This window comes from Pomacea canaliculata, linkage group LG2 (assembly GCF_003073045.1).
Source record: "Pomacea canaliculata isolate SZHN2017 linkage group LG2, ASM307304v1, whole genome shotgun sequence".
Taxonomy (NCBI): domain Eukaryota; kingdom Metazoa; phylum Mollusca; class Gastropoda; order Architaenioglossa; family Ampullariidae; genus Pomacea; species Pomacea canaliculata.
The window spans coordinates 35,166,711-35,229,047 of NC_037591.1; the positions used below are offsets into that span (position 1 = coordinate 35,166,711).

The 62,337-nt window shown below is 38.8% G+C and overlaps 1 protein-coding gene and 1 long non-coding RNA gene across 4 annotated transcripts; one reads left to right on the plus strand and one right to left on the minus strand.

Moving 5' to 3' along the window:
* Positions 1-34,689: 34,689 nt before the first annotated feature.
* Positions 34,690-59,759, plus strand: LOC112556534 (tyrosine-protein phosphatase non-receptor type 11-like). 2 transcript variants are annotated; one of them, XM_025225631.1, is made up of 15 exons: positions 34,690-34,886; positions 41,437-41,559; positions 42,539-42,733; positions 43,430-43,592; positions 46,481-46,597; positions 47,320-47,448; positions 47,926-48,022; positions 48,521-48,600; positions 48,912-49,058; positions 49,479-49,640; positions 50,733-50,887; positions 51,318-51,385; positions 51,862-52,013; positions 52,298-52,416; positions 52,811-59,759. In XM_025225631.1, the coding sequence occupies exons 1-15, from the start codon at positions 34,873-34,875 to the stop codon at positions 52,869-52,871; spliced, it is 1,782 nt and encodes a 593-aa protein (XP_025081416.1). In that variant the 5' UTR covers positions 34,690-34,872; the 3' UTR covers positions 52,872-59,759. The 2 variants fall into 2 exon arrangements, with proteins under 2 accessions (XP_025081416.1, XP_025081415.1); XM_025225630.1 differs by lacking the exon at positions 34,690-34,886 and adding an exon at positions 39,618-39,858.
* Positions 41,414-46,474, minus strand: LOC112556535. 2 transcript variants are annotated; one of them, XR_003097757.1, is made up of 4 exons: positions 45,834-46,474; positions 42,916-43,102; positions 42,287-42,342; positions 41,414-41,552 (listed from the first exon to the last, which is right to left on the minus strand). It is a non-coding gene; the product is annotated as an uncharacterized LOC112556535 (long non-coding RNA). The 2 variants fall into 2 exon arrangements; XR_003097756.1 differs by having other exon boundaries at positions 42,916-43,105.
* Positions 59,760-62,337: the final 2,578 nt, after the last annotated feature.

Below are 62,337 nucleotides of genomic sequence, written 5' to 3' on the forward strand. Positions count from 1 at the left end.
GCAAAGATAATGATAATATTTTTTGTATTCTTGTTTCCTAAGTAGGTCAGAGATTGCTTGTCCCAGTTACTCAACCAGTAAGCCAACATCAAATATCAACATCAATGCACTTATCAGCTTTACTCACAAATCTGAAAGTGATACTTTAATTTTCTAATTTTTTAATCCTCATGAAAAGCATATATCCTGGCACAGAGACAAGCACCGCAATCGAGAGCTCCTCTAAAGACACTTTCAATTTTCTTCTGAATTACGTTCGCAGTGCGAGACCGAGCCTCCATCTTTCATTTCCCTCGGAGATCCTCCCTGATCCAGACGTCCATCTTTCATTTATTTTTTATTTTCTTTGTAACGTTGTCTTCGATTTTCTACGCGACTTCATATTTATTTTAGCGATGGCAGTTCTAATGTTATAGGATGCACGGGCGTGCTGGAAAGGAAGAGTCTTTTTTCATTCATGCTTGCGTTCTATATCTCTGCACATGTAAAAAGTCTGGGGGAGGAATTATTATTTAGAAAAATATTGCTTTTTGCTCATTACATCTTTACCTCTTGTTTTTGTTTCACATAAATAAGAACATATACTTCCGTGATAAAGAAAAGTTGAAAAATCTTTGTATGCGAAACATGTAAGATTATATGAAGTATATTGAGATATAAACGAAATTGTACGTTGGGTTGCCATGGTGACTAGAAGGGTATGGAAAAGATTTGGGGAAAGAACGATATAGGGATATTTCGGAGTCTGACCAGTGATAAGCTACTTATTTTTTTCTAGTAACAAATTTTATCGAGGGGAGAAATATTATCCAAGGAAAACACGAAGACGAGTCCTCGAGCAAGTGTCTATGTGTTGGTGGTTAGTACAATTATCTTGTGTACAACTGGATCTTGAGCTCAGTAGGGGAGTGAGCTTGATACAAATATTTCACAAAAATATTTCTGACCGCTTTCTCACAGAGTACCCGAGTCACATTTGCCCTTTGTCCCAATTTCTCTGATGGCGCCAAAGCCCTGCAGATAAATGAGGGCGGATGGGAATGGTCCTGTCGATGTCCCCGTGTTGTGAGAGGGTCCAAGTTCTTGATGGTCATTGCCGGCACTTGCTGTCGCCCATCCAGACATCTTAGGTGCCGCAATAATTTGCTTAATTTGTCTCTCGTGCTCCTGTCTCGCCCTCGGTGTTGCTGTCGCCGCGTGGTGTCTTGTGTCGCTGTCTGGTGTCGCTGTCTGGTGTCGCAGGGTGTTCTGTGGTGTCGCTGCTGCTGCCTGATGTTGGTCTTGCTGTCTTCTGCCTGATGTTGATCTTGCTGTCTACTGACTGATGTTGATCATGCTGTCTTCTGACTGATTTTGGTCTTGCTGTCTTCTGCCTGGTGTTGATCTTGCTATCTACTGCCTGATGTTGATCTTGCTGTCTGCTGCCTGGTGTCCGTGTATGATGCTGCTGCTGTTTTTATCAGTATCATCATTACAGTCGTCGTCATCATTATCAATGGCATTTTGGTCCTCTGTGCGACACCGTACACAAGGCACTCTTCTCCTTCGTCATCTCGTCCTCCATCTTCTCCTGGTGTTAGTACATGACATGAACAAAGTATGCGTAGTGACAGTCACAAGTCATACATCTACGTGACATTCGCAATACGTGCGTTGTCTGTGACATCAACAAGACATGTGTAGTAGGTAAGAGTGACAAGTGATGCATAATACGTCACATCGAAAAAATATGAACGGTGCGTGGTGACATGACTGGTATGTAACAGTAACAAGTCATGGGTGGTTCATAACTTTCACAACTTTTTAATAATAACAATTCATGAGAATATTCTTTAGGTGACAATTTCTCCTTCCAACCTTCCAACATGCACACACAAAGGTACATACATACATGCTTCTTATAATTTATAATTCCATGCACACACACACACGCGCACACACACACGAATTAACTGCAAAATCATGTATGAAGACAGAAAATTAAAACCAACTTTAAAGGATGTTAATGTGTCCAAACTTCCTACCAAAATATAAAAAAAATAGATTATGTTCTGAAATTATTGATTTTGCTTTCTTAATCAGAGTCCTAGCCAGAAATGAAAACGCTAAAATATTTATTGTCGCTAATATCATCTTACATTTCACCTACATTTCCCTCATAAACCCAAGTATTTCGTCACCTAGCTTCCAAGCGGGGTTAAATTTAACTCCTTTTCTGTTTGATGTCAGCAGAAATCTGTTATTACTTTACATTGTAATGGAACAGAAGAGACAGATTCCGTTTATCCATTTATTTGCCTACAAAATTTCTTGAAGCAATTGCGACACAGTAACATTAAAGGAAAGACGAAGCTTCTTGTTGCAATGAAATTAAGTGGCTCATCGTGTCTAAAGCTCGGCATGTAAAACATTTCCGGTTCTCGCTGAGAACATCCGATGCCATGAAGAATACCATTGCAGCAGCGAGGATGCAGTCATCCCCCGTCGCCTCCTGCTCCTCAGCTGCCAGGCAGGACTTTGATTTTATTCATGATTCGATCCCAAGGGTCCTCTAACGTTATGGAGTACGCCACAAACATGTCTTCCTCGCCAGGGGCAATAACTGCGTTTGCAGCATCTGCGCCTTCTCCTGCGAGAGCGACAAAAATGGCCAACAGCGCGTCCTTGACAAGTCGATTAGAACTGATCTTGACTATCAGCTTTCCTCCAATGGCGCCCTCTGTCATCCCTCCCCAAGGGTCCTCTTTCACGTGCATACATCTTTTTTTTTTTTTTGTTCGTTAGTCGTGGAATGACTGAGCCAAACTTATGCAAGTGTCGAAGAAAGATCAGGACAAACAAACCAAAGCGACCGTTGTAAGCTAGCAGGTCTCTCCGAATGATTATGAGAAACCAACTGAAGTGTTGTCAGTCGATGATGTATGACTAGGGAGGAATGGGTGTTGCTGTTTACTGTAACCAGTGCTTTTGTTTTGTTATGGTTTTTTTTTTTTGGGGGGGGGGTGTTTTTTTTGTTTTTGGTTGTTTTTTTGTTTTTGTGTGTGTTGTTGATCTGTTGATGTTGTTTTGTTCGTTTGTTTGTTTGTTTGTTTGTTCGTTCGTTCGTTCGTTCGTTTGTTTGTTTGCTTGCTTGCTTGCTTTGCTGGCTGGCTGGCTGGTTGGCTGGCTGGTGTGCTGGCTGGTTGGCTGGCTGGCTGGTTGGGGCTTTTCTGCCTTAGTTCTTAAAAACTCAAAATAAACTATAAAATGAAAGCTTTATGCGTGGCTACATCTCAGTCCTCCTTATAGAGTGACAGCTAAATATCAATCATCTCCAGCATACAGCGCGGGATTTTCAAAAGATGTTACGTCACCGTTGTCCTTTGTAAACATTTCAACTTGCAGTGAGCTCCCTTGAGAGTGTTGAATGGCAGTTTCCTCCCCATTCTTACTTATTCAATACTTATTCCGCGCTCCCCCACCATGCAGCAGAATCTGTCCAGGGTCTGTCCTTTGATGTGATCCTCCAATCACAGCGCAAGCCCAGCCTCCCCATCCCTCGCACACACTCATCCCAGCGTATGCTCTGTGCTAACTCACTCACTCACTAACCCACACATCAACACTGTCATCATAAAAAATATAATTATATTATAAAGAGAGAAGCTGTCTCCCAACATCATTGATTCGCCGCAAACGGTGATTGTTGTTTTCGTGAATATCACTTTCATGCCATGTTTGGCTCAATATAATCTGTTGTTGAGGTTTCCTGTGAGACTTTGACACCTTTCCACTTTACATTTTGGCCTTAGCTTTGTCGTTCTTCCTATGGGGATGGAGATGATAGAGGAGGTTTGGTACCCTGGGTATCCTCCTGAAGCGGTGACGTCACGCTCTAAACCTCAGTCCCACCCGCTTACTAAATGCCTTCCTTCATTCCATAGGATATTGTTTCCCATCTTGTCTTGTTATTTAACATATATTTGATGTTGATGAATTATCTTGAACACGCTGATATTTTATTAGTCATTCCATCAATACGTTTATTGAATAATTATTCAACGTGTTTCATCTTTGAAAGTTTCACACTGATCTAAAATTCAGTGGGACTGGTCACGTGCACAGCGAAGCGTGACAGACTTTTAAAGAAACCATGAGCATCACCGCTGTAGGTCTCGTCCTTGCACCTCAGTCTTTTTTTTCTTTTTCTTTTCTGGTTTTTTTTCTTTTTTTTTTTTGGGGGGGGGGGTCGGGGGAGGGATGGGGCCTCTGAACCCGGATCGCTGACGAGTCTCTCACTTAACTCACATCAGACGCGAACTCTTCATAAGAAGCTTTTGTGAAAACCAAACACAGCATCAGCGCTTGATTGACAAAGTTTAATTAAGGGACGGAAGGCCAAGTTCAAAAATTGATAGAAAACCCTTTCAAACGTTTATAGGCCGGAAATGACGAGCTGATCAAACAGTCCGACAACGATTCCCACACTCCAGGCAACAGAGACCCTTTCTTGATGAAGGCTTCCATAGGTTAAAACGTGCACAAGTAAAATAAACGGCCAGTAAAGAAATTTATTTATTTATTTTGTTCGGTTTTTTCCCGGTTTTTCGGATTTTTTTTTTTTCGTGCGTTCTTTCCTTTTTTTTCTCTTTCGTTTGTTCTTTCATTTTTTTCCGTTTGTTCTCTAGTTCTTTCTTAAACTAAAATAAACGGCCAGTAAAGAAATTTATTTATTTATTTTGTTCAGGCTTTTTTTTCGTTCGTTCTTTCCTTTTTTTTCGTTTGTTCTCTATTTCTTTCTTAAAGTTCCTCGTTCATTTTTTTCTTGCTCTCTCTCTCTCTCTCTCTCTCTCTCTCTCTCTCTCTCTCTGTCTGTCTGTGTGTAATCGATTAAATGCTATTTTTATGAAGTTTTAAAACTGTCAAAGTCTATTGTAAAATGTACTTTTTACAACTTTGTAAACTTTTTTAATCATGTCCTTGCAGGCTCTTGAGATCGACCAGTGCTAGGAGTTCCTCTTTTAAGGTTTTTTCTTATTGCTGAAGATCTAAGCTGTACTGTAGTGGATTGGAACGACTCTCATTTCAGGTTTTCGTGCTTCGGATTAGGGAACCTGTTATTTCAATTATAGACGATAGGGGAAAAAACACCTGCAACTTGAAAGTCGTCTACGTCTAAATATAGTCGCTGCTACCTTACAACTTTCATTTCTTTCCATCCCAAAAAAGGTGTAAGTGGAGGGAAACATGGAATTACTTGTGCACTGACCAGACGCAGGAAAGTATGGACAGCATCACAAGAGGAATTTGAGAAGTCATCATACACTGTAATCGGTTGACAAAGAATTTACAGTGGATTTTAAACATTCATGCTTACATTCACTCTGTCTCATTGTCTCGTTCGAGAGGAAAAAAAATTGGAAGAAGGAATATAATTGTTTTTAATATTTGTAAGCCACCCTCCCTTTTACTGTTATTAAGCGGCAATGATTAGTATTCATCATCCTACCAAGACTCGTTTATCACAATTTGTAGGTAATTCCCCTTTAGTCCAGTATTACCTCCCTTACATTCTGCCACTCGTACCTCATTCCTCTCTCTATGACCGTTGACTGTCAACTAGGAGAGAAAGGGAGCCCTGGAGGTGTTGTGTTTGTCACTGCTAATGACATTACTCAGGCCATTACCAGTAGCACAGCAAAGGAACAGATTGATGTTCATTAGTTTAGTCACGTGGGTTTCTCTGTCTGCCTATCGTTGGTCCTTGCCTCCACTAGTCCAGCAGCAACAAATTAGACATAGCTAATTGGAAGGAACCGTGTGAGATGAGATCCTCCGTTTCTGCACTCACTTCATCCTTGTTGATGACAGGGGTTAACCGTTGCTCTACCGGACCTCCACACCAGTAAGGCAAAAGAATAACAGAAACATCAAGTTGTGAAGATTGATACTCTCGTTTCTCCACTCATTCTCCACTGATTTCTTCCATGCCTCCACCAATGCATCAACAAAATGGTACAAATGGCAAAGGTGAAGACTGATGGTGCATCTGCGTGTGTACTTGCGCATGTGTTCAGGTTATACATGTGTGTGTGAGAATGAGAGTTTGTAATAATTAGTTCCTGATATTGCACATGGAATTCCTTTGTTGATTTATTTGATTTACGTGATCGGTTGATTTGATAAATATTATCATTACATCTTAGGGCTCAAACGATTCAACCAATTTGTGATGCTGTGATCTGATATTGGATTTGACTTTGCTTGTATTGATTCAGTTTCTTTGTGGAAAGGTATTTTCCATCAAACAAAAGTTCAAAGTTTAAAGTTTTCTTTTTATCTCGCCCCACTCTCTCTTCTCCATCTTCCTGGTATATTTATGTCAGATAAAATACGATTTTCTTTTATATATTTTACCTTCTTTAGTTGAGTCCAATGCTAAAGTTTGAATGGCTTCTAGTGATATAAGAAAACAAAGTCAATGGTCAGCTCGTGCGTGCATGTGTTTTGTGTCTACCTTCTCTGTCTACCACTGTTCGCCCTCTTCCACTTTCTTTCTCTCTCATCTCCCCCGCGCTTTATCATAGACATTGCTTACAAGTTACTGATGGAAAGCAGTTTGAACATCCTACGAGTGTCGTCGACTTTGCTGATGTATCGCTGTTTTGCCAGTCCACACAGACCGCCACACATCACACCGCCGCCGCAAGGGGAAGCCGTAATGGTCGCTAATGGCGAGAGTCTATCGAGAGACGTGTGAGTAAATCTTTCTGTGGGATGTACACTGCCCCTCACCCCTCTTCTTGGCTGCAGCCCTGAGTGGGTGGGTTGGTTTGGGTTGGTTGGTTGGGTTTGGTTTGGTTTGGTTTGGCTGGATTGGGTTGGGTTTTGTTTGGTTGGATGGTTTAGTTTGGTTGGTTTGGTTTGGGTTGGTTGGTTGATTTCGTTTGGTTTGGCTGTGCTGTGTTGTGCTGTGTTGTTTTGGTTGGTTTGGTTTGGTTTGGTATGATTGTATTGGTTTGGGTTGGGTTGGGTTGGATGGTTTAGTTTGGTTGGTTTGGTTTGGTTTGGTTTGGGTTGGTTGGTTGATTTCGTTTGGTTTGGCTCTGCTGTGTTGTGTTGGTTGGTTGGTTGGTTGGTTGGTTGGTTGGTTGGTTGGTTGGTTGGTTGGGTTGGGTTGGGTTGGGTTGGTTGGTTGGTTGGTTGGTTGGTTGGTCGGTCGGTCGGTTGGTTGGTTGTGTGTGAGGTTATGTTTGGCTTGTCGGTTGTGCGTATGCTTTTGTGAGCGGACTTTATTGGATGAATGTATGACAGAGAATACTACGCTCTGTACTACAATTCTATTTTCAGCCCAGGATACACCTATATGCACTTGCTTTGGTGGGTGTGGGTACACGTGCGATTGTGTGTGTGCTTGTATAGTTGAATGCATGAAGAAAACACAGGAGTTACTATTTGCCTGAAGATTTGTTTTTCTCGTAGCCAGCGGTTCAATTTCTGCAGCAGGAGGGCTTCGATCAACACTTGTCTCGCTCCACAAGGAACATCGCTGCAATGGCCCATCCGGCATTAGTAGAGACTCACCTGTAACAGGAACTTCAAAAGCACAGCGTGAAATATCAAACGTGAAGAGGCGTTTGTCAACATGGCCGACATCAGCTACTCCCGGCACACCTCCTCACAGCCGAGCCCACGCCCTTACGATCAACCTAAGAATCTCCAGAACTTTGTGCCAGCCACTCCACTTACCATGTACCCACACCATACCCCCAACCCCTCCTCCTATCATGCACTTCGCGGGAGAACCAGGAACTATTGTCGAAGACCTGCCTGGGTTGTCAGGCGCCAATCACAAACTACTGTGCTAAAGCTGGCCTGGTGGTTAAAGGATTTAGTTACAAACTACTCAGAAACTTGAAGCATCTTTGCTTAAGTACTACTTGCTAACCAGTAACTGTGAACCTGTTGTGGTTAAATGTATAATTCTAAGCAGTCAGCTAAACTTAACATATAACTAGTCGGACTTTAGCTGACAGCTTCGAGTTAGCCATCCAGCTAGTTCCTAGCGACAAGCCCGTGTGTCTCGGTCCTTTGGACTCTGTAAGCTAATTGAGCTTTAGCGGTATTTTTCTCGGGTTCGTTTTTCTCTCGATGTTGTCGAGCTGTCTATCTCTCACACCCCACCCCTACCCCCTACCCGGGACAAAACAACCCAGGCTACATCTCGCCTACAGGGAACGATCTGGGTTATTTTTGAGGAGGCTATCTTTTGTCTGCACGCAGGAAGCTCTCTCGACAGTTTCCCTAATGCCAACGTCTAAACGCGAGAACCTCTAAATCCCTCCATAGACATAGACGAATGAGATTATTTACCTGTTGTTACGCTCAAGCCAAGTCGACTTTTGTGGGGAGCCCACGCCTAGGTTTGTTAAATGTTAAATGACTTCGCCAGAAACTTCAAACTCAATAAACAATATGTTTATGCTTCTTTTTCTTCTTCAACATGCCTCTGCGTTCTAGTCTTTGACAGGGGCACTCTATTCGGTTTCGTTCTATTGATTTTAATTTTGATTTTCCTTCGTAGGAGTAAGGTCAACAAAATTAAATTAACTTGGCAAAGTTTAAAGAAGGAGTAGCGAGACTCCTGGACTGAAGTGGAAGCTCAAAGTGGTAAGTTAATAAGAATTTTTTCATCCTATATACTCTCTGTTTATCAGTAATATTTAGCTATTATTTTAACCATGTTCTTCTATGTGTTACTTTACATTAACATCGATATTTTCATTAGCTTTCATAAGTTTCGAACTCAGGTCATGATTCCTTTTGTGCTTGGGATCCGGAGCTAACGACTTCTCTTGCTCTGTACTTGTGGACCTCGGCCTAACTGATCAAGATCTTAAGTTTACTTCAGGTGTCTGGTACCTTCAAAGTCCCAATCAGGGACAAGTCATTATCTTGTTTACTTTGCACCCTCAGTCCTCAGAGTTAAGTGCCTTCATGGCTTGTTAGCTCCCTTTTCAGATTTCTCCCTTTTGCCAGGTACGGCGAAAGAAGAAAAACAAAACAAAAAAAAAGGCAAGAAAGTCGCTTACAGCTTGTTCCAGAACAGAACCGCCCTGCTTTCAGCATCTGAGATGAAAACTCTGAGATCAATATCTCGAAAAGTTCAGGGCTGACAGAGTAATTAGATAAAGGCGGATGTCCTGGTCGTCTGCTTTAGCGACCAAACGGAGAAGATCAGGATGTGACATCTTCATACGGTGTCTTTGATGTGACCGCAGAACGGGAGATGTTTGTAGTCTTGTTTTTCTTCAAGACGACAGATAAATCACAGCACTTCAACATTTGACGATGGTCATTGTTTTTAATCATTGGAGATGTGGGAATATACCTGCAGGAGTTTCAATAATAACAATGAAGACATTTTCTTTCAAACTGGTGATTAATGCAGATACCCTCTTCCCATCTGACAGTTTGGTTGAGCTACTTCTCTTCAACATCAGGTTTGAAACCATAACGAACAAGTCTATTCTGGTCAAAGTCAATCTGTTCAAATAATTTTTTTTTAATTTTCTGACTTTATTATGTCCTCATTATTAGTCCAGTCCCTCAAGTACAGACCAAAGGCAAGTCTGACTACAACTAATCAGACTGACTTTATTATGTCCTCATTAATAGTCTAGTGCCTCAACTACAGACCAAAGGCAAGTCTGACTACAAGAAGTGAGATGAGGATGCAAACACCGCGGCCCAATCACACGCCACACTTTTCTGCTTTCACTCGTTAGTGTCAGGAGAGTGGCAAGGGAAATCACTTTTGCTGAGCAGCCAGTTCCGGGGTGATTTATTTTAACGCCAGGACTTAGCGGCACGACCTCTCGCTGCTGTGTTGTTTTTATGCAATAAAATTGGCATGAGAGCAGAACACCTGCCAGTATTTTTAAACCAAGAATTGAAGGCAGAAAGGTCGCACAAAAATGCGAATGTGGGATGCGCCTCCTTTTACGACTAAGAGAAACACAGTTTCGAGACCCTCCTCTACAAATGAGCAGACATATGAGTAGAAATAAGTACTAGCAACAAATAAACACTGCTCTCGACACACATATTTACAAATAACCGCCAGTTTGACAAAAAGAAAATACCAGTGAAGAATGACTTTGGGAGACATTCGTTTGGTTTACACTACAGTAAGCTGTGATCTTCAGTTACAGGCTCGGTTATAAAGATGCTTTGTTTATAACCATGTTGTGCATCCAGCCTCTTTTGAGTTTTAAATGCCAGCCTTCCGATAGAAGTACTGAAATGTTTTGGTGAGGAAGGGATCCATGTCAGAAGAATGCACTGCACAACCCTATCTCAAAAGTATTATTCCTGAAATATCAACAGGACACGTTCATAACTGTTAGCGGAGTTGAAAAGAGATTTGCCAACAGAAGAATTAACCGAAATATAATACATGTACAGCAATAAGATTTAAATAGCGCAGGGAAACGAGCTCAAGATGTAAAGGGCAAGAAGGTAGGGATGTTGTATGACAGAGAAGGGCATCACAAGCAAGCAAACATACAAACACACATGCACAGTGAAGATTGCCAGTGAAGGTTGCTAGGAACATGAAAAAAAAAAAAAAACACAGAGAAGAGAAAGTGGAGACAGTGACAGTCAGGGTAGACCAATTATACTAGGTATTTCCGAAAGAGACAGGTTTCAAGTCTATAGCCGAAAGGATGTAGTTCATCCAGTGTAGGGAGAGACAGAAGAGAGAAGGCATTCCAGAGACTGGGGGCCAGGGACAGAGAAGGAGCGACGGCCAAACCTCTCCAGTCTGATACATGGAACAACGAGAAAACTGGCCTGGACAGAGCGAACTCATGCAAGCTCCGACACAGAGATTAACAGAGATATGTCAACAGAAGAATTAACTGAACTGTTAACAAAGCTAATTAGCAGAGAGATGTTAACAGAGTAAATTCCCATTGTATTCGCTTGATGTCACTCACCTGCGGCTCTTCCTACTGCGGAATCTTTTTTCTCACACTTGACTGTTGTATTTTTGCACAAGTATTTTTGTTCTAAATTTGACCTTTTTTCTTATTATTATCATTATAATAATAATAATTAATAATTATGGAGATTAATATACAGCATTTCTCCACTGTCGTATACGCAATACTCTTTTCAAAAATAAAAATAAATAACATCTAAATACAGACTAAAAATCTCATTCAAACAGACCAAAGATATCAGCAGACAAATATACGAGACATGGCAACAGACAGAAACACAAAAAGTGCATTAAAAAACAATCCACACCTACATTTGTAAAACATATCAACATCAGTCTACACTTCTGTAGACAAAAAAAAATCGTCTCCCAAATTATTCACATCAGTTTCTTTTAAGTAATTATTACTGATGAACGAAACATTTTCTCTCTTTCTCGCTTATCTGTTAACGAGCTTGATTAGTTGAAGGGAAATGTACTGAGTGATGTGGAGTCCGACTCCAACAAGTTCTCCTACAAACAAGCTTTCTTACACACGTTCCCCATCCACGAACCCAACAAATCCCCCTAAACATATATATATATTCTGTTTGATCGATCCCTATTTGGGGTGGGGAATTGCTTGAAAATTTTGCATCCTGTCGAGAATGGTTTGTAGACCACGTGCGAAATACAATTTTCTGCATGACCTGAAAGCCTTGAAGATTCGCCACGAAACCCATGATTTTCTGGTAAATCTGTTGGCGACCGGCGGCTTTGAGTGGCTGAGGTGGGTGGATGGCTAAGGTAGGTAGATAAATGTACAGTTGAGCTGCTGATTGCTAGACACTGGCCCCCGTTGCTTAAGACCATGTTACTTCCAGCCACCCAAAGACTAAGCTTCAGGATGTCATCCCTCGAGATGTTTAGAGAGTTGTGACTGCTTCTATTCTCCGTCTCAGACTTTTTTTCTGTTACAATATTCGCGGAGTAATTTACTGACATTATGGATGATGTACAAGCGATTTCAAAATTCAAACCATGGGTCTGCTTAGGCGTATGTAATGTCGGAAGAGGGCGCTTTGGACATCCTAATCCTTTTCTACTTTCCTCAAGACAGACTACATACCTCAGTCGTGAAGACATTCGCTCTGCCTTCAAAACAATCAGCTTGATAACATTTGTCCAGTATTTTTACTTGCACTTTCCGCTCTTGTCCAGTACTTTTAATTCATATCCAAGGCACGTGATGATATAACCTTTGCGTGGAAACTTACAGACAAGGAAAACGAAAATTCCAATATTCTGTAAATATGGAACTGAGAAAATTTCAAAGTTCAATTTTTAAATGAATCACAAAATATATTTATCATTTCAGAAAGACCTCGAAAAAGCTGTTTTTTTTTCACTTTGATATTTTAAGAAATTCCTTTGATCTTACCTTGAAAAATGTTACAGTCTGCAGTATTTAATATCTCTACACAATCGTCCATAAGAGAGATTAGCTCCTCCTACCCCACCACACACAGGCATACACACCCGCGCGCACTCACACGTACTCACGCACGTGCGCACAAACACGGACACACGCCCACATCCTCCCAGACTGGTTATTTTCAGAATTCCAACTCCTCCCTGATGTCTTCAAAAGTTGCAGTCCAATTGTGTAATCTCGCGCCATATGGAGCTGGAAAGATAATGACTTCCGCTACAAGCACTTAGCATTCCGCATGCAAAAACGGACTTCAAGAAACATCAAAGAAGTGACAGAAGTCTTCTGCAAGGTTGCTTTGGATCAGCATTCTATTGAGCAGGAGAAATGTGCAGTGTTTAAGGGTGAAAAAACACCTTCTGTAAGCTGGAGCCCAAATTTTGTTGTCAATCACTGAAAGGAACATAGGTGGTTGGGAAGCAGAAACATTTTCATTTTATCGAGTGGGTCGAACAATCACTTTCTGCTTCCTTCATATAATAATGGAGTATGTCAACAAATTTAAAAAAAAACTCTTTTGGACCCACATCCTTCATTTCTCCCTCATGCCAAGTATTTTTTGCTTCCCTTTCTTCAAACCGATAGATAGATCATTGGAGAAAGATACATTTACAATGAGGAAGATGACAAGAAATGTGAGTAGCAAAGCATGTATTCAATTTGTTAAGTAAACTCGCGCCACCCGGATTCCTGCCACCTGAGACAGCAACATGAGACTGAATGTTCAGTCAGGTTGGCCAGGACAGAGCCAGAAATCAGGAAAGCCAAACGCATCAATGGGGAACTAAATGATGGAGTCCAAACACACCTCGTCTACTGTTCATTCCAAGCCTTAGAAAGGGAGACATGGACACATAGTCCCCCATGTTGCCCTCACCACACGATCTGTAATTTAACCCTCTGTCACTCCATTTCTCGTCCCTGTGACTCCTATCCTTTATTTGAAACCAGTCAAAACAATGAATGTATTGCCTTCAGTTGAATTTTCTTTGTTGTTGTTGTTTTGTTGTTTTGCGTTCCTGAGAACACGAAAACAAACCAGTCTCTATCTCTTTGTCTCTTTCTCTCCCAACTCACTTATTTGTGGACGAGAGTGTGGGTGGGGAGGATATTTGTATATGCGTGGGTGTGATTTATGAGAACTTAAACAAATGAGCGACAGGGGACGACTAGGTCAGATGTGTCGTGAATAAGCCAAAGACCCTTCTGCTGGATGTCACGAGAGGCACCTGGGGGTCTGTCCTCTGATAAGTTCTGCATCGTTCATCTTTTCTCTCGAGAGTCGCTGTGGTAGGTGAGAGGTGACCTATGTCCCTGGTGTACAATCCTACAGTTTGAGAATGAGGAGATGTGGAAAACTGTCGGTACTGTGCCTGGATGCTGCCTTGATTTGCTTGATCTTTGCTCCTGCGGTTTCTTCTTGAAGCAGGAGGACCGGGAGTTGAGGAAGACCTACCCAGCTGCCCCAGCCACCCAGGAAACGAAGTGGCTTCTTTCTACTTAACACAAACAAGGTGGGAGACCTTCTCGCACGACAAGCAAAGAAAACCTATCCGCTGTCTTTGACCATGGCTGGCGCATGAGAAAAGAGATGGCTTCCCTTCTTCATACAAGCAATCTTTCGAAGACATATACGCTCTGAGACCAGGAATATTCTGGAAGGGAATTATATATAAATGAGTTGAGCAAATTCTCTTGATTCTTACCGACCTCTTTTTTGCGTGGACAGAACGCAGGCCTGGATCCAATCTTTCTTACACCGTGTGTCAGTTTACTCCAGGTGCCCGTTGCTTTTCCTCCTGTAATTTTACTCAACCCCCAGTTTATGGAGATGGGTCCAGAAGAAGACAGCAAAGGATTGAGAAATATTAATGCGATTTTTTACAGATGTTAAAACGGTGATTAAGAAGAAACTCTCACAAATTATATTGGTACGCCCTCCACAAATTGAAAAAAGTAGGAAATAACTACTAAATCTTTTGACAATAACCAGACACTGTAACGGGTCTCAGCAATGATTGTAATATGATACAAGAGAGTTCAGGAAGAAAATAAGTAATGTGTCAGACATAAGAAACATTCCGAAAGCGACCAACTGGTTTTGCTTTTTTTTAAATGACAAATTTATTTATATATTTTTATTTCTTATATTTTTGAAGTTAAAAGACATCAGAGTAATACTAAGTTTTTATTTAGTTGCAGAAAAGTTTAAAACTTGCGCATGTGTGACATTTCATGCAGAGCAATAATTTTCTTCTATTCTGATAACCAGACTGAAGCCGCCAAACGGAATATAGCTCTTCATATTAACAACTCAACATTGCGTTACCAATGCTATTTCATATCTTCAACCTATCCAGCTAGGCAGCTAGGTTAACAGCTAGTCTTCCGTTAGCCTTGCCAGTCTATGTTGCCAACTATTGTTGCCAGCCTATCGAGCCCCATACGTCGCCAACATAACATCGTCAGATCCTGCAGCCAGACATGTAATCCACCTTAGAATTACCATGACAATCCGGTCAACCAGTATAATCAGGTCAGCCTAATTCCATGATAGCCTACCATACAATCCAGTCTGTGTAAAGTCTACAACCATTCCAATCCCATCTACCCAAGCTCGCGAGAGGTAAAAAACAAATAAACAAATTGTCTACAGGACGTGGAGTCTAGGAGCCAGGCAGCAGCCACCAGACCAGCTGAGAGAGAGAGGAATATCGATCACATCTGCAGCATCAGCATCAGCAGCAGCAGCAGCAGGCGTCAAGACACAGCAGTGCCCCTACCCTACACCCACCACACATCACAGGACTCGCCGCCCGCCAGTCGCCGCCTCAGCACGCGCCATTGATTTTCCTCAAGCGCGGCATGCGCCGTTGTGAGCGTGCATGATTTGCAGTTAACGGTCTTTCACGTGCAGTTCTCGGATCGATCCCCGTCAGTAACTCGCTCTTCCCTTGATGCTCCTTGTCGCGGGCGACATTACAGCCGGGGGTATCTATTTCTAGAATACGTTTATGCTCTTTCTTATGACCAGCCTTATTTACCTGTCCGCAGCCTGACTCGTGATGAACACGGGGACTCTTTCACCTGAATCTCATCTTTATTTGTCCTGCACGTAGGACTGCTTACTTTTGTCGGAACTGTTGGCCTTGTATTTAGCTCACCTCCACACGAGTCTTTTTTTAATTTTTGTTGTTGTTGTTGTTGTTGTTGTTGTTGTTGTTGTTGTTGTTGTTTGTATTATCTGTGTCATTACTATTTGTATTATTTTTATTATTATTATTTGTAGTAGTAGTAGTCATTGTCACGCCCATGTTGACTCAACAGAGGTCATAGAGTTATTACCTGAGGTTAGAACTATGATCAAATGGTTGGTCTGCTCGTAAACCATCCTTCTGTAACATGGTCACCTGTTGACCTTTACAGATTGGTGAGAATTAGAAATATATAGATATAGAAACCTAATTAGACTAAAATCCATTGCTCAACTCTGGCCTTTCGCAAGATTTTTATTTCTGTCTTTCAGTATGTGGGGTTTATGTTTCGTATTTGTTCGTTTGGGATGAAACAGGCAGTAAATTTATCCAGAGAACAAATAAGTGCAGTGTACACACATTTGTTGGCGATATTCACAGAATAATCAAGATTCTGCTTGGTTCATCTTTTTTCTTTCTTTCTTTCTTGACTGATCCCGTTTTGATGATGCTTCCAAACTCTAAGACCTATCAGTGCGGCTTTGGATGAGGGAGAATGTTTATCACATACACTTTTTCTGAACACTGCCTAGATTTTACAACACATGTTATAACTTTTATGATGTAATGTCTTGTTTACACTCTGATGCTACAGAAATTGTAACAAAATATATGGCTCCCTCTATCCACACATCCACTCTTCGCCTGACTAGCTTTCCCAAACAGAGCATCGCCCACTGGACACATCCCGATATTAAATGGACGAGTTGTCTCTGGCAAATACTGCCTGCTCCACAGTCGCACTTTTAAACAATTTGAAAAAATGTAGATTGCTATCAATTTTTCATTTGGACATCTCTTCGTTCACCATTCACCTCGCCCTTCCACACTTTGAGTGGTATTGTCTGGATTGGGAAGGCGGAGAGGGAAGATAGTAAGGAATTTGAGGAGACAAATGGACATTAAAGCTACAGTCTGATAAAAACAGACAGAGAAGTCTGGTCGCAAGAAAAGCAAATGATTTTAAGAAGACAGACTGACAAAAGGCTCTAACTTGATGCAGTCTCCATCCTACGAATCCTAGTATCATGAAAACATCTACAGCAGATTTATGTATATAAAAAGTTGTTCCTTGTGTAGGATCATCAGATCCCATTATTTATCTCACAAGGAAAGACAAGTATATTTACTAGAAAAGTATGTATATCACATGGAAAGATATGATTATTTTCAAGGAAAGACATGTATATCGTAAGAAAAGACATATGTCCATCAGAAGTAAAGACATGTATATTAACAAGAAAAGACCTATGTCCATCAGAAGTAAAGACATATGTAAATCACAAAGAAAGGCGCACGTATATCACAAGAAAGACTTCTTCGCAGGCGATGATGAATGGATGAATAGGAAGACTTGCCGGAAGCCTTCAGATAACATGACTCAAAGACCCAGATAACGAGATATTTATTTACACATTAAGAAATTTAAAAGCATACTTTGTGTTTCATAATTACCTAAGTTATATTATCTGATCCAGGACTGTATAATGTTCCAGCACTGACAAACAGTGTACTGAGCGCCATGGGAAATTTTTTTGTTGAGATAAAGGGACTTTTGTGTTCTGTGCTCTTTCTCTCTACATGTCCAGAACCCTCATTTTCATCAGACTGATATCAGAACTCACGGAGCTTTCCACGTGCTCAGTATGTCACGTTCCACAGAGAGAAGATTGCTAATCAAAACTGGCATTGTCTGCAAACTGCTTTAAAGGTTAACCTGATTTCAAAAACAGTTTCTAAACTGTGTTACAAGACACTAATTATTCTTTTTTTATATAAAATAACATTGTTACTTTTCCTAGAAACAGTGATATTAACTTAGAAATTCTTTCCTTTGTTCTGGAAAGATATCAAAGCCCTATTTTCTACAAAAAGAATCTTCATCATGGTTTATTAGCCTGTGCTCTGATTTCTGGCATTCAATCATGAAGAAAGAATTTAAGTTAATCCTAAAATAATAATTTTTTAAAGTTTCAAACCATTTTCACGTCGAATGACAGCACTACAAAATGATATCTTGACAGCAGATTTTAACAAAACTTAATGCTTGAAAAGTTGGTATTTATAAATGCGTGTTGTTTTAAAAAAAAATCATTGAAAACTTTGTTATGGAAGGAGCTCGTATGCTTGACATTTTGGCTGCTTGTGAGACTTGAATGTAAGCTGATCAAATACACACACACACACACATATGAATTATATTAAACACTTACACACGCAAGAGTATGCACACAGGAGCTCGCTCTCTCTCTCACACACACACACACAGATCATGTATGCCCGCACGCACAAACAATCGCATGCATAAAGAACCAGGGGTATCAGAATACACTTAAAATCTCTTGATTATTAATACCCATTCTTATTTATATACTCCTTTTTTATTAAAAAGTTTTTTAGAATGCTGTTTCAAAATTTACTGTTAGTTTATTTTGTACAATTGAGTATATCTGATACCTTAGAGGCTAAGAAATGCAATTTTAAATTTATCATGAAAAGATTCTTTGACCTTCCTCAATAAATAAAGTTTTTTCTGCCTAACACGAAGGAATGAAGATATTTCATTTTCTTATTATTTCGCAACGAAACCGAAGGATATTCACGGTAATGTAAGTCTCACCCTTACAAACATCATTCACGATGTCCTCCAAGACCATCACACCGTCCTCATCAATCGTTGGAGGCCTCTATGTAACTTAAGGTTTCCAGATGACGACGATCTGATGGCAGGCAGCAACAATCAATTAAAGGAAGTTGATAACAAACTCGTCAGCAGTACAAGTGCATGTGGAATGGAGATCAGCACGGACAAGAGCAAAGTCATGATGAACACCATTTGACACGGCAAGGCGGAGATATTCATGAGCAGGTAGAGCTCGAGGTACAAAGCTGTAAATGTGCAGATGCTACGATCTCCAAGGATGGCGGTTGCAAGGTGGACATTCCCCTCAGAATCCCAGCAGCGATGGCCAGACTAAAAAAGAATTTGGGACAGTGGAAACTTTGGTTGGGATCAAGAGTGATGATGATGATGACGAGTCCATAGAAAACGCCAGAACAAGAAAAGAAGTCAAGAAATATGCAGAATTTAATTAACTTCGACTGGGGATTATGGTGCCACCAGAGGCTTGCATTCAAGTAGAATGTTAGGCTTACGAAAAAAATGAGAGCCTGCTTTGCCGCATCCTTAAATTCTTTCAGCATGTGAGTTCGAGGTCCCAGGTGAGCCGCCATCACTTGATCCAGGTCACGCCTTTTGAGAACGTTCTGTCTCGTTTTCAATTCTCTTTTTCATCATATTTTTTAGCTGTTCTTTCGGTTCGCATTTTGTGCATTCATGCTTGCAGTCAGCGCTCAGATTTGTCTGAATGCCTGGAAATTTGCTGGACTTGACATAAAACAATGCTACGACAACCCCAACTTGACGCTGAGCCATGAAACACGTGTTACAGAAAGAAAGGCATGTTAAAAGTCATCGAAATCGTTTAGATAATAGTCCAAGGATTATCAAACTTGACAAAAATAATGTTTTTGAGAGATAGGTTCGTTTTTAATGTCATTCTTAATATTGAAAACATGGGGGAATGTTTGATCGTGTTTGACAGTGATGCTACGGTTATGACTTTACAAGAGGTTCACCCTACAGTCAGAAGACAGATTCTTTTACACCATTTGTAATCGTCTCATCAGAAGTTACACTCCATGACCTGCTAAAGGATTTTTATCATGATAAGCTGATCATTTATTAATTCGTCCCTTGACTGGTACCGGTCGCTGGGAAGGTCGGGAGACACGTGGATAGATGTGTTGATGGTTTTCCGTGAAGCACCGAAAGAAAAAGATTTTTGCTCGCTCCATTTTTCGAGTGCGACTTATTCTAAACTTCTTTTTTGTAAACTTTGTCTCGTAATGAAATGTTCAGACTTGTGCAGGCACACAATTTAAATGGATTACTGAGGCTTATATTTTAGTAATGTTAAAGTGACATTTCCATCAAACAAACCAAACTGGGATGTGTGATGTATCTCTGAGCTGTTGGACCAACGAAGTGACGCATGAAAAATTTATTTCTCCGACCTCCAGATGATGACCAGATGACAGGTGCAGTTTAATAGGCTGGATGTGCGTGAACATAAAATGCACTGCGCACCCGCAACACTCACTCGCTGGCACTTGCAACATCAAAACAAAGTGACACGGAACGAAGTGAGTCAGAAGCGGGTGGGGATAACACCCTGATATAGCTGATGACCAGTATGGCACGCTTCACGACCAGAAAACAAACACACATTAAGAGGGATGGTCGGAGGGATGATGTTTCCCGCAACAAAGACAGTATCACGGCCAGTATCTGGTAGACTCGGAGAGAAATAAAACCATCACCAGAACGAGATCCGAACCCCCAGAGGACTAGTCATCGCTTTATTGGTCAAAACCTTTTAGACCTTTTAGCTACCAGGCTGCGGTCAACAAGCTTGATTTCTGTCAGTGAGGCTGAACTGTATTCCAGAGTCGTTCACTTTGTGCCACTTGACAATAAAATTTGCAGTTACTATGACAACAGTTTATTAATCCTTGAGGAAAGTACGGTATATCAGTTTGAAAGGACTCAAGAATTATATTCAATGCACTTGCACACTTTCAAGCAGGTATATATTACAGCCATGATGTATGTCACAGATGTTGACCAGGTTTGAACCAGCCAGATAGATGCCAGTGATATCTAGAATGTAGTACAACACCGTTAATGCATTTTTGTAATTAAAGACAGAAAGTTGAGGATGTCTTTGGAAGGGGGAGGTTGATATATCCAGTTACAGCTCTGATACTCCTCTCTCCACCCTCTGGAATTTTGCAATCACGTGTCTGTAGCTGGCTCCCTACACATAAAATGCCGTGCTCTTTTTCAGTTCTAATTAAGTTTTTAAATTATGCAGGCGACTTTATCTTTCATTCCAACCCGACAGGTCCTCTTTCTGTTTGACGTCTCCCTTAAGCTTCCCGAAGGCTCGCGGAGAGGACGAGTGGCAAGAAAAAAAAAAGTGAATCAATAAGACACGTGATGAGTGAGACGACTGGTAGGTGGTGGGGGGTAGATGGAGGATGGTGATGATGAAACGTGTACTGAATGGGGGAGGGAGAAACGGAGAATCGCCGCAAGTCAAAAATAAACACGTGGAGGAAATGAGGAAGGTGGACAGACGGACTAGTCGACACGGGGGAGGCGGCTCAAGGAAACAGAATGGCAAAGACAGGGGGAGATGAGACAGACATCGTAGGAGACAACTCCAGTGGGAAATGGCGAGATTATTGTGCTGACTCAACACATTCAATGTTCGCCAATGAATCCCCCGGGAAATCACGCGACTAAGATCAGGTCGCTTCTTCTTTTTCATCATCATCATCATCATCATCATCATCATCATCATCATCATCATCATCGTGCACCTTATTGACACTTTTGAAAATGTCGATTCTGTGTACCTGCTTGCATGACCAACAGAATGAGATGTCCTTTGTACTTTCTGCCGTGCAACTTATGAATGTTACTGTCTGTGAATGTAGATCATACGAGTATGTAAGTCTGAACCATGATTGGATGATTCTATTAAACAAAATGTTGGTGGAGCGGATATGAATGTGTTGTTGTTGCTTTGTTGTTGTGCTCAAAATATCTGCATCTAGCTGACCTGTGGAATAAATAAAGTCTTATCGTATCAACATCTTTTCGCCAGCTTCAAATCTCATTCTGGCTGATGTTGTAATTTTCTTCTGCCAAACAGTAATTTTTTTTTTTTTTTTTTTTTTTTGCCTTTCCTCTTAGATCCTCTGGCTACATACCGCATTTCCAATTAGGACCACAGCATGTGTGAATATTTTCTCAGCAATATTCCACTCCAGCACCTCAGAACCTTCGCAATTATTCCTTGTGTGCTCTAAATAAACAAGGACGACGTTTCTAACAATTGGTCACGTGGTCTAGAGGATAAAGAGGAAGCAAGCAGGAGGGCGACTCGGCAGAGTACAGAGGCGACTTGAGTAAAGAACCTAGCATTGTACTTGTTGTCTGCTCTCCCATCACTTGGAGAATCAGGAACTTGATTTGCGACCGGATTGGCTCCCTGCTGACAGCTTTCCTGACAACAGATGTGGCAGGAGTCAACAAGTTGTAGTGGAAGAGAGGAGACATAAAAGTTTGCTTTAATCTCTGTGTGTGCGTGTGTGCGTACGTGCGTACGTGCATGTGTGCGCGTGCGCAAGATTCTTATTCTGTTTGTTTTCCTCCTTTCCTGCTTCTTGTTCAATACAGTGAATGTCAGGTGACCTGGGTTCAGAGGTCGTCTCAGACAAGCTGTCCTTTCTGTGCACGTGACATCATTTTCTCTATCCTCTCCTACATCACGTCTCATCTCTTTGTGACAGCGTTCTTCTCGTACATTCTCCTTGTGTCAGTCCAATAAATCAATTGTCAGTCAGAAACCCATCGATGACAACGAAAAAAAAATCTTTCCTTCTCAGGTGTTGACGTGTACTTCAAAGCAAAAAACCGCGCTTACCTGATTAGTTTGTGGTGTAGGTGGAAGCTTCCGTGACATTCAAGGTGGGTGTTCCAGACGCAATCGAAACACCTGACTCCTTGCACCCTGCCGACCGACCTCTGAGGTGAGCACCTAGGGGAGGGGAAGTAAATCTGAATACAATTGAATGTTACCTTTGTACACTCCAGACTGGTGGCTATTCATATATATATATGCAAACTCAGAGAGATGGATTACCCAGAGAAAACAAAGATGGTCAGTCATTGGCCGAGGTGACACAACCAGGGAGAGAAACATAGAATTACCAAACACATTAACATTCTTCCTCATCGTTTTTTTCTACGGCTTGTCCACACTTGACGAAGTTCAAGGTTCAAAGGGTTCAAACAGAGTTGTCCTGCTATGTTGTGTTTGACCTGTTCAAACTGTTTTCGATCCGGCAACGGTCGAGGCAAGAAAATAGCGGGAGTATTCATGGAGTCGTTACCCAGGGGTAAAAATGGGAGAATAAAGAACCTTCTTCTCTCCGTAGTCACCACGGACTATCCGGACTCCTCGCATATTGAATTATGTTACTTTATCCCACCTTATCCTTTTGTTTTATTATAACTGCGGTTTCAGGGTTAAAACAACATCAGTGGTTTCTGAACGCTGCTTAATAGCTACGGAGACAAGAACTTTTATATTTCTTTGCCAGCGACAGCAATCAACCCTCGCTTTTATGAATACGGTCCCAGAAGGTTTGAAAGTGCGAATCTGAAAGACATCCGCCTCCGAACTTCTTGAGGATGTGCCAATCAGAATCTCATATAATTTTCTCCTAAGCTCATTGCCCACTGCAGCTTGACAGCGCAAACCGATCCTTTTAAAAGTAATACCTTACATGGGCGAAGAAACTTGCAAAATCAGACCTCTGGGGATTTGTCAAAAAGTCTGAGTTAAACCGCTGGAAAAGAGGATTTTTGCAGTTTCTTTTCTAAAGGTACATCATCACCTAAAGAAAAAGTATCTATCGATGACTGAAAGAATTCCCCTCAATGCTCCGGCAAATAACTGCCTTGGAGACGATACAGGGAATTGTCATTTCCCTCAGAGACCGGGTGGAACTCACTAGCCACGTACTTCACATCGACCCGCCTGAAGTCTTCACAATGCCACTGGCAGCTCACAGACTTTGAGACCTACAGCAATCGCTGCCATGGCGACATTGACTTTTAAGATAAAACTATTCTGGGAGTAAATGAAAATAAACCAGTCTTCCCCCAAGATCTGGAAGTGGACAAATATCTAAAAGTTCCGGAAATGACAGCTTAGCCTAGTTAAGTTGTATACAACCTACCCTCACCTGCTTCCCAGGTAGAAGCATTTGTTACTGCGATATTCAACAGTGTAGCACAATGAACGCTCAAAGAGCAGTAACCAATTCATTTCTAATTTTAAACACATTCAGGATTTTAAAAATACTTTTAATATTGTTTTAAATGAGATAAAACTGCTTAAGCAAAAAAAACTTTCGTTTCTTTCAGCACAGATTGTTTGTTTGCGCTTGTTCAACTCATTAGCATGGGAATAGTTTCTGAAAATCGTTTCTAAATTTAATTCTTAAAAACAGTTTTAGGTTGTGCAACTGGCCTCAGAGGTCGCCAAAGCCTACTACAGAATGCTAGCAGCAGGAATTACAAAATAAATTATTATAATCTATTATATATTATTACATTTGTATAATCTTACAATACCATGATCTGTTCCATATTTTATATAAAGAGACTTAAATGTTATTACCTTTGCATACGATAAAATTTGAACACAAGGACACGATTTAATTTTTATTAGACAACTTATGAAAAATCCAAGACAGTTTTGTGTCGGTGGCAAAGAATTCGACAAATTCACATCTTGATACTTGCAAAGAATGCAAATGAATAAGGTGGAACTTTGCGGTTAAAAAAATGCAGTGATAAAACCCTACCGTCGAGACCAGTGGAAATACAGTTCCTGGGGAATGTAGACTAGAAGTTTAGAAAACAAGGAAAATAAACTAAATTTTCAAAAGAAAAAAAAATAATACTGAGGTAGAAAATGTGACACCTTAGAGCTGGCTAAGCTTCAAAGCTAAAAGAAAATAAAGAGGTGTTTATCTTATGTTACCATGGAAAGTGAGGTCAAGTGAGACTGCTTCAGGCTTGCTTCTGAACTTTAGAAAAAATGCGAAATCGTGTTACATAGGCATTTCCTTGATCTTGATGTGACAATAATGCACTGTAAATGAAGCTGAACATTCCAATATATTACAGTGACTTCAGGCACACCCTTTCACAAGAGGAAAATGGATTCTGGAATCCATTCTGTCTCAAGTGGACCCCGACTAATGCCAGCAGGCCTGACACAGTGACTGTGGACTGTGGTGGAGGAATTGCTATTTACAGGTCCAAACCACAGATGCCTTATTTTTGGACCGCTGATGGTTGTACTTGAAGTCCCGTGGAGGATGTCGTTATTTCTGTCTCCTTTACATTTGTGCTCCACCTCCTAAGCAAACTATGCATCCAGTCGAAGAGACTCGCTCCTGGTGATGATAGCATGGATGTGTATTCAGTAAATGACTAAGTCGAAAACTGGCTTCATCTCAAAATATGCAAGAACCTGATTTCTTTACATGGCTCTCTTTTATTTCTTTTTCTTTCTTTCCTTTTCTTTCTTTCTTTTTCTTTTGTTCTTTTTCTTTCTTTCTCATTCTCTCTTTATTTTACAGACTCGTTCGCTTTACAAGATGAACTTGTTGTCGCTTTCGTCATGCTGTCCTCCACCTTTTTTCGATTCTAGGTGGTTAAGGAATGTTTCTTACCTGTGTAGGTTGTATCTATGTTAACCTTATTAACAAACGACACGAAGAACTGGACAAACTCGCCCGCGTGACAATTGGTTTATTCATTCTAAAGATTTCTTAACCTGCACAGCTTTTGTAAGACGGAAGTTTAAGTGATATTTTAGCTTTCTGAGTCTTCGAGCAAGGAAACCTTTCAGGCATGAAAATTAAGATGGTGGGGATTTTATCCAGGGCTTCGTCAGAGCAAGACACTTTGAGGTTTCGTCCGAAAGAGATCAGTGTTCTCGTCTGATCACGTAGCACACGAGACGTTCTTAGTGTATTGATGCAGTACTGAACTCATAAGACTAGAGTCTTTTGTAAGAGAATTTGATTTTCCCTGGAATTTCCCTTTCCCCCTTCTAACCCCTTTAGCACTTCCACACTCTAAACATTGTTAAAAAATATAAAGCAAACTATTTTCCTACACTTCAAGCAAAATCTGACATGATTTATTTATTAAACTGTTTTCTATGAATAAAGATGTTTCAAAAAAGAAAATAACTGCAAACTGAGGGTCTTGGTATATAAATCAACGAAAATAGAAATTATTTTTAAATATACTATTTGCCAGGTCAGTACATCATACTTTCACGCTGGCTTTACTCATCGTATTGACATGCTCACAACAATATACATATATGCTGATCTTGTGCAAATATGCAAATAAAATTAATAGTATTTAAATGCATTATATAAACTCTATCACTGGAATAAATGCTTTATATAAAATAACTTTGACAAAGTTTCCGGTTGTGGAAAACAAAAGAGAAAAAAATATAGAGGAAAGGAAGGACTAGACAGATAGATGTTTTGTGTTAATAAGAGTTTGAAACAAGCCCAAGTGTGTTTATGTTTTTGTGCATGTAAACGTGATCTCTAATCAACGAAGTAAAAATAACTTTCCGCCAGCACCTTCAACGTTGCCTCCAATATGGCGCCACTCCTGTAGCTCTTCTCTCAGGGAGAAAGGAAAGGATTTAACTGCAAGGAATCAGCGTGTGATGCACGTGAACTCTTGCGTGCAGGATGTAGCATTCGCACCCTGTCGTCGTAAAACTGTTGACACAATATTTGATTGAGATGGCTTGCTGCATTAGTGAGTCATGGCCGCGCACTCGCTCACTGACGAGCTCACAAACACGCCCTCGCACTCTCGGGATAATGGCCACAACCGTCATCACACCAACTTGGGGGGAAGAGATGCTATTTCAAGGCCTTTCTAAATAATTTGTAGCATAATATTTCGGCGAAAATATTCGTATTGATGTTCATAAAAGCTGCTACAAAACAAACACCAAAAACAACAACAACAGTATTTAGGGGACATCAGACGAGGACCGTTTTTACAGACAACGCAGAAGGGAATAAGAGCTTTTCTGGGGATTGGCTTTTAGCTGGCGAGATTTTTAAGTGGACCATTTTCGCTGTGAAATTATTTTGTGACCTTGCTTGGTCGGAAGATAAACAAGCAGCCATACTTTCAATGTAACCAACGCTTTATATGGCCTCACATTAGTCATTAATGTTGGTTTTTGAATAGGAGGGCTTATAAGTAAATAGGAAGTTCTGACCATCATATATGTGGAAACCAAGTCAAGACTGTTTTCAGTTCAGCGTGAGGATTTCAAACTTTAAACCTGCTTCGTTAAAGGTCTACTACAGTGCTTAACTTTTAGTTGCATGAGTAAAGTTCACTGTAAAAAATAATTTCCGAAATGAATACTCCACATTTATCTCTAGAGATGCACGCCTGCAAACATTACAAAATTATTATTATTATTATTATTATTATTATTATTATTATTATTATTGTTATTGTTATTATTATTATTATTATTGTTATTATTATTATTATTAAGAAATATTACCTTACACCGAGCTTCATCCAGTAATTTAAAAAGTGCTTTGCGCCACATTAGAACTTTAATGACAGCAAAAATACCTCACTGGAAAACAGGTGAGTGCTGATGCACAAGTTTGAACTAACGGATCTTTTCTTTTTGTATTGTTTTTCTTTCTTTCTTGATCTTTGTTCCAGCGGATGTTTCAATGGCTTAACGCCAGCATCATGTTCAGAGCAAGGAAAAGGGAAAAGAGAATGACAAAGGAAAATCATCAGTGCCTCTCACATGCTGTGGATATTTTTAGTGATTTCCAGAAGCATCTTTCATACTGTTGTTGCTAGACCTAGTGATTACTGGCTGGTAGGAAGGGCTGCCTGGCGCTGGCCCAGCTGAGTGGTCGTGTGAAACCCATTTTTCATTGACTCGTAGACGCTGCCTCAGCTGCTGCAATCATGCCTTGCTGCCTGCAAGAATCTCAGACTGATGTTCCAGTGCTGCCTGAAGACCAATCATGTTGTAAGTTAGGTCTCTGTGGGTTTTGTTGCCAGATAAACACCCACATGACCACTTTCGATCATAGGTGGTTCCACTTACATTTCTATGTTTTCATGCATATTTTTGTTTAAATAAAGAAAGGCAGAAAAACAAAATTAATGTAATAACCAATCAACCAGAAACAGAAGCTAGGAACTGTCAAACTTATTCTAGTTGTAAGCGAGACCTGTGATCGTTGGAGCCAAACCGCAAAGTTAAGCAGTTACAAATATAAGTGTCTCTGCAACACAAAATACCATAAATGTAACAGCAAAAATATAACAGTATTGTATATTATTTAAGACAGACTATATCTGACAAATTATGAACATCGTAGACCATGGAACCTGATGTCAAAACATCTTCGTGAAAGGACTGCCATGGAGGATTACCGTCTCTTGAGAATACAACCCAGAAAGACCCTAAATGTTCCAGCCTCGGCTCCACATGGCCAACAATCTGAATGACTTTTATCTTATAATTAACCAACCAACCTGAAGAATTTATCCAGGTATGTGGAATAGACACCCGTACAAGTACGTACGCTTTATTTAATTAATAATCTAGGTGGATTTTTTTTTCCTTTTGGCAGGACATAATTGCTATTTTGAGGTGGTAATCCCATTCCCTTGAGGCCACCCAACACGAGCCTCGGCTGCCCCCTCTTTTTCTCATGACAACGTGGTATCGGCTTTGGTTCTGTGCATTCCAGCGAAAATCCGATTTTAATGAAGTAAAAACCTTTCCGCTCGGAGCTTGCTAGGATACAGGGAAAAGGAACCTTTTTTTAAATGTACTTTTTGATAGCATTCGTTCTTTATTTTACTCTGCATGCGTGCGCGCTTGCGTGCTCTAATCTACTAGTCTGTCTTAATCCTTCTTTCAGTTTCAGTGCATGCCCGTTTATATAATTCAGAACCCTGAATTTTTATTTTAAACATGTATTATAGAAGATATTGTACACTGATCACCAGTGAAAAAGATTTGGCATTTCATTCTGCTAAGTTTGGAAGGATGGATGGATGGATTTGGAGTTGTTGTATTTAGCCAGAGAGGAAGAACGTGAAGGTTTCATGATAGACGGCCAAGAGGAGGTGCTCACGTTCGTTAACCGTGAATCACCCGGTACACACAAACTGAATAGAGAGGCACAAGCAGACCACACCGAAGACGATCGCCTTATAAGCACAGCATTCGACCCTCTAATCACAATGTCACGTGCGAACTGTTGGCCGGACATTTATTGGGGGATGAACCCTTTCCTCGCTTCCCCTCCCCCTACACCACCCCGCCACTCCCCACCCCGACCCTGGCCGTCGATGAACGCCGAGAATGATGCTGTGAGGACATCAAGACACATACAGAAATCGATGGGTCTGCCACGTAGACGGAGGCTGGAGAGTAGCCCCCGGGCCTCGTCTGGTGTCTGGCTCGGACACCAACAAGTAGCGCCTTGCGGCCAGCGGGGCTATACACCGTTTGATTTAAAACAATGAAAATGGCGCCGGATGTGCAAGATGGCTGTCCCGCAGACCCGCGAATTAAATGATGTATGGCGTGAATACAGCAACCCCATCATTGGAATCATATGTGAAAGGCTTATAAATGTGGTCGCGACTCCTGCTGTTGGCCTTTTGGGATCCACAGCCCTTCTTGAAAGTAGAAAGAGAGAGGCTAAGAGTTTGATGTAACGATTTCATTCTGGGTTTTTTAAATTTTGTTTGTTTGTTTGTTTGTTTGTTTGTTTGTTTGTTTGTTTGTTTGTTTGTTTGTTTGTTTGTTTGTTCGTTCGTTCGTTCGTTCGTTCGTTCGTTCGTTCTCCCGCATTTAAACGCATTCAAAATAAAGTCAACGTCTTCTGATACAAGTCACCTGAGGCTCTGCTCCCTCCGCACACACACACACCTCGTTTTGTCATATCCTTTTCTGCCCCACTCATTCTTTGCAGTCCTTGGTACATTTTGTCTCTGTCTCTGGTCTCTTCACCTGAAACAAATTTCACCTCTTATTCTCCAGACATTCTTTCTTTTTATAAAACTTCTCTGAAACCTTCTCTGTTTCTTTTGTGACACTCTGAAACTCCTGTACCTTTTAGGGGCTTGGATGTCTATACATTCTTGTTTTTATTTGTTTTCCCACTTAGTTTGTTTATTGTGTTTGTGGGAAGATTTGTGCATGTTTATGTGAGAAAGATTGGTAGAAAATGTTACTTTTAAAGAATAAAATGAATTAACGGACAAATCCATTCGATTTGTACTCTTTCTCACCTGCGTGCAGCTGGGACTCGTTTGCAGCTTAACAAAGAAACATTTAACCGGTCGTTTGGAATTTAATTTAGGAATTTGCGTCAGCAAAACTTCTCTGCACTGGTAAATAAGAATGTAAAACATTATCCGTTTATTTGTCTGATTAATCATTCTTTCAGAAGGACAGTAAATGTGTATCTTTACACTTCATGCGAAAACAAAAATAAGCCAGCAGAACAAAGTTTTGCTTTAAAATACATTCATCAGACTGTCTCAGCAGGCAATTGTTGTTACTATATTACACGGCTGTATTTTGTGAGGTAAACGAATGATTAGGCAAGTGCAAGGTTTGAAAAGCAATGGGTGACCATTCAGCCCCACTTTCCTGACACGAATAATATACGAGTGAGTGATCTTGCTCTAACAGTGGAGCCGATTCATAACACCCTATCAACATGAGAAAATTTTGTTATAAAAAGTTCTTTCAGGCAAGGATTTTAAATACACAGCCCACAAAGATAAAAAGAAACGAGATGATTGTGTAGTTAATGCCCAGTGCACCGAGCTTGTCCATTTTGCCAAACAATACCCGGGGTTGTTTTCGCATCCAGAGCTGCTCCGCCAGCAAAGCTTTATTTTTGTAATCGCCAGCCGCTAATGTATGCTTTTAACAAGCTGCTATTGTTTTCTTTAACAAGTGCCGAAAAGTAAAAAGTATATGGCATTATCATGTTTCAAATGTACGTGCGCGACGATCATTCACCTTTAAACTTTGATAGAAGTTGCGAGGGATCGGAATTTTCTGCTTACTACACAATCTGTAAAGATTCGAAGAAGTTAACTCTCAGGTGCATGCTTCTTTTTCTGTCATTTTATTTCTAACAATCAATATAAATATAACTTGAGGATTTTGCCGTGAAATGAGGAGCCTAAAATGCTGAGCCTGGTTTAGTACATTTAATCCGAAAAACACTGTTATAATTCCATGAAAGTGTTACCTAACTCTCGTTCACTACATACGTGTGAGGTTGGAGGGGAAGGATGAATAAAATTTCTATGAAGATCGATGTTTGCTTCTGTTAATTTTGTTAAACTACATCGCATACGCTTGATGTCATGGCCACTTTGCAAAAACGAAAAAAGCAAATTGTAGTGATACAAACACTTTCACGATCGTCAGAACTCAAAGATGATCCTGAAGAAAGCAGAGAGAACGAAGAAAAAATGAGCACTCCCAAGAATGGACTGACCTGTAGTTCAGCGCATCCCAGAGAAAGGGAGAGAATTGTATGGTGAGGAGTGGTAATAAAAACTATTGTCCATGCCCCTGCGGTCAACCAGTGTTATGAGGTGGAGGGGGGAGTGAGGAAAGAGAGAGAGAGATCAGTCGACATGAGAAAATCTAAAAGAATTCATGGTATAGTCAGTCACACTGTCTTTGCTGGAAAGTATAAAAGTTTAAAAGAGAGATAAAAACTCCAACAGCCAGTAGTCAGGATGGTAAGTGGTTTTCTGTGTCAAAGCACGACATACGGAAGGTAGAAGGCGGAGCTCAACCGACGATGCAAAGGTAGTCCCGTGATCTTTCAAACGTTGCACATTGAGGTGATAGCATTCCTGTACAGTGTTTATCTTCTCTCCCTCGATGTCTTACCTCATCCAATGTTTTACGGAGTCAGGTATCCAGTCCACAGATGGATCAATTGCTGGAAGCGTGCTGCATCACGAGGGTATCAAAACATCTTCGAGTTCAGATGCAGTTGCTCTAACCACTGGGTTATATTCTTCTATACACCTAGCGCGCCATTCGGTTAGGAACCGTTTGGCAAGCTTACTTATGATCTAAGAAGACATAATAAAAGGGTTTGACGTTCGAGGAGATACGTGAAACGTGATACGAACATAGATAAGATCTTTGTTTCAACAGCGACTCTGCATCCCTCGCTTCCGATGTTTTATCTGCGCCAATGTCATCTGTTTTTCTAGTTGTCTAATGTGAGAAAGGCATACTTGTGTGTGTGTTGGAGGGGGGGGGGTATTTTCCACCAGCCAAACATATCCTGTAAGGAGATTTTACTATAAAAAAAAATGTTTTTATATCGTTGAATCTACATACCTAGTCACTTGATCCATGTTCAATGAATTCTTCCTTATCATGCACTGGTACTGTTGAGTGTCGTTGGGAGATGACAGCTGCTGATGTCTCGGGGTGAGACTTCAGTGACAGTAAGACACCGTGACGAGAGGATCCGTACCACACTCTCGATCCAGCATCTGCGAATAGCCTATAGCTGCTAGAGCGATGGCAGCATAGTGATGTGGTCGAACCACGACTCTGCTGCTGGATGCACTGCTAAAGTGGTGTGATTCCCACCATCGCTTAGATGCCTTAGATTATTTGACTTTTGATCATGACTCATCGAGACATTACTTACGTTCAACCCCCTCCCCCTCCGACCTTCTCTTCGTTCCCCACCCTTTGGTCATCGGCAAAGTGCAGTTCACTCAGAATCTTCGGATCGGGGTTTTCTTCTGTAGTGATTCGGTCTACATACACGATGAAAAGCAGAGGCGATGTTATACATCCTTGCTTGGCTCCTAATGAAGCGAAGTTCTTTTCCGCGAACTTTTGGCCAAAATAAATCACGAAAAAAATTCCTTACCTACAGCTCGAAACAAATGCTGTTGAAGATAGGTAGAAGTCAACGATCTTCATGACAATTTTCTTCGGTAACCGAGTGTGAGCATTACCTCGTTCATAGTGCCCCGATCGCTTATACAAGGTACGCAACTGTCTGAATATTTATCTTTTGTTATCTTGTGTTACGTCCCTTGGCACGAGTCTGCATCCTTGTGAAAGTGAATATGGAACCGGGTGGAGAAACAGCATGAACAGAGCATCCTAGTTAGTTGACAACATAACTGAGTACTGTCGGCACTTATAGCATCGACTCAGAAGTGCTATTAGAAAATATTCCAAGAATTTTATTGCAAATATTCGAAAGTCATGCGTCAGCTTGTCTGTGCAGTTGTGCATATACATTCTTTATTGACACCCATCTATACTAGCATGAAACTTTTTGCCGTACCTCTCACAGTTTTGTGCAATGGCTGATGAAGTCTTTCTGCTGCATAAACTCAGAAAACTCTTTTTACGAATTAACATCTAAAATAAAGATGAGGAAACATGAGTACTGTATTTAAAGTCTCTGATCGACAACTATTTGATAACAAGGAGTGGTGGAAATCAGTTAATTTTTTTAAAGAGTTTTAAATCATGTTAAAATCCCTCCTCTGTGCCGCGATGGTAAAACTTATGATGCAATGATGAAAAGGTTATTAAATTATTTTTATAGAGAATAACGGCAACAGGACCTTCCACCCAGTTCAGTGATGTATAGAAATATGAGATATTATTTAGTCCCCAAATAAAGTCAAAGAATATACAAGGCCGCTAAAATGGTTAAATTAAAAGTAAGTAGAAAATTATAAATTGGTATACAAGATATAAACTGTTAAATTTTATACGCAGCTGCTCATCTGTCTTCTAGTTGTTCTGATGGAGGGGAACATCAGCATTTATAAGAGTGTCTGCAGGTGTCCCTCAGTGCTGTTTTAGGCCCTCTTTTATTAGTGAATTACATTAATGATACTGTCACTAACATACAGTCAAACAACAGATTCCTTTTTCTAGGAATGTGTATACCTAATCAATGATCTTAGAAAAATGTGCACATGAGCTGACTTAAGACAGTAAAATTTAATGAATGAAAAACAGAATTACATAACTTTAAATAAAGTTCCCAAGCTATACGTGTCCTGGAAGTAATTTCTTACATTAATCCACCTCCTAAAAACAACTTGACATTTTAAATTTAAAATAATTGTAGAGAGGACGAGCATATCAATCACATTGATAGAAAAATCTCTATGTTGATATTTGTTAGGCTGTACCACTTGCTGGTGTTTGCGTAATTGTAGGAATTATGTGTGTGTTTCAGTTGGTCAGTGAGAGAGAGAGAGGGAGAAAAACAGATTGTGCATGTCAGTGTGCACATGTTGGGGTGTTGTGTCTAAAACGCTATGAATTTTGAGTGCTTGCCTGGAAGGAGGAAGTTATATACTGAAATGTGGCAGATAATGGAGGAAGTATATTTCTTATATTGCTCAATGTACTATTCCCACTAAATTATTGACCTTTGAACCCATCATAGTTTAACCTCTAGGAATTACTTTATCCTGTCTTCCTGGATTCCAACAAGAAATAAAAATATCTCTCCCCTCCCATTCCCCCCCTCCCCCACCACCACCGATTTCTCTCACAGCACCTTCCCTGATCTAAAATGTCCCATTCCTAAGCTAGCAATCACGTAGGCGATGAACACTACCATCGACTTAGTAAATCGAAACTTCTCTATGTAAGTGACGCAGCTCTCAGTTTCTTTTCCCAACATACCTATGTTGTTGTTTTTTTAATATGTCTCCTCTACAGAAAAGTACCTATGACTACTTATTCTTTAAGTACTTAACTGGGTTATTTTTATCCCAAAAAGGGCGAAGGCTAAATGGGAAAAAAAAGGTCTTGCTTGCTTTACCTCTCATTAATCAAGAATTGTCTCTCTCTCTCATACAATCTAAAATGCAATAGTTATACTCATAAATCATCAATGGTAGTTGTAAATAACATGGAAAATATTCTACCCAGTATGACATGCCACACGATCAGCATATTTTTACAGTTCATAACAATAATGCGTAGTTTGGGATTCTCAAGTTTCGAGTACGTACCCCCCTAAAAAAAAGAGGAGGAAATTGAGTCGTGAAGTGGTTATAACGCCTATGCTGAGTTTGAGCTTTCGGTTGTACGGTCAACAATTACTGGGGCTGACGACAAGGGCCACAACTCTAGGCAAGGGCAAGAAGCAGGAAGTATATCGTGACCTGCGAGTGGGGGCAACCCAGTGAGAACGAGGCTGGCCTCACTTCACTTCCGATACCGACACTGTTTAGTGTGTATTTTTTTCATTAAATAAAAAATATTGAAGCTGCATATTTTCAACGATTTGATTTCGACTAATAATAAGCACATCTTAGCCTGCTAAAAGATCCCAACGGACAGCAAGACAGTATGTCTTCGAGAAGGTATGTTTTGCATGGCTCATCGTACAAGTATGCCCGAGTCACATTTATCAAGAATCGTGCAATATTTTTAAACTAATATTTTATAAAAGAATAATGATAAGTCTTAGTTGGTATTTGTGCTTAATCAACTGCAGCTGTGGCTGAATCATTAACGGGGGGTAGGGGAAGACGATATTCACCTTAGAAATTCTACTAGATTCCCTTCTGAATGGTTCGTATGATCGATCTCCGATCTTTGAGCACACTTTCGCGCACATATACGCGCGTACATGATATGACGCACAGAATCGAAATATCAAACATCATAGCTGTTTTGTTTTTAATTTTCTTGCTGTGGGATTAAGCAGCATGAACTTATTTTTAGCAGAGTGAATGCCCCTGCTGAGCTAATCTTGCGTGAAAACACACAGCAGTGAAAATCAAGAGGTAGTACGTTCATATTTCGGATCGGATCGCTCCTTGTGCGACACGTGATCGCAGCCGTTTGAGGTTTATCCCAGTAATCAAAATACTCCGATTCATCTCCCACCCCCTCAAGTCCCTTACTATCATCCCTCTCCAATGGTCTCCATTCATAGTGCCAATGTTCCTCTAGTTGGAAGTACTTCCAAACCAAATGAACAAATCAGCTGCCAGGAACACAAAAGGTGTAAAGGGACGAATGTTGCAGAAAGATATAAACTGTCATATAAAGATGTTTGCTGCTTAGTCCTGAGTTTGCTTATAAAATGACCTACATGAATGGTGTTAAATTTTCTTAGTTTAGAACTAATAGAAAGCAATGGTATGATATGAATCTTTTTTTTAATTTTAGAGGAGGAAAAGAGTATATTTAGGGAGGCTTCATTGCTGTATGGTTAGGGCACTCTGCTTCAGAGGTTTTAGTTCAAAGTTTTTTGGGCCAGTGACTGAAAACCTTCCTCAATGTCCTCTTCACCCAGTCATCATGGCCTTCGTGGGTGTTTGATTTATTTGGGATGATAAAAGCAGCAGAAATAGAGGGTTGGGCACCATGCTATAAATCAGTTATATTTCACTGCCTTTTGCCTTATTTATACACATATATAATAAAGATTAGTGATTTTCATGAACATCGTTCAAAAATTTCAGATCATAAATACAAATTGTGTATGTGAATGGGGACAGTTTAAAATGAATAACTGTCATTATAAACATGGCATTTCAGGTCAACAGTTGACGCCATAAAGGGTCATCTTATGCTGGTAGACATATGTCTATCTGACTCATTGAAAATAATAATAAAATAAATGTTGCTGCTGTACTGTTATTATCCTCGTTCAGTCAACTTGATGACCCTTTCTAATGCAGGTTTATTCAGTCACACCTTTGTCATTTTGCAAAAGCTGCTTGTTGCCAAAAAAAGGAATTTTATGTTGTTGCCTCAAGCTTACCAGAGAGAATTTCATGGTTAAACTCATTGTTGACTAATAATTTTCAGATTTCCATTGAATTTTTGAGTTTCATTCCTTTTCAATACAATACAACTTTATTGATCTCCAGGGGGAATTCAATATAGTGCTTGTACTAGTAATAATATATACATATACATGATTTAAAAGAGGTAATATAAATGTACATGTTGAAATAGTGTCTCACACACACACACACTCTCACCCACACATTCCCAACAGCAGCAAATACAGTTGGTGACCCCAGGCCACCTCAGGCTAGTATAAGGTCATGGCCAGTAGAGTATCAAGTGAATAGCACATGGAATGAATGAGTTAGAGTGGCAGTTGGTTTTACACACAGGCATTGCGTTCCTACAACCAGACTGCAAGAGTGAAAAGACGTTCCAACACATGATCAGAAATAGATAGGATGTGTGATGCTTTCCTGAGGATTTGCTGATGACATAAGGCTGCTAAATCCCTCTGCCTGGTTACAGTGATCTTGGAACAGATATTAACAAGGAAGATAAGATTGTTCCTGTTCCCTAGGGAGAGGTTGTGAAACCAAGAGATTAAGGAAAATGTAATGAGACTTTCAATGAAGTACCACAGAGCTGACAGAAAGATCTGAGTTTCCATAGGAGGTACAGACGCTGTTGGCTTTTGTGGAGGATCATATTAGTGTTGATGTCCCATTTAAGCTTGTTATCAAAAATAGTACCTAGATATTTATAAGAGTCGACTACCTCAATGGCATCATCGTGGATAATACTGATGACTGCCTCAGGCCTGTTCGTCTGAAAGTTGAAAATCATTTCTTTAGTCTTTGAGGCATTCAAAGAAAGACAGCGAACAAAACCAGGAAGAGCACCACTATGATCATGTTCAATATTATTCAAAAGAGAAAGCAAGGCAGTGTCATCAGCAAATTTTACAAGAAAGCTCTTATCGTTAGTGCTTCTACAACTGTTAGTATACAGTGTGAACAGTAGTGGAGACAAGCAGCAGCCTTGAGGGGAACCTGTACACGATCTGAGAGAAGACAACAGAAACTCTCTGTTGCCTGCTTGTTAAAAAGTCCAGGATCCAGAAAGTTGGTGAGACAGATGAAAGTTTGAAACTAGATTCTCCACCAACAAATGAGGTTGCACAGTGTTAAAAGCAGAAGAAAAATCATCAAAGAGAAGCCTGGCATGAGCTCTGGGTTTCTCCAGATGTTTGTATGGAGTATTTAGTACAAACAGCTTAGCATCATTGAGACCTTTTCCATCTCTGTAGGCATATAAAAGCAAACAAATGTTTAACATGTTTACTTTATCAGATTGGTCTTAAAACAGGCTAAAAGATATTCACAATCATGACCATCATTTGAGAACATGTATGCACCTATTTTCTAATCTAAGGGATCACTTGTGCTTGTCGGTGATATACCCTATCTTCATTGGTGAATTTGGGTGGGTCTCACACACAAATTTTTTTCTTTTGTTTTTCTCTTTTAGCCTTGGGGTTTGTGCTGCCTTAGTGGATAAGTCACCATGTAGTTGCAACAGATGGTCACCTAGAAGAAAGAAAGCTATGGTACTCGGGACTTTTGCTAAAGTGAGTTTCCCAGTATTAAACCTCGTCCTGTGATGCAGTTATGGCAGCGGCAAAACTGTATCTAGGCAGCCATGTATATATGCAACAAAAACAAGCAAGCAATAGCATCTTTTTTTTTGAAGCCCCCATTGCATCGCAGACTGTGGTGGTTCAAGGGAGGGCATCTTGTTGCTTGTTCCATTTCATGCAGCCCCAATCCTTGTTTCCTCCCTGGAGTTTTCTTCTCTGTGACTCCTAAAGATATCTCTACACAAGTCAACAGTATCCACAAAGATTCTGCAAAACTGTCAGATTTCCTTGCTTTACTGAAATTTTGCACTTGTGAAGGACATGACATCAGGTGGCTTAGCATCCATTTCTCATGTTTCTGCATGTTTTAAACACTTGCATTTGTAGTTGATAACTGTGGACTTGTATTGACATTTTTTTTTTATAATAAAGGTTAAAGGCATCGAGCATATGTTTTTAACTGTGTCCAGAGGATGACAGGTAGAAGGTGGTGCATACTTCTTCCCCAATCAGTGAAATACCCATCACTGCTGTATGGGCAAAAATTGGTTCAAGCCGGCTTCCTATCTTCAGTCCCAATGTTGAATTCACTGACCAAAAGGGGATGGGGCTTCCATTTGGCTTAATTAAAAGATGTTCAAATGGCATACTCAACGATCACAAGCAGCTGTCTTGCTTCCTTCGTGATCATTAGAATAACCAGTGCTTGTTTCTTTTGGACCGCAATTCATGACGATTGTGTGGGCCAGCCACGATGCCAATAGTGTCCTGACGCCTGTGCAGTAGGTTTTGAAATCAATTATTTTACGTCGTAAAATGTGACAGCCAGAGCTCCCAGGTAAAAATGTCTGCAGTCGTCCCAGCAGGAAGGAGATAAAATCTTTTCTCATTCGACAAACAAACCCCTTGTCCATCGCCACGCAGAATCGTTTGTCAAAGCAGTAGGAAAAAGTCTCGCTTTCTATAACAATCGCAACACTTGCGTTGTTGAGTCGTGCGGACGTTGAATGCAATCTCTCATATCGGATCAGAATAGAGTGGCATCCGAATTACGAGAACAAGTTCCTGTAGAATATTCGCCTGGCAAATGTTGGCGACTATCATAAAATTAGCAACATCACCGGTAACAATTGCTAAATATATCTTTGTTACTTGCGAATTCTTTAGACACTGTTTAATACCGTTGACACCCTACTTGATCATGCAATGGTAGGGTCATTTTTAGGTTGATGTATACATAAGAATCGGGAAGGGGGGTCGAACAGATTGCGATTTGTCTTAACGTCCGGGATAACTGTAAGCCTGCAGTGCACGTCTACCCCACTACTTACGAACTTGAAACGGTGCCAGGTAAAATCACAGGTAAAGTGGTAAAGTAAGACTGTGATTACAAGGGTGACAGGAAAGTCGCGGCAACGCACACGCACCTCCTTGCCTCGTAAGGGTCACCACCTCGACGGCCTCTTAACAGCTTGAATGTATCAGATCGCCATCGGGGAAAATACTTCTCTTTCCTTCATTCTTTCTTTCATTCCCTCACTGTCTATGGGGTTACGCATAAGCATGTCCGTTCCGCGTGCTTTTAGCTCACCTTTTGCGAACTACAAATCGCCGCGAAAAAAAGATTGTCCAAAGAGTTATGGTAGGAGCTTATATGGTGAGAACAAGGAAGTAAAACCTGCAGCACAGGCAAGCTGTCTGTTGGAAGTCATTCCCAACGTGGTCGGCGGTTGCGGCTTTTCCGCAATTACCACACAGTGTGCGCTGCTGGTACCGTTACTTTGTTCAGAAGCCACTGTGCTCACCCTACGGTCACAGCGCCTCTGCTTCCCAGCAGTGGTGTGTCAGTGACGGGCTGAAACATTACTGGGGCCAGGAGGTCTTTCTCTTATTTTTTTTAAAAAAAAGTCTTGAGTCTGGCTTGACTATCGGACCATGAAAAGTTACTCCTGGTAAGTCAATTGGGCATGATTTGGCTTTGATTTGGCATGATTTTAGTGTGAGTATAATTACAGCAAAGCAGATGTAGTGTTTAGAATGATCTAAGACACCAACTGTTCACTTATTGAGAATCTGTGGGAGATTTCAGAGTTTGTGTGATCACTCTCTCGCTCGTGCATCTGCACACAATGAGGGCCAATTTGAACCTAATAGGAATGGTTCACACTTAGGCCTTGACAAGATTTTTAGTGACTTGTTACTAGCGTTAACTTAGGAAGAAAAGTTAAGATATCTCTTGAGTATTAATGTTTTTGTAAAAAGTATTAAATATTTGCTACATGTTTGTTTTCCAAACAGACTAGCATATAAAACTTACAATATTCTGTTAAGTATACATATCCAAAATAAGATGACACAGGTTTCATCTGTTGTTGTGTTATTATGATTGAGCTGTTTCCAGTGAATGTGTGTGAAAGTTTGTGTAATTTAAAAAATGTGTGAATGTGTTATTTCATTTGTGTATATGAGCGGTTTGGTGGTGGAGATTAGTATAAATGCTTATGTCTTGAGTAGTCTCATAGAAATTTTCATTTCAGGATTCATTAATGGGAGATTAATATTTTGATAATGTTGTTTACGTCTTATCAGAGCAACACTACTGCACTGTCTCTAGACATCAACTCTATAGGGCCAAAGAACACATTGAATGCTTTGAATCAAGACAGGTTTACCTTCCTTCTTGTTACCATTGATGTCAAATGAAAAGGGGATATAAATACCTAAATCATTGAGTGCTTTATATAGTGTAACCTGATTTTACTTTTTACAAGTTACTGGCACTATTAAATAGGATATATAAGCTTTCTCAGGAGTTATTGGCCACAAAGCTAACTGAATAAAAGTTTGTCATTGTATGTCTCTCTCTCTCCTCTGTCTTTCTCTCACCTCCTCTCTCTCTCTTAAGTTCTCAAGCTTCCTGGTGTTTGAATGACCTTATCTGTCTTTCCATGTTTGTTTTTTGGGAGGAAAGGGGGGAATTATTCTTTATGGGAGTCTTGTTGGTAATAGGAATGATATATGTCTTGGTCTCCTGTTACACTGGCGGTCAGGTGGCACAATGGTTAGTGCCCGTCACCAATACAATGAAGGTTGGCTGTCCTGGGTTCAGATCTTGTCTCAGGCACACTGTTCTTCACTGCATGGGGCATCTGTTTACAGGCCTGACTGCCTTGCCCTTATATAGCCTTAGTTGCTTGCTTGGCATAAAATACCAATAACCAGCCCCCTTCCCCTTCCCCTTCCCCTTCCCCTTCCCCCCTTCCTTCTGTCACATTAACTTCTGTCAGAGCCGTTTTTTTGATTCTTAATGCAATCCACATACCTTTTTCACTTGTATCACACTCACCTCGTCAGACCTTTTCCATACCAACTTCTTTGCATGTTTTTTATCAGGATGTGGACATCGCCATTGATTGGCACAGGGACTTTCCCTTTTTTTAAAGGCACAGCTAACCAGCTTTAATTTTTAATTAAATATTAATTTTACAGCATCATTTTCATCAAATTGTGGTATTGCTTTGTTGCTGTAGGTGGTTCCACCCCAACATCAATGGGGTGGATGCAGAGAGACTTCTGATGGAGAGGGGAACAGATGGAAGTTTTCTAGCTCGTCCCAGCACAAGCACTGAAGGGGACTTCACTCTCTCTGTCAGGTCAGAAAAAAAATCAGTCATCTTTCGTTCATGAGAATGGCACAAATTTAACCTTTGTATGTTTATCAGATTATATATAATCATGCATGCACCACCTCTTTCTTCAGAGAGAGAGAGAGTGTGTGTGTATGTTTTGACAACAGGAAATACATTGTGCAAAAATGAACATTTTGCATCTGGAGGAGGTCTTGCTGTAAGCATCAGTTCCACTACTATTTACACTTCATACTAATCAAACCCACAAAACAGAAAGAGGAAAACTTTGGAAAATCAACAGTGTGATCTTTAAAAAAAAATCCTAAAATTAGAAATAAAATTAACACCTCTTCAATCTTCAGAAACAATGGCACATTGCTTATAAGGAGCACTATGTCTGTTGATTGTAGTGCTGCTGCTTTGTAGTTGTACACGCTGCAAAGAGGCTTATTCTTTCATTCTCTGCTGGGAAGAGTGCAAGAGTAGATACATGTGCTTTCTCAGCAGTTATTGGCCACAAGCCTAACTGAACAAAGACTTGTCATTCTACTTCTCAAACTCTTTCTTTCTTTTACTTTTTACTTCATCACTTAAATTGATGGCCCATTGTCTTTCATTCTTAGATATACAGTAGATGTGGGTTTGCAGATGTATGACCAAGCTTCATCTTTTCAATTTCTTTATATAAAAGGACTAACGCATATTCTTCTGTTCTATATAACAATAACAAACACTTTTCTTAATTACTTACAGTTTTGTTTCAAGTGTAATTGCAGTTCTTGCAAATTCCTAGGTCTTTGATTTTCACTGAAACAGGCAGATGAAAGATATGACACTTACCAACTATTGATTAGCATCGAATGCCTTGGCCTACTATTACGTAGGCCAGTATGTGATCTCCACATGTACTATTTATTCATCACCCATTCATTAGCTTTTTTCTCATGTGTATATTCCTCACAGATATGGCCTATTTAGAATTTGTTTTTGTACAATATTTCAGACGAAATGGAGAAGTAACTCACATCAAAATTCAGAACACAGGTGACTTTTATGACCTGTATGGGGGTGAGAAGTTTGCAACCCTGGCTGAACTAGTACAGCATTACATGGAAAACAAAGATCAACTAAAGGAAAAGAGTGGGGACATCATTATGCTTAAGTACCCACTTACAACAGCTGACCCTACCCCTGAACGGTATGACAATATGGCATCTTTTCTGGTACTTCATCTTTATATCTGTTATAATTTAATTTTTAAGTTATTCTATTTAAATGTTAACAGTTACATAATAATAATAGTTTGCTTGCATAACACCTTGTCCTCCCTTTTAGACAAGGATCTATTTTTGAAAGCACTCATTTCACCGGTTTCCTCACTCTAGCAATGACCAATTCCTCAACTGAGCCATGGTTTCAGGTTCCAGATTGTAGTATCAACATTCATCACCTGTAGTGATGCACTTGAACATACCAGACCATTTGACATTACCACTAAAACTGGAATGATCAAACTTTTCTCCATTTCTGGTTACTTTGGCATTTCAACAAATTCGTGGTCTGCCTGCTGCTGAAAAAAAAAAAAATCAGTAAATAAATCTTGGTGGGCACTAGATTACTGTTTCCTTAAACCTTAAGGGTATACAAGAGACTTCCAAAGCACAGAGAGCAATGCTGATGTGCTCATCCATTATCCTCTTAGGGCTACTGCATGTCATTCCAAGGTCTAAAGAATAGTTTCTTTTATCATGAAAAGAGTGTTCGTATTTGCATACCGATGCATAACTGATATGTTGTATCACATGATGTTTTAAGATTCTGAAAATTTATTGTAAACAATATATAGTTTTAAGATACTGTTGTATTATAAGAACATTTTGTTGTGAATTACCAGATGGTTTCACGGGCACATTTCTGGTAAAGAAGCAGAAAAATGCCTGATGGAGAAAGGAAAGAACTCTAGCTACCTGGTAAGGGAGAGTCAGAGTAAACCAGGGGATTATGTTTTGTCTGTGCGCACAGAGGATAAAGTCACACATGTAATGATTCGCTGTCAGGTGAGTTCAGTTTTTTCTCAATTTTGCTTTGAAAATTTAACAGTTTAACTTATTTTCATTACAAAATTGAAGCTGGTAATCAGTTTAGGTAGTGAGAACTTCATGGTAATTTTCACTGTATTCTTATTGGTGGTCTTCTTCACATAGTGATTGCATGGTCAAGGCATTATTCTGGGGTGTTAATGTCTTTCATGAGCAGAACAAAATTTCTTTACTTGTTATAAATGGTGTTCTTTGAAGATTTTTATTTTTCTCTATCAAAACTTTGATATCTAAATATTTGCTTCCAATTAACATTGAATAGCTGGACTACTATTATTTGAACTTTACTTTTGTGCATTAATATCTTTTTTATATAAGGAAAATAAGTCTGTGAAGTGTCTTCTTTTTCAAAATTTGCTATATTTAGAATTTTGGTGCATGTAAATGTAGGCTACACAACTCTCATGCTTCTATGGACATGAAACACAACTAATATCAGTTACACAGGAATGATAATGACTTTTAATCTTCCGCCTATCTTAATAATAATAATAATGAGGATTTCTATAGTGCCTTTCCAAAATGTGCTCAGAACACTTTTCATAAATCATATACATGTATAGACTAAGTTATTAGCAACCATTCACCCATATTTACATATAACAGACTTCCGCACCTCTACAACATACACTCATACACAAGTAAATTATAGTCACATGTCATGCATGCTCATGGTCAGGACAGGGTCACAGTGAAGTTGTTCTGAAAAGATGCGTCTTAAGTTTAGACTTAAAGTGGTGAAGAAATCTGAGTTTGTGTTGAAGGCTGATTGGTAATCCACTCCAAGTTGATAGGGCTTGGTAGGAGAAAAACCTCTTTCCATACATCTTTGTCTTAGTGGGACTTGTAGAAGCTTGGTGTCAGAAGACAAGCAAAGAGGTCGTGCAGGTGTATAGATGGAAATGAGTTCAGAGAGGTACTGAGGACCAGTGCCAGAAATGGCAGAGTAAGTCAAAGTGGAAAGTTTGTAGGCTGTACAGTCTAGCAGCCAATAAAGAGAGCGTATGATAGGTTATATATGTTTACATCTAGATGGTCTGCAGATAAGGCGAGCAGTGTTATTCTGGATCCTTTGAAGTCTGTCAAGAAGATACTTGGTAATTCCAGCTAAAGGAGAATTACAAGAGTCCATCCTCAATAGCACAAAGGCACAGATTAGAGTTTTAGTTGTATCAGTAGTGAGATAATGACAAATGGTACTGATCCTATGAAGTTCGAGGTAAGCAAACTCTGATCGAGAATGACACCCAAACTGCGGACAGAGGTAGACTGTTACTCTTAAGCTGGTTTACTGAAGCTTTCACATCCACAGTTTCTGTTTAATCACTCATCTTAGTCTTTTTCCTTTGACTCCCCTAAGCTACCTTGTGTAGCTTACTGATAAAATCAACTATACTTTCATCCGTAGGGCTGAAAACCCTAACACCACTAACTAGGAGTGAAAAATCCACTTGCATTTTATATTTGAAAAATGAAAGAAATGTACATGTGCATGCATATATGTTTATGTCTGTCATTCCCTCCATTTTTCTTCACGTACTTCCTGAGTTAATATAATTAGCATTGTTTATCTGGGCATGCTATGTTTAACATGAATCATCAGAGAAAGTTTGAATTGTACTCATTTAAAAAAAAACCAGCAGTATCAGGAAGTATGCATATCTTCCATGTAAAGCATTCGTGATATGAAAATCACATTACAGAGACTATTGTGCTAGGAAGTAGAGAAAACCGGATATGGACTTAAACGGGATCCTGTGTGCACTTAATTATTCATCAATACAATATTGTCATGATACAGCTAGAAACTTGGGCATAACAGATTTGCATTGATGGCTCTCTGTACTTTAGTTTGTTTCCTCTCTTATTCATCAGTGGAACAGTGTCATGATGATAAACATAAGAACTTTGGCAGAACATATTGTCATTGGTTGCTCTGGCATGTTTTCAGTTCAACTGTTTATTGTAGTGTCTCTTGTAATTTTCATTCTGACTTTGTGAGAAAAATGTATAATACATGGACAATCAAGGCATTTTCAGCTCTCATTTCACCTAAATCAGATTTAGCTTCTTACTAAATTTTATCACATGTGCTTGTGTGTCAGTAGTTATACTTTTGAAAAATAAACATTTAAAGACTTTCAAAGCACACAATGTTGCATATGAGTGGGAATTCCTTCTGTAGAAAAATGCACAAACCTTTGGAAGCTCTAAATTTTGAATTCTGCCTCTTTCATTTTGATACTAAGCCGCTGTCACAATGGATGTTTTATTAGGAGCCAAGCATACTACCCTTTCTTCTTTTCACTTCCTGTTTTGTATTTCCAAGTAGGTCAAGCACTTGGCATGAGATAATAAGCATGTCACTTTGTGATGTATACCTCCATAGCAGTGAATCTGACATCTAATTTTAGAGTTAAATAAACACTAACTTTCAAGATAAAGGTTGTGGATCTGACCAGTTTGGCAAGATCACCTTATGTGCATGTATAAATAAAAACTGTCTTTTAAGCAGCATTGTAGTTTTGTGGAATCATGTGACCTGTATCAAAATTCTCAAATAAATTTGTTTGCGATTGCTGCTTTTATTAAAACATTTTAAATTGAGCATTTCTTATTTTGTAATTAAAACTTCTTTTTTTAATGTTTGATCCTGCATCAGTACAGTCCATAGTAATGCATTTGTATCGTCATTTATAGAATTGACTGAAGTCTGTAGAAATTGCATAAAATCATATTTATGTATCTGCTTTGTTTGGATCTCCAAACATTTTAAAACCAGGTTAAAAGATTTTAAATCAGATTGTATGCAGTTTGCAAACTTATTTTTAAAATTATTGTTCCAGGATGGCAAATATGATGTAGGAGGAGGAGAAAAATTCAATTCTCTCACAGACTTAGTGGAGCACTACAAGAAGAACCCTATGGTGGAAGTTTCAGGAACAGTTGTCTACCTGAAGCATGTAAGCCATTTCATCACATTATTAAACATTTCTCTTTGTTTATTAGGCCCATTATTTTGATTTAATATTGCATGTTTATGTGACTGATATTTGGGATTGATATCTTCGCCTTTATCATGGACGTAGATAGGTTTATGGCTCTTATTTACTGTTGTCCTTCTTGTGTGATGATTTTTAAGCACATACATGGGGAGACAACATAAGCTACAACGTTTATACTGGTTGCTATAAATATATAAGAAACAACATCTAGTTGATTTATAAACCATATAAAATGTTTTTCTTTCCTAAAAAAATAAATGTGAATGATTTTTGCATCAATTTTTTAACATAATGGCCATAAAACATTGTTCCAATCATTACAAAATAAAGTGATGTAACTTTTGTCCAAAGAAGACATATGTATTTTAAGTCTTGGTAGAAAACTGGATAGCTCATGTTTAATTTTTTTTTTTTCAATGATGATAGAGCTTTGAAACTTGATGGTAAATTTCCAGCAAATTTAGATTTGCAGCAGTAGAATTATGGTGTGGTACAGTAAGAATAAGCTTTAAACATTTATGTTGATGTTTAAGCAACATACAACCTTTGCTAGTGCTGATTTGTTTCTGTTAGCGAGAGCTTTTGACTTCAATAATATTGAAATAGAATTTTATTTCCAATTTAAAGCACATATTTTATATTGAAACTGCACGTTCTAACCAAAAGGTATGGTTTTGCAGCCGTTTAATGCCACCCGTATTACAGCATCAGGTATCAGTGACAGGATCAAACAACTACAGGCAGAAAAAGACACCCAAGTCAGCGCAAACAATTCAAACTCCAAAGGTGGTTTCTGGGACGAATTTGAGGTGAATATTTTCTTTAACTAAAGCACCAATACTTGACATTGAATTTGCATACTTTTTTCTGTAATTTTTTTCCTATATATTTATAGTAGCAGGTCTCTTATATGACATCTACTTTGTGTTTTGTTTTCATTGCATAAGCATTGTGATACATTGTGCAGATTCTTAATAATTCAGCATGCTGAAATAGCCATTATTTTAGTATCATATCTTTTTAGTAATATTGCAAAGTATTATTGCATCAAAGGGCAGTTGCACTTGTATTCACACCAATATGTACATACATTTATGTGTAACTATGTGGCACATAGACATATACACAGACAGTGATTGTGGGGAATAATGTAAATATCTAGTCAGGCTGTAAAAGTAAAGTAAGGCATCAGCTCCAGTTTGTTGATCCCATTTGCTCTCATATTGCTTTATTCTCTTGTATTCTAGTCACTTTTTTCTATGTCACTTTATAATTCCTGATTGCAGCAACTACAACAGCAAGAAGAGAGGCACTTGTACAGCCGCAAAGAAGGACAGCGACCAGAGAACAAATCAAAGAACCGCTACAAGAATATTTTGCCCTGTGAGACTTATCTTTAGGCTGCTCTCTAGTGTAGATTCCTAACTTCAAACACTTGGTGGGGTTTTTTCCTCTAAAAAGAAATATCTCAATAAAAAAAAAATTGCTGCACTGTAAGCACACACTCTTTTAAAAAAAAAACCCTGCTGATAGCAGTAAATAGCAATTATGTCCACTTGCTGTCCAAACATTTCATTTAGTATGGGTTACCAATGTACATGCATGACATTTTGCCGTCTTTGATACAAGCTTTTTATGTTGCCAAAATTGTGCTTCATAATAATTTCACTTATAGGATCATATCCCAGTCCTATGGGCAAGCTTACTGAGCTTTACATATCACAGTATTTACAAGAATAGTTATGATCAAGGCTGGGTGTACATAAGTGGGCTGAAAAGTCAAAGAACACAAATCTCAGCAGACACTGGGGGTATTGGGCTATACACATGTTCCCATCAACACATACCTTAGTGCATGTGTGTTTGTGTGTTCTCTCTCAGTTGACCACACAAGAGTACTGCTACATGACGCAGAACAGGGTATCGTGGGCTCAGATTATGTCAATGCCAACTACATTACAGTGAGTTTTCAACTCTTTTTAGTTCTAAAGCTTGTGTATTTTAGTTTGGGTTTTTTTTTTTTTTTTGACTGCTTGTATTTTACCTTATTGATTTTTATATTATATTTCTTTCTCTCTTGATTTACTTATATTCTTCAAAATGTAAGTTGTTTTAGTTATTCTCAGCATTTAAGAGTAATTTTAATTTTGTTAATTTTTAGACGAGGAAAGCATTACTGAAAAATATACAAAATCTAAATATTTGCTTTGCATTCCACACAAAATGCTATCCATAATTACAGTTTTTATGTTAGTTACCACTTCTTTTACAGTCAGAGGAGGATAGTCTGGAACCAAAGAAGACTTACATAGCCACTCAGGGCTGTCTTCCTGGAACAGTAGTAGATTTCTGGCGAATGGTCTGGCAAGAAAATTCTCGGGTGATTGTTGTCACTACAAAAGAAGTGGAGAGGGGAAAAGTAAGTATATATCAATATAAAATACCATTTCAGTTTTAATTTGTAGTTTCAGTATAAAATCTCTTGACATGAGGTATTTGCTGACATCTGTTGCAATGACTGTGGATTAACAAAAGCTTGCATAACTACTATAGTGGTTAGTGCCAAGTGCATTACATTCCTTTCTTTGGGGTTTTTTTTTTTTTTTCTTTGTTTATATGTGGGAGGAGGGGTTTGTGTGTGCATGAACAGTTCATGTAAATAAAAGTAAACATTTAGTTGAAAAAATATCAAATTTATTCTCATGTTTCAAGGTTTATTATAAACAATCTGTGCCACTCTCATGCATGTAGATGATTTTTCGTTTGGTAAATTATGTTTTTGGAAAACTGAAGGACATTGCAAATAAACTGAAGGTCTTTTTTTGATAATCTTTTCCAGAACAAAGTTGTTAAATACTGGCCTGATGAACACACAGAAAATAAGGAGAGAGAGTGGCAAGCACATAATGCAACATACAAAGTAAAGTTCCTGAAAGAAACTGTGGAGATTGACTACATCTTGAGAGAACTTCTCTTGATACGAGAACCAAATGATGGCAAGGTGATAACTCTTTGTGTGTGTGTGTGAGCGCTTGCATGTGAGCATGTTTGTGGAGGTGCATGATGAGGATCAGGAAAAAAAATGTGTATGATAAGGGATGCCTACACATGCATTCTTAAGTGTGGGATGCAAGCATTGTTCAGCTTAGCAGTCACACCAGGAGGAATTCAGAGTCACAGATCAGTTGTTTAGACTAACAGGAAGTCTGACATCATCAAAGTCCAAAGTTCGTGTACTGGTGTACAATTAGGGCTATTCAATTAAGTTTCCTGAAATAAAATAGAGCAGTAATATTCACATGGCTTGGTAGCAGGGCAAACAGGAAGGGGAAAAGGTATATTAAGTGCACAGTCATAGAGCGAAAGAAAATACAGAGAATGGAATATAGAATCCCCTGGTTTACATACACAAGTGTATGTGCACTGTATGCGCACGCACACACACATAAATGTTAAAATGGACATGAACTATTTTAAATATTGTGAGGTTTTCAGTGCGCACTTTTGTTCAGTCATCATGGTCTCAGCTGCTGTAAGATTCTATAAACTACTCGGTCCATGCATGTTCATCTGCTTAGGTCAAACAGAGTATTTGAACTTAAGTCTTCTCCCTTTTTTTTAAACACTGTACAGTGTTACAGAGCTTGGTAATGAATCTTTTCATAGATGCATCAGTATGTGTGGATATGTGAAAATGTTTCCTGATTAGTCTTGCCTGCTACACCATCACCTCAGTAGCATTTCTGTCACTGCCAATTTATATCATTGTCTCCAATTCACATAATAATGTGTCCAGCTACATTCAGGCCTACAAAATGGCAGGTGATTCTTTGCTGCTTTTCTGACCAAACTGGTTTTGTTTAAAAAGGTCATCAGTATACTTTACAACCCTTTTTTCAACTGATAAAGCCTTATCCAAATACTGAACTTTGTCAAAGAGCTGTGTCGTGAAGAGTTATGTCCCCTGCAATCTTGATGAGGGTTGTTTCTGGGCAGGGAAGGGAGGAACTGACGTGGTGTGAAAAGGTTTATGAATAGAGCTATAACACTGAGACAATTTATTCATATATCTTTTTTCTTTTACTTACAAAAGCTGGAGGACCCTCGAAAAATGTATCAGTTTCATTTCCAAACGTGGCCAGACTATGGGGTTCCTGCCGACCCTGGCAGCGTCCTCAACTTCCTTCACATGGTCAATGCTCAGCAGGAGGCTATCACTGGGGCAGGTCCAATTGTTGTACACTGCAGGTACATTACCCGCTAGTTGCTATAGTTTGAGAGGCATATGCTTCATCTTACATCTTTTGGGAGAGTTAAGTATTTTCTAACCAGATTTACTAACCAGCATACACTATATTCACTTGTATACACAGTCACCTTAAAAAACTAAGAAAAGTAAAAAGAAAAAAATGATAGTTATGTAGGCAGATGGAAAATAGTGGTAAAGAGACTTGGCAGTGCATACTCATAAGGTAAAACCAGGTATTGAAATACAGGAGCACTGCAGATATACAGAGAATTCATTTTGTGCCCCATTCTATGAAGGAGGCTCATTTATGCTTTGCTTTTTATTCTAGCTGTAATTCTTTATGTTTTTGGGGTTTGAAATATGTGGACTGGATGTTTATCATTCTGCTTATGAAATGTGCTCTTTATGATGCTTTTGTGTGCGTTCTAGTGCTGGCATTGGTCGCACAGGAACATTCATTGTCATTGACATCCTACTGAATCAGATCAAGACACATGGTAAGCTTTTCTTGGTCTATCACTGAATTACCCTTCCTTCCTGAAATTATAAAACATTATTTTATTTTTTGTCATTTGTCTCTAACTGATGAATGAGCTTTTGGGAACTGTATAGTTGAGGGACAAATGCAGATCTTATATTGTGGTTATTTAGGAACACTGATAAAGTAGAACAGACATTTTTAGGTAAATCTTTAAACCATTATTTGGATGCCATTCTAGGAACAGTGTTTGCAGTGTTTGTCTACGGTGGGAAATTTTGAGGAGAAAAATTTGTTGTGGCTCAAAGCAAGAACTAAAAGTTGGGCTGAGCTTGTGACAGCTGTGCTGTGTTCTTTAAACCTCAGATGTGTTCCTGATTTCAGCTGAGTTTTGATCATTATTGGAATATTCTTATTTGACTTCAGTGTGATTCAGTTCTCCATGGTTCATTTGTCTTGTTGCTAATTTTCACCAGTAATCTGCTTTATGTACAGGGTTTGACTGTGACATAGATATCCAGAAGACTATTCTCATGGTAAGGTCACAGCGTTCTGGAATGGTTCAGACAGAGGCCCAGTACAAGTTTGTGTACATGGCTGTTCAGCGTTACATTGACACAGAAAAACAGCGGTTAGCAGCAGGACAGGTTTGTTAAAGCTTGAGGTTTATAAAATCTGATTTATTTGAAAATGCTACTTAAAAAAAACCCAAAATCATCTTTATGAAGATTACTTAATTATTGTAAAATATCAGTCATTCTGAGCATGCAACTTGTACAAGAGGAGTTCTATGTGACTATGGTTGTTGCTTTTACCTCAGTTTAATTTTTTGTGGTTTATATCGTGTGTAGCGATGCATTATCAAAAAAGGTAAAAAAAAAAGGTTTCATGGAGAAAATTTAGATGCATATGCTCTATGTTACTCTTACAGCAGAGCCAGAATGCAGGGAGGGAGTACACCAACATCAAATACGCTACTGACAGTGCACGTCAGCGCAATGCACCCACTTCTGCGCTTCCTCCTGTTTTCAGTCACACCAGGCCTGTCAAGTGAGCACACAGATATCAGGGCTTTTCTCTCTTTTTTTTTTTAAATTCATCTCTTAAAAATCTGTTTTACATCAGTCAGCACACCTTCTGCTTAATTAAATAGTGCTGCTGGCATCTGGAACAGTGAAGTGGTATGTCTAGCTTAACTGGTGAACAAAGTTATTAATATCCTCACCTAGCTTTGTGTCTAGTATAAATTGTTTCCTTATCAGCATCTTCTATTTGCTTGATCAAGCAAAAAGGAACAGAAGGCAACTGTTATGGTTTTACATTTTGGTTTTCCTTCCTCATAATAATTTCCTTTTGTCCAATAAAAAAAATTTCTTCACATTTTTATTTTTTGTGTTGGTATAGCATATCAGACTTTTGATGGTTGATGATTACTTTTACACAGGACAGCAGCAGTACCTCCTACTCCGGAAGACCCTGCCATGGTGTATCAGAATTTGTCCTAACCACAGCTTCAACCTCAGTATTTCACACTGGAACCTGCAGCCTCAACGATTCGTGTTGATTGACTGAACACAGTTCATTAGGACTTCACCACATTTCAAGTTGCCCAAGATGCAATGGTCATTTTCAGGTGACCTGAGGTTGTAAAACTTTTATACTGCCTGTGTACCAAATGCTGATGTACATGCATGCCTGATTAACTGGGTATAATCTGTGCATGCATGGAGGATTTAGACAGACATCTTCTTGCATGGTAAAAACAGATGACTATATGTTAATAGTTTCCTGGATGGATGAGCAGATGTTTTTGTGGTTTTACTTATTGAAACTTCACAAAATCACAATGTGTACTGTATAATTTTTTCATGTTATTTAATTGTTTAATGTTCTATTATGTTTTTATCTTTTATTTTATTTTTTTTTTTAAGAATGAGGACTCCATTGTTATAGTTTCGAAGAAGATTCATGTCAGATGTTTGATTATTCTCCTACAGAAACTCAAGACACTTGATCATGCCACACTTTTGAATGAAGCTTGTTTACCACAAGAGTGACTGTCAAAAGTATACCCAGTCAGTCAGGCATGTTCAGACATCTGCTTTCATTACACCTGCAGAGTTGTTTATTTCTGTTAACATTTTCAGAGCAAACACAAAAGATAATAAACTGAATCCGTTGAACACTGTGATGTCTTAGATGTAGTAACAAAAGTATTGACACATATTTCTGCAGGTATGTGGATAAAATGTTCAAGTGTATTTGAATGGTTAGGCATCCCAGGTGATCCACTCACTTGTTATTATGCACAGTACAAAATGCATGCAAATGCTCATGTCATGTAGATATGTACATGCATGATTCACATTCAGAGCCCTGTACATTGCATCCCCTGTAAATAAGATTCCAGATTTGTGTGAATATCTCTAAACATATTGAGGGCACAATCTCCTCAATGTGTGAATCCGTGTCCAGTTAAAAATGAATGCATGGTTTACTTAAGAACTCTTTTTGAGCTGGATAAGGTGTGTGGGCTGTTAGCACTCATGCTGTGATTGCCTATCTAGAGGATTAAGCTTCTATGGCATGACCAGCACAGTATGCGTGTGTGTGTGCATTTGTATATTGATCACAAGTTGGCTTAGCAAAGTGGTTCTATCTTATTTTCAAAGATTTTTCTTTTGAAACATGGTCTCTCTCTGCATCTTGATAATAACTGTGCTTTGCTCAAGAACCCTAAGGATGCTGCACCCGCATGTCAGGTGACCATCAGGATCAAATGATAGGGAGTGATTTTGGAGTGTCATTTCCAGTGTGTTGTTCATGATTGTCAGAGATGCTATTGAATGGCACATGATCAGTGTGTTTCTTATGAGGATTTGGTTTGAAGGAATGTGTATGTTGATTGCATGCTTCTGTGTGGAAATTAGAAAGCTGTATATGCATACAAAATTTGGTCTCAGATCCAGGTAAATAAAAGATGAAAGTTTTAGAAGATGATACCAGTATCAACATAAGTGTATTCTGCTCATAATTTTGAGCTATCTTAAGTGTGGTGGTAGGACTGGCAATCAAAAAAGTTATTTATACTATGATGATGATGATTATATTATTATTAATACAACCACTGAAGATTTGCTGTAGCACCTAATATGCAAGACACTGTATGTGCTTTATTACTAAGTGATGACAGCTTAAGATATGATTGAAAGCATAAGAATACTTGATAATATAATTGGATGAGACTAACCTGTCTGCTTGAAAGGATTCATTTTTGTGTAACCCTTTCTGAATATGGGTATGTGTGAGTTGTAAGATTGGAGCATTCCACAGAGGTGGTCCATGCAAACGAACTTTGTGATTTGCTTGTTCAAAATATTGCCCAGTAATGGTGATCAAAAAGGAATTTAAGGGCGTAAGTTTTATATTGTTACTGCAAAAATCTCATCAAGTAGTAATACCATACATATTGTTACGTGAAATGGTTAATTTATACATTAATATAAAACAAACATTATGTCAGCATGCAAAGCTCTTGTTGTGTGCTTAATTGACATTGTTTATTTTCAACATATATAAAAACTGCTTTGAATGGTGTGATAAGCAAGATTGTTGCAGTGTTATTGAGGGTTTTTTTTTTTTTTTTTTCAAAATGTTTATCATTTAAATACCTTTTTTGGAAGAGTTTCTGGCCCTTGTTTGTAAAGTCTGAAATCAAGATTCACGAATGATTTTTCTAGACTACATCATAAAATGCATGTTACAACTTTTAAGAATAAACAATGCACTTGTGGAAGTAGTTGGACACGTCTTTGAAAATTCAAAATTTGATTGACTTGGATAAAGATATTTTTCACTATCCCTTTTAATTGTTGTGCCATCTTGTAAACTTAATCTGTCAGGTTATTAAATTATTATTTAATTTTTTTGTGGAATTTCCAGTAAGCCTTAAACAGAGTAGTTGGTGTCCTGATACCCTGATACCTGCTGTTTTTTTTTTTCCAAGTACTATATTGAACCATTAGATGACCTGCCTGTTTCATTAATTTTTTTTATTAAATATAGGCTCAGTAGCTGAAGTTCGTTTGGATCACCGAGATAATGATAGAGTATCTTGGTGTTCAGAGTCAAAAAGGAGTACTGTGCTGTTTCAGTTTTGTTTTGTGTGTATATGAAGATAGGCTGATAGGAAACAACTAAATATTAAATTAGTCTACCATAAATTATTTGAATACATAATAGTCAATACATACCTTGTTGTGGTGGTGATTGCAGAGGGTAGCAGTAGGGAGGATTATGTCTGCAAAGATTTTTAACTTTATAAACCCACTTTTAACTATATAAAAGCTACTTCTAGAAATTGTTCACATAAGTAAAATTTGTAACTGACCTTTCAACTATCCCTATAAAAATGTCCTAGTGTCCTGTGGCTGCACACGCACACACACACACATCAGTTACACCAGTTCAATTTGGTTAGAAAAAGTTATCTGTTTTCAGTTACCACTCTTCATTGACTGTTACCATTTATTTTAGGGATAGAAGGGGAAGGAATGAAGGATAGCCTACAGATTTGTAATATACTTCTGTTGCACCTGAGGGACATTGGTGCCTAGTAGACTTAACTTAACTTCTTTTTAATGCAGTCAAACTGTAGATATCTCTAAATATGAGAAATATAATTTTCTGTAAGTATTTGTTTACTCAGTGAACATTGCATTCAGAATGTGATTATAGAAATTCACCTTTTGAGCGTCAAGAAAATAGGGTAAAACTGGGAATAATAACATTATTATTTGCATAGACATGAACTTGAAACTTAGCTCAAAGTAAAATTAATTCACTTTCATTTCAGTTTTTGTTTTTACAAGTCTTCACATGCAGAGTAGGTTGGAAAAAAAATACTGTATACATCTTCAAGACTTATGAATCCATTGGTGTTTAAGAACCTTGGTCCAAAATAATAAAGTACTTTAATATATGCTTAGTATTGTGGATGTAAATACCCAGCTGTCATAAAACCTTATTTTCCATATTTCGATTTATTTTTTAAGGGCATGGGGCATTTTTCATATTCTCAATAACAGTTGGCATTAATGGAAACAGGATTTAAAGATGCACTCAAATTTTAATAATTCTCTTACCACAAATAATATTGAAAATACAAAAGGCAGTATTATATATTTTAGTTATTGTTTAATGTGTTTGATGTTCATTTTTATCGGAAGAGATTGTGAAACTCTGCTGAAATTTATAATTGATGAAGAAAAAGATGATTTCTCCGAATGAAAGATGAACAAAGAAGATAATGTTACTAATGAGAAGAATGGCATCTTCATAAAGAGATCTTGAAACTGTGGTAAACTTCCTTTGTAAATGCAATTGGTGCTAGGAAGAAAATGAAAAGTGAGGATCTGAGTTTCCTTTAGTTGAATATTTTTGATGTTCTTGCTTTTTTTCAGATTATTATTTCATTATAGATAAATGAAAAAATGGAAAATTCTTCTTGCTGCTGGAAAGCCGAAGACAATCTGTCTTTGTTTACTGTTCATGATTATTCAGACTCATATGGGACTGCTTTCTCACCATGTAATACAATTAGGTACGGATGTGGAGTATTACAACATGAACACCTAAATGCAGGAAGCAGCAAGAAATACTTGAATCTCTTGTTCACAGACTCCTTCATAGCAGTTGCTGTGCGCACATGTAGATAAGGTTTATAAATCTCGCAATCATTCCACCCAGGACAGGGGTTTTTACAGTCAAGGAACATAGTCACATGCACTGAACACCTGTTGCTTTAGTTTCAGTTGAGGTGGGTGAGTAATGAAGTAAAGCAGTTTTAAAGATAAAGGAATGGTAGAAATGATGGTGGTGTTTAGTAAAGGTTGTTGAAGACAGGCCTGAATTCAGTGAGGGTAGACACCAGGCTCTTGTGTCAAAGTTAGGCTACTCAAATGTTCAAAGTATCATAATTTTTTTACATATATAATTCAGTACTTCAAGTGCCATTTTTTTAAGTGTGCCATAAGTCATGTGTCCTGTGCTCTTTTAAGCGTGTTCTTGTATCAGAAAATGCCACTCTTTTTGTTAGAGTATAAGAGGAATAAATGTAATTGTATGCAGTTTTTTAAGAGTTTTGCACTTATTTCTGTATAGTATCTGGTAACCAAAAATGTTTTTCATGAGTGTTACCCTTAACTAAGTGCCTTGTATTTTCTTTTGTAGTCAGACTAAATTTGTTTAGTTCTGCATAATTAATAATGATTTGTCTACGCCTGCTTTCCCTTATGGGTAAAGTAATGGCATTAACAAACAAAAAATAATAAAAAACTCAAAACACTTCTGTCCATCCAGTCAGCTCACAAAATGTGCACTGCAAATGAGAAAAAAAAAATTGCACTCAAACACTTCATCCAGATCAGCCCATACACTCATTGGAGTACATATGGCCATGAACCACTGGGGCAAAATCAGTGTGGTGTGGTACGTAAAGAGCGATGGGGTGTCACTATTTAAACGGATACACAGATCAGAAAAGATGGGGTTTTTAGAGACTTTTTGAAGCTGTCTGCAGAGATGAGAGAAAGGTAAGGTTTTACAGACTACAGGGCCAAGATGAGAGAGCAAGGTTTTTTCCTTTTCGTTTTGCTTTTTTGTGTTTTTCTTGTTTTGCTTTGTTTTATTTTTTTTTTTTAAAGGGGATTCATAACTGTTAGAGAATCAGATGAATAACATAGAGACCTGGAAAGAGCATAGAATATTTTTAAGATACAAAAGATTGGTTTCATTGATTTTGACATTTCAACACAATTGTGCAATTCGTTGATGCGAACACAATATCTCCACATTTTTTTTCTCGTGCATATTATAAAGTAATTGTATATTTAATATGTGAGCATCTGGGTATAATCACTTGTACACAAACACTATAGACTCAGCAGTCATACACTTCAAATGAGCAGGTATACAGGTCAGTACAAGCACTCACATGCAAATACATACAATTATGCATACGCAAAGATCAACAGCAATTTTTCATGGTTATTCTGGAGACGCATGGTCTTTCCAGAAATTCTTTATCACACATTTGTATGGACACTACAATTTGTGCAATTTTGGAACTCAGATTTTGCTGATTGAATTTTGGTTATTTACTTATGAAAAGTCACAAATCACCAGGTATTTGCACCTATTTTTATATATTAAAAAAATGCTACAAATATTTTGAAAGTTTCATCAGATGTTAATTTGCTGGTGCTAGATTTTGAGAACATTTAATTATGACAATTTGTTTTTTTAAAGATAAGCTCACTTTCCAGACTATGTACAGACACTGTTTGGCACATTGATAAAAATCTAGTACTGGATGTATACATTGTTTAACTGCTTGTTGAAAACTACTTTCTAATCTTTGTTTGGAGTCCATGAATGCATTCAGATCGGAAAATCTCTTTCTTGGGGGGGGGGGGGGGGAGTGCTTCTATGAAGCTGCCATGATAGAAGATCAAAAACTACCATTTCTACAAAAATGTTTGTAAATTGGATCTGGATCTTCATGATAATGAGCAAGATCGTAGACTGAATAACTGAATGGTAACAAAGAGGCTTTCAATGAAGAGACAGATTTTTTTTTTCAGTCAGCTTGCCTTTTGCTTTGCTGTATTTTAAGTTGCCAATTCTTTGTACATGCATACTTTGACACAGGAGAGTAAAAGGGGAGGTGGGGAGAAAGAATGAGAATTTGTTTTAATATATAAATTCTCAATATTTCATGGGAATTTGTTTATGATGTTTCTAGAATTAAGATCATCCCCTTTAGCATCCAAGGCATTGCTACTGTCAGGGTGAGCGGCACAGGAACTGTGTTTTAATTGAAGCATAAGGAAAACATTAATTTTTTTTCACTTTAAGTTTTTTGTTATTTGTCATAATTTGTGAATTCTTGTCTTGTCACAAATATATCGGTCATTTACTGTCACTGTAGATAGGAAGAGGTCACATCTTGACATTTTTTCTCTCTCCTTCCCTCTATGAAGCCTGAAGCCCTTTCATAACTCCAACTCCCATCACACCTAATGTCGACCTAATTCATCGGTCTTGAATCACAAATGTGCAGCAGGTTTTAATAAAAAAATGATCTGGGTTACAAGATAATGCCAAAATCTTCCTCCTTCAGATCTGATTCTCTCTTTGGTTCCTATTCTCTTTGGTTTCCTTTCTCTTTCTCCCTCCCTGATCCCTGCTCTCTTCCCTCGTTCATATCAAAAATATTATGATGTTACCAAATCAATCATTATTTTCTTGACAATGTTACATTTTTGCTTACAAGACATTTTTTCCAAGTGCTTGTCACTCGCGATAATAAAACTTGGGGTTTTCGCACAAGCTTGTGTATGTGTGTGTGTGTCAGTTTTAGTACCAGCCCATGCCATTTGTATTCTCGCCTCCAAGTACAGTGTAGGGCCATTAAACCGCGGCCCAGTAATCTGCGAATTCGCTTAAGCCGCGCAAAATGCTTGGATCCCAAATTTTTGACACAATGGATCTGACATGACCTCTCAAACACTCGAGACAGGTGTTGACAGTTGTCATTTTGCCATTTCCCATGTCAGTGATTGACATGCTATGTACTATCGCGGATTAGATATTTAAATGCTGGGTTATGACTTCAAAGGTATTTATAGAAGATTAGTCTTTTATTTCTCAATAAACAATAAATAACTTTCAATGAATTTTAAATATTAATCGATTTTATCCACGCTGTCTATCAACGTTAATGGAGGCCGCCATTGTAACCGATTCACACCTTACAAAGTTGAAATATTTATGCTGCGGTTGAGCAGTTTGGACCCTAATGGATGGCCCTACACTGTAGTGCACACATCCCTGATGGGATTTGGACAGCAGCATGATCACTCCTCGGCAAGAGTCCAGATAAGTCATTTCTATATGGCGAGATGGAGAACTCAAGGAAAAGCGTCTTGTTTCCAAAATTATCAAGCGATGTTCAGACTTCGTGGACACTGCTTTTTGTTTTTGTTTTTGTTTTTTTTACCCCATGCCATCTTTGCCACCGTTTTTTTAACCAAGGGTTCATGTGTAAAAGATCATCTGCTATGTCTAGACACCATTTTATAAGTTCGAAAACAAGCTTGTCCTTTGTTGCTTCATAACTACTGCCCCATACGGGGTTTCCGAGCCACTACTGGAACCATAATATCTGATAAATTTCGAAATATGAAAACAATCGTTTAAAAATGCAAGGAATTGGTTGAATACTAGTTTTATGAAGGAATGATTAGTGTTCAGTATGGCGAGTAGGGTTTGGGATTGTTCATGACTGAACCAAGTTCGTCGGGATATTTACAACAATATCCGTACTTCTGACTTAATTCAGCTTTACACATACACGTGAGGAAGAAAAGAGTAGGGTGGGATGTATCAGCTTTGAAAACTGAAAACTTTCTCGTATAATTTGAGACAATGCAGAAATTGCACCATGTCTGCCAGGAAGGATAGCTTGTAACAATGGAACCCTCACCCACGCATCGTAAATTATCATCTTTTTCTCATTTATTTTAATCGTATACAGTTGAGACCCTAATTCATTTAAAACAAATTTTCAGTCTTTAGAAATCCTTCAACCTAACGAAGAGAAAGAATTTGATTTCTCATTATTCAGTTTCACTATTCATAATGTGTACCGATGCTCATCAAGTTCGTATAAGCATGAAAGAAATAGACTGATGTGTTTGAGGTTACATCCATGCGCATCCGAAAGGTGGTGATTGTGCGGGGTATGGATGTATGTACTCGAAATGTACGGAAAGAACTGTACTCCAGCCACAAGGATATGTGGCCAAGCACCCACCTTGACTATAATATCCCGCAGGTGAGACCTGACAACTTAATTCTTTTTACATCTTGTGTCTTTGTCCTTCGCTGCTGTCTGTAGGACACCTGCCCTCCACAATTAAAAAATAACTTTCTTGTGTTCACTGATGCCTTAAAGCGGCACACACATTATTATAGGTAGGAGAGTAAGCCTCTATTCGCTGGTCTAGTTAAACAGCAATAAAAGATGGAAGCTGGTGTTCTTATGTATTGCACTGATTTCTTTTTGTGATGTTAGAAGCAGTCATCCGGTGTGTCTATCCTGCTAGCCATAGTATAGTGAAAGGTGGACCACAACATTATTATTAACACTGCGGTTTCTCTAGATGTTTCTAAAATCAGTCAGACAGCAGGTTTTTGATAATATACATGGTAACGGATAGCTGTTATTATAATTGTTGCACGACTTAAAAGGTCAGCTGTTATGTGTAATGTTAGAAAATAATAGCTGTAACCAGCCCAGGATGTATCTATCAACATAATGACAGGGAAATTGAAATGTACTCAGTCACAAGTAAGCTGTTGAAGTCGCAAGAAGTGTTATATTCCTCTAGTTGAAAGTCATTGCAATCATATGTATGTATTGTCGCTTTTATTAACATCTTTTTTTTTATATCTTTTTTACCACCCTCACCTCTTATAAAATACTTGTCTATAAACTCGGAACCATTCTTATAAATTCACAAACTTTATACCCATGCACCCACATTTATAAGCAGATTTTTTAATATGTGTATTTTGGAAAATAAACTCTTAGTAAATATATTTGTACATAAATTGAGTGACTGAGCAACAACTCATTACAGACAGCCCTAAAGAGATATCGAGTGCATGCTGTGAGATAATGAGTGAATACAGTCCACAGAGATTCGTGGGTGGAGAGGGGAAACGTAAGCAACTGTCAGAGCGGACGTTTAACGGTTTGTAGCTAAAGAATTGTTAGTCTTGTAAAGAAACCGTGAATCTTGCCAACTGTAGCCCTGAACGCACCAACTGTCGGCGCCCTCGATCTATACTGCTGGTGTTGAGTATTACATTTTATAGTTTCCACCCCTTCCCCGATCTCCTTCT

Excerpts from the sequence above, each read along its gene's own strand:
- LOC112556534 (XM_025225630.1), top strand. Across the intron at positions 49,641-50,732 it reads GAGAACCAAATGATGGCAAG|CTGGAGGACCCTCGAAAAAT; the intron begins GTGATAACTCTT and ends TACTTACAAAAG. Across the intron at positions 52,014-52,297 it reads AGCGGTTAGCAGCAGGACAG|CAGAGCCAGAATGCAGGGAG; the intron begins GTTTGTTAAAGC and ends TTACTCTTACAG.